General features: G+C 36.7%; 3 protein-coding genes and 1 long non-coding RNA gene across 10 annotated transcripts in view; 3 read left to right on the top strand and 1 right to left on the bottom strand.

Annotated features, from left to right (window-relative positions):
- Positions 1-18816: 18816 nt before the first annotated feature.
- LOC127987535 (CD276 antigen homolog) lies at positions 18817-50321 on the top strand. Of its 2 annotated transcripts, XM_052589902.1 has the most exons (5): positions 18817-18952; positions 21992-22032; positions 22125-22280; positions 49133-49315; positions 49346-50318. In XM_052589902.1, exons 1-5 carry the CDS (start codon positions 18942-18944, stop codon positions 49492-49494), a joined length of 540 nt encoding a protein of 179 aa, XP_052445862.1. In that variant the 5' UTR covers positions 18817-18941; the 3' UTR covers positions 49495-50318. The 2 variants fall into 2 exon arrangements, with proteins under 2 accessions (XP_052445862.1, XP_052445863.1); XM_052589903.1 differs by lacking the exon at positions 49133-49315 and having other exon boundaries at positions 22125-22463; positions 49346-50321.
- LOC127987527 (uncharacterized) lies at positions 23109-31096 on the bottom strand. 3 transcript variants are annotated; one of them, XM_052589887.1, is made up of 7 exons: positions 30669-31096; positions 30477-30549; positions 27057-27265; positions 25006-26000; positions 24774-24843; positions 23763-23937; positions 23109-23669 (listed from the first exon to the last, which is right to left on the bottom strand). In XM_052589887.1, the coding sequence occupies exons 3-7, from the start codon at positions 27259-27261 to the stop codon at positions 23516-23518; spliced, it is 1599 nt and encodes a 532-aa protein (XP_052445847.1). In that variant the 5' UTR covers positions 27262-27265; positions 30477-30549; positions 30669-31096; the 3' UTR covers positions 23109-23515. The 3 variants fall into 3 exon arrangements, with proteins under 3 accessions (XP_052445847.1, XP_052445848.1, XP_052445846.1); XM_052589888.1 differs by lacking the exon at positions 30669-31096 and having other exon boundaries at positions 30477-30609; XM_052589886.1 differs by lacking the exons at positions 30477-30549; positions 30669-31096 and having other exon boundaries at positions 27057-29935.
- On the top strand, positions 36988-49126 carry LOC127987537 (uncharacterized). Of its 4 annotated transcripts, none has more exons than XR_008161238.1 (3): positions 36988-37589; positions 48844-48884; positions 48977-49126. It is a non-coding gene; the product is annotated as an uncharacterized LOC127987537 (long non-coding RNA). The 4 variants fall into 4 exon arrangements; XR_008161236.1 differs by lacking the exon at positions 48844-48884 and adding an exon at positions 41544-41584 and having other exon boundaries at positions 36989-37589; XR_008161235.1 differs by lacking the exons at positions 48844-48884; positions 48977-49126 and adding exons at positions 41544-41584; positions 42412-42870 and having other exon boundaries at positions 37434-37589.
- Positions 50322-69688: 19367 nt separating the features above from the next.
- LOC127987533 (CD276 antigen homolog) overlaps positions 69689-72089 on the top strand; it is a 4522-nt gene continuing 2121 nt past the window's right edge. Inside the window, exon 1 of the mRNA XM_052589901.1 lies at positions 69689-69849. Within this exon, the coding sequence (XP_052445861.1) occupies positions 69839-69849 (11 nt within the window). The 5' untranslated portion in view covers positions 69689-69838. The remainder of the gene's footprint in view (positions 69850-72089) is intronic.

The raw sequence follows: 72089 nt of genomic DNA, 5'->3' as shown, positions 1-72089 counted from the left end.
GACTTTAGGTGCTTCATGAATGAATCTACTTTAACAGCGATTACTGAGTTGTAAAGTGCAAAGTTCTTTAACAAGACCAAAATGGTCATAAAAGAGCGATTTATAATTTTGTGGGTTTTGTCCAGCAACTACTGTAGTTGAGTGCAGCAGCATATCTCAACCATGAACATTTCTATAAACAAATTTTATCAATCTTATCTTATGTATTAGGCCTATATGTAAACAGAAGGAATATTAAAATAAACAAACTGCTTTAAGAATTAGTTCATCTATTGCTATTCTGAAACTTACCCTTGAAAGTGTTGCTAATATGTGTTCAAGCTGCTGAGCATTTATGCCATAGATGATATTTTCAGTTAATACAAAATGAGAATGTGTAATAGATGTCTAAGGGGCCTCTGCTGCCCTCAGGAGACTGGAAGTGGTAGTTCTCCACTTACAAGCCTATTGTTAAAATGAAACCCAAGCCATGATTTAGCAGAGAGACCTTTCTGGTCCCACCACTGGATGGCAGCATTTACATTTACTAATGATCTCTGTGTTTCACATGATTGGGTTTCAATGGCTGCTCGCTCCACTATCTCTCAAGGGCCAAAAACATCATATTTTCAATTTCTACTTAACTGTTTAATGTCAATGTAGTGGTCAATGTGCAATACTGTTAGTGGTCACAGATTATATGTGCAATATTATGAATATATTTTTATAATTTTACTGGTTTTATTCATTTCTTTACTTCTTTAACCAGGAAGGTCCCATCAAGATCAATATATCTTCTGCCAGGGAGTCCTGGTCGAGATAGGCAGCAAAGTAGACATTTACAAAAAGAAATACACATCACCACACAATGAACAAACATAAAACACTATTTTCTAAAAACAATACAAATCCTAGTCAGTTATTAAAACATGTATACAGTTCTATATAAACGGTCTATTTGTACAGTATATATGTACAGTATATAGTCTTATTTATTGAATGTGGTTATATGTTTACATACAGAAAAATCCAATGACAATAAAGGCGTTCAAATCAATTTCAGTTCAATTCAGTTTACTGAATTTAGACTATCCGATAGTTGAGCCCGGTCTCATGTAAATGCGTATAAATAGTATGCCAAATAAAAACAAAATCTTGTGGTATTGATACACAAAAATGTACTTTAGCGTGAATATGATACGCACATGTTTGGCGTGCATATAATACGCAGTTTTCACATGCATATGATATGAAATTTGTTGGCTTGCATATTGACACGCAGTTTCCCTTTTAAAGAACACCACACTGCACCCCCTAGGGGACACATTGGGGAATGCAGCCTGCATGACCGGTGTCTGCAGCACGTGTGAAACAATGCCAATCTATTTGTCCACCTAGCCCATGACATCATAGGTGGGATGCCCAGAAGTATAAAAAGGCACCTGCTGAATAAGTCATCCACTTATTTGTCTGAAGGAGACATAAACAGACAGGCTGAAGGCCCGAGTGATGAGTTACAAGTGTTTGCATCTAACGGTTCGAGTTCTGCTGCTGCCGAGGCACATCTGATGGACTTCTGAATCCCACTTAGTGAGTTTGGGCTGAGTACACTGCTCCCCCCTCTTCAGGGTTTTAAGTGAGCAGTCCCTGCTCAGAGTATAGCTGTCTGCAGGTGGTTCTGCTCCAGCTCAAGCATACTTTGATGTGGAGTATGTCGTTCTGAGGGCAGCTATGTTCTAGCCTGGCTTGAACACTTTTATACTTCCAGGCACCCTTCCAGTTCGTTGTTTCATACATGCTTCAGACACCATTCATGCAGGCTGCATTCACCAATGTGCCTCTTAGGGGGCGCAGTGTCTCATTCCTTCTCAGGGAACCGTGGTTACATTCAATTCAGTTCAAATCTATTTGTATAGCACTTTTTATGATGCAAATTGTTACAAAGCAACTTTACAGAAAATTAAGTTTCTACAATATTTAGTAGTAGCTTATCAGTGGTAACTGTCAGTGTATGTAGATATGGCAAAAATGTATGGAAAAATCAATTAAAGACCTAATCAACCAGACGATGAACACTATTAACAGCAATTATTATATGATGCAGTCACACTTGTAGCAATATTTGTTGTTTCAAGGTTGAAATCATCTGAGGTCCTCTGAGGGTCAGCATCATCTCTTCTCAGGTGTTCTGGATCCAGACTGGAGCTTGTGTAAATCCTAGTTACCACGGGATGTAAATCCCATGGTAAAACAACAAATAGAGACATCATTAGCATAGCTGCTGTTCCAAGAATAAGAATGCACATTTGATCAGATATAACTGCAGTCCAAAATTATGAGATGCATTATTCAGATCCTTGCCGAAAGAGAAGTGTTTTTAATCTAGATTTAAACAAAGAGAGTGTGTCTGAACCCCGAACATTATCAGGAAGGCCATTCCAGAGTTTGGGTTCCTATCCTAGGAAGTACCAAAAGTCCAGCGTTTTGTGACCTTAGGGTGCGTGATGGATTGTAACGTGGTAGAAGGCTAGTTAGGTACGCTGGAGCTAAACCATTTAGGGCCTTATAGGTAAGTAATGATAATTTGTAACTGATACAGAACTTAATAGGTAGGCAGTGCAGAGACTGTAAAATTGGGGTAATATGATCATATTTTCTTGGTAAGGACTCTAGATGCTGCATTTTGGACTACCTGTAGCTTGTTTATTGACGAAGCAGGACAACCACCTAGAAGTGCATTAAAATAGTCCAGTCTAGAGGTCATGAATGCATGAACTAGCTTTTCTGCATCAGAAACAGATAACATGTTTCGTAGCTTGGCAATGTTTCTAAGATGGAAGAATGCAGTTTTTGTAACATGGGAAACATGGTTTTCAAAACATTTTTATATATCCTTTTCTTTTTTTTCTTTTTTTTTATCCGGATTTAATAGGGAAAAAAAAATATTGTTCATCCAATCTTTTACATTTTTAACACACTCTGTTAGCTTAGATAATTTAGAAGTTTAATCTGGTCTCATTGAGATATATAGTTGAGTATTATCAGCAAAACAGTGGAAACTTACATGCATTACCCCAGACGTTATGTATGCCAAAGTTAATTTTTGTGTATCAATTCCACAAGTTTTTGTTTTTATTTGGCATATTATTTATACACACTTTTAATGGGATCGGGTTAGTTTGTGAGGGGTAAGTAACTGCAAATTATGAGAGAGAAAAAGAGAGCAATTCAAGGATAAAAAAAGTGTAAAAGAGCACATTTGGCCCATACCTGGAGCTTGCATAGTCTGCCCTTTATTATCAGAGATCATTTTCTCAGAGTAAATGTCACGAATGATGCCAAACTGATGCTTCCTGTGGAATCTGACCTATTAATATAAGATACTGTGAATTGGGCAATGAAAAGGCAATGAAGACGTATTTTAAATTTTTATGTACGCAATAACTTATTTTTGTTCATTTTTAACCAGAAATCTTCTCTCATAAATTAAATATTTAATAAAACATTTAATAAAGTTAAAAGGCCCTTCATTATTGAGGTTTTGGAACACTGCGTGTTAAAAAAAAAAAAAAAAAAAAAAAAAAAAAGTAAATTGACTTCCTCTTCTTCGTTTCTTTCTTGTCGCCTTCACACATGCAGTGTGGAGGGAACCAGATATTATATTGAAGTGATCCAGGCAACAACATGAAGATTAAACCGCTTCAGCTCTGTATGTTATGTTTTATGAATATTTTTGACATAGATTTACAAACTTTGGACACTCAAAACTTCTGTAATCATTTTTTTATTCTTCACACAGTGGTATTAATCTGTTGTCAGTATGCAGTGTCAGATCTATTAACTGATCTGGGATCAAATGTGATCATAAACTGTGATCTTGATGAAAATGAGGTTTATTGGATTTTACTGAAAACAGCAGATCCTCCAACAATCATTCTACGATCATTCTCAACACCAACAAAATCACCTTTTTACCATAATAAATCATTCAGAAAGAAATATTCAGTGCAGTTTAAACACGGTCTGGTTATTAATAATGTGACTGCAGATGAATTAGGAGTTTATTACTGTATGAACACAGAAACACCTCCAAAACTCAGCAAAAGCACCAGAATATACTTCAACGGTGAGTGACAGTCTGATATTCAGTGTGATTATTGACATTTGTTTTTTACTACAGTTTTATAAGAAAAAAATGTAAGCCCTCTCATTGTTTGCTTCACATAGAGATGAATCTATTATAAATATTTGATTTAGTTCTATAAAACTGTATCATTGTCATTGTGCTCCAGTAAAACACTGACAGTAACAGACTGTGCATGTTTTCTTTACAGAATCAGTTCAACCATCTGCGAGATACAATCAAACACAATGGCAAATTATTATCATCATATCTGGTCTGATGAATGGGTTTCTGATCATTGTGCTGATCGGTGAGTTATTTTTCTTAAATTAAGTAAGCAAATTAAATAAACACTTGTGGTGTCTGTGAAAATATCCATATGATGCTCTTCTGCAGCTAGGAGGTGAAGATGTTTTTCATAGTCTTTTGACTTTAGTTTAGCATGTTTGTGTCTCCATATATTTATTGTTACAGTTTAAAAATATTGAATCTGAATTGTCGGTTTCATTCTTAGTTTTCGCTGCTAAAAAAGCAGAATGGTTGAAAAAGTCTGTTGATAATGCTGATCTGCAGACAAAAGTTACATATCGGCTTCAGGATGCACAACTTTAAACAGTACAATAAGGTAAATATTTGAAACCATTTAAAATCTTAAAATTGTTACTAAAATGTATTACTATTATTTTTATATAATTATTTAAACTGAAGGTTTATAATTACAACAAACTAAAGCAAATTACTTTTAGGTTAAGTGCAGCTGAAATGCTAATTATTTTCCTCATTGCTCTTTCAGTGTGCCGAGGTGAAGAACTGGTCATCTGAATATTGAATATTTAAATTAAATGTAATATTTCCCCCATTACTGGTCAGTAAACAACAACAAAACAGTTTAGGAGTTTGTCATGCATTAAGCATCTCTGTCAGATTCATTGAAACTCCTTTATCAAGTCTGATGTAAAGTTTTTGATCCAGTTCATTCACATTTAGCCATTAAAATGTTTTTGCGTGTAACAATAAATCAACTGAAAACAAATCAAAGTCTGCCAGACCTCATACGGTGTTACATAGCAATTTAACAATGTACTTCTTACTTTGTTACTTTGTTAACTATTTCAGAAATGAAAACATATTTGTGTTTTATATAATTTTGCATTTAGCAAAAAAATGTATGTGTCTAGCCCTTTCACAAAAATCAATCAATCAATCAAAATTAATAAATAAAGAATAAAAAAAGTAATATTGTTTTCATTGCTTTTGGCCCATGTTGTCTTGTATTCTAATAAACAGACACCACAATTTTAGATAACAATTAAATGTTTCAGTTCTAGATCACAATTTCGATGTCAAAGCAAAAAAAAAAAAAAAAAAAAAAGCCCAGCCTAGCAAATATAAAGTTGAAATATTTAATATTATTGTTAAGACTAGTGAACAAAAGAGCAAATATACAAAGTACAAGCAATAGCAGAAATTGTAAATATATAAAACAAGGACACCGATTAAACTATTAAACTGTTTTTTTTTTTAGGTGTTTAGGTTCAGAAATTATTAATATTTTAATTTAGTTTGATATCTACATAAAATCATATAATATCAGATCTTTAATCATATTTGTATAATATTATATTAACTATGTTGATTGCTTTATAAAAATAACAGTTGTTCTAAAAAAAAGAAAAAAAAAAAGAAAAAAAAGAATTACAAATAAACTGTGCTAAACCAAAACCAGAAAAATGTTCCACTGGTTTGGTTGTCTGTCACCTTTGTCTAGAGTTGAGGTTTTGTAAAACCTTTACACATTTATGTTACTTAGTTCTCATAGCTCAGATGAAAACAGCAGCACTGCAGAATAAACTCTGTCTTGTGACATGATGCTTTTGTTTGTGTATCTAGATATGTTTAATATAAGGCCATTAGACAATAAATCAACTTCATACTTGATGCTGACATTTCTGTGAATATTCAACAGTTAATGGACTGTTTAAATAACTTTTACATGTCTTATATTTCTTTATAATTCTGGTAAAAAGAAATGTGGTATCAAGTTCTATTAAGCCTGTATTTATAATACATTATAAGGGTACTCTTAAGGCATTATAATTAATGCATAATGCATAATAAAAAAAAAATGCATCATAATTCTATACATATTTGTGGTTAGAAGTTTAAGAGTATGATTATTTATAATGAATACCATATTAAATCTTCTTCATTTACAGTATAATGGACTGTATCATATCTTGACATAGTTTAAGATCTGCACTGTATCTTTCTACAGCTTGTGAGTGGTTAGATGTTTGAGTGTTTCCCGTGGAGCTGATGTTAATTAATTCATGTGAGCTTAATACTCCAACTGAAAATAATGTAATGTTAATTAAATAATTTAAAAAATGTTACCACACATTAACATGGTTTTACTACTAGCTTCACCATGGTATTTGTAGTAAAACTGATTATGCTAATGGTTATCAATCCGAATGACTATAGCCTGCGCAATGCACGCATACAGAGCGTCTGATCTCTGAAACGCCCAGATGTATAAAACTGGTTTCTAAAATAGTTTAGAAAACTAGTACTGTCCTAATAGGGCATTATACTGCATTATAACTATGAGAATTATTATCCATTGTCAAAGTGGAAGCAACATGTTCATTGTGTTATAAATAATCATACTCTTAAAAGCTTTAACCACAACTTAGTAAATATTATAATATATTAAAACTGTTTTACATTTTATAAGATTTTCAAAGTGTGACAAGACCACAAACACTCTCAAGTGAAATATTATTTAACAGGCTATTAGCCCTAATACAATAACTACAATGCAAACCCAGAGCACTGATTTCCCCAAACTGTCTGCTCCTGAATCTTCTCTTTGGTTTTCTTTTGTCTCTTGATCCATTTCCTTTTTCTGCTGTTGACTCTACAACAAAAGAGTATAGAAAACTAAAATATTACTGCACTGTGATAATCACAACAGATCTTTCAGCTTTTTTATATACAGCAGAATTCAGACTGAAATATCAGTAGATAAAACCCATATTGTATTCAGATTTTATAAAGCTTTTAAAAATTTAAATCTTCATGCATCAATCAACCAGTTTTACAGACCGCTGATGATCAGCTCTACAGTCCTCTGTTGAGAATCAGATGGGTTTGTGATGAAACAGATGTATTTTCCTGCATCAGCGTGAGAGAGAGAAGTAAGTTTGATGGAGAAGTTTCCTCTCAGATTCTCATTCGGAAAAGTTTCAGCTCTGTTCTTGTACTGTGTCTCTTGTCCTACTACTGAATGTTTGCCCTTAATTATACTGTACATAATTTTGTCATTTTTGTCTCTCCAGTGGACATCAGTGTCTTGAAGTTTCAGATCATGTTGAGCTGAAGAACACGGCAGGACAACAGAACCACAGATGAAACCCTCTACTGTGACCTGCAGAGAGACTGAAATCACACAAGCATTAAGTCCAAACATGCAATCTGACATCTATAGGATACATGATTTCCACTGTAATTAGATTTTTGCTCACCTTTATGTATGTATGTCTGTGCAAAAACAAAGATGAACCAGCAACTGTGGAAACAAAGAGAAGTAGATCATGACACCAGTAATGCCAATGATATGGGTTTAATTGGGTTTAGATGTTGTAAGAAAAAATGATGAGGGCATTTAATATATCAGTGAAGAAGTGTATTGCCATGTATCACCAGTGGTGGACAGTAACGGAGTATCTTTACTTCATTACTGTACTTAAGTCCTTTTTTTCAAGTATCTGTACTTTACTGGAGTAGTTTTATTTTGAGTAACTTTTACTTTTACTTCACTACATTTCATAAAAAATATTGTTACTATCACGGTTCAATGGAGGACAGGAGGCAAATGCAAGTAATAATGTTTATTGTTGGAAGGTAATGATGAGTAGATGTTGGAGAGTGACGCAGGGCAGATTAATAGGAGAATGAAATACGGGCTTTATTTTAGACACATGAAAAGCGGGATGAATTCTTCTGTACACAGGAGGAAGTTTGAGGCGGACTGCCACCGGGCTAATGATCTTGGTGACAGTAAACGGGCCAATAAATTTGGGAGCCAATTTATTAGATAAGGAGTGGAGAGGAATATTCTTAGTAAAAAGCCACACCTTTTGACCCACGACGTATACAGGAGGCCTAGACCGGTGGCGCTCGGCTTTAGCCTTGGTGCACGCCCCCACTTGGAGTAAAGTCTTGCGGGCTCTAGTCCAAGTGCATTGACACCTCTGGACGAAGGTGTGGTATGGAGGGGACCGCAACTTCGGATTCTAGACTGGGAAAAATAGGTGGCTGCTAACCTACACTACACTCAAATGGAGATAGGCCCGTAGCTGATATTGGTAAGGTATTGTGGACGTACTCCACCATAGACAATTGTTGGCTCCAGGAGGAAGGATTCTTGGAAACCAAACATCGCAACGTCCTTTCCAAATCTTGGTTGGCTCTCTCGGTTTGACCATTGCTCTGGGGATGAAACCCTGAGGACAGACTTACTGTCGCTCCCAGTAATCTACAGAATTCTCGCCAAAATTTGGACTCAAATTGGGGTCCCCTGTCGGAAACCACATCTATCTGGAGGCCATGTAAACGAAAGACGTGGTCTCCTTGGTTGAGGGTAATTTGGGCAAGAGAATAAAGTGGGCAGCATTCGAGAACCGGTCCACCGTTCGAGAACCGGTCCACCACGGTCAAAACTACCGGGTTGCCCTGGGAGGGCAGGAGGGCGATAATAAAATCTACTGCGATGTGGGACCAGGGTCTCGAAGGGACCGGCAGCGGTTGAAGTAAGCCATCAGGGGGTCGACTGGAAGTCTTACCAGTGGCACAAACCGAGCAAGCCAAAACAAAACTGTGAATGTCGCTAGCCATAAGTGGCCACCAGAATCATGGCTTGACCAAAAATTTAGTATGGTTAACTCCTGGATGACAAGACACATTAGAACAATGCCCCCACTGGATAATGTTGGACCGTAATCCCTCTGGCACAAATAAACGGGTCGGTGGGCACCCGGGCGGAGGCGTTACCCCTTCTAAGGCTGTCTTGACCTTCGATTCGATCTCCCATGTGAGTGTGGAGACCACTAATGTCTCAGGAAAAATACGCTCGGGAGTGGACAGGCATTCGGAATGGTCAAAAATACGTGACAAGGAATCGGGTTTAATATTTTTGGAACCCGGGCGGTACAAGAGAGTAAAATCAAAACGTCCGATAAAAAGTGCCCACCGAGCCTGCCCGTAGTTCAGCCTTTTGGCAGTGCTAATATATTCTAAATTCTTGTGGTCAGTCCATACAATAAAAGGAACCACCGATCCCTCTAACCAGTGGCGCCATTCTTCCAATCCCATCTTGACTGCCAACAATTCTTGGTTACCGATATCATAATTTCGTTCTGCCGGGGATAAACGATAAGAAAAAAACATGCATGGGTGGACCTTGTCGTCTGAGGGAGAACTTTGAGGCATAAGTCGTATAAGTGTCAGGAATATGACTTTAGGTGCTTGATGAATCAGATAATTTGTCACAAACATCTACTTTATCTGCAATTAATGAGTTCCAAACTGCAAGGTTTTTAACAACATAAAAAGGGCCATTTATAATTTTGTGGCTAGTGTGTTTCTGTCCATCAACTACAGTGTTTTGCTCTTCTGACAAGAGTCTGCAGAGCTGCAGCATATCTCAACTCTGAACACATTTCTATATTCAAATCTCATCAGACTAATCCTGTGTGTATTGTATTTAAACAGAAGGAGTTATCAATGAAAGGAACTGTTGGAGGAACTAGTTCATCTAGTGCTATTCTGAAACCTACCATGGAAAAAGCAGTTTATATGTGTTCAAGCTTTGGAACTTTTACATTATAGATGATATTTTTGGTTAATAATAATTAAAAAGACCAAATATAATTTTCAGAACAGAATGTTTAAGGTTGCATGCAGCTCTTTCATATAGGCTCTAGGGGGAAGTGGGTGAAAAAGTATGTAAGTCAAAAAGATGTGTTGTCCACAGTCAAGCAGATACGACTTGGTCGTCTTTCATAAGAAATAATACAGATGTCATTATCTGATGTGTTTCATTTATTAGTATTGAGTGGTGATTAATAGGAAAACTCTCACCATCAGGATGTGAGAAGAGCCCAGTCTCATGCTTTCATGATAGTCAGGTGCTAAAAAGGCCATTTATTTAGAGTTCAAACATTGATTCTTTTTAATAACTCTATTCCAAATGTGCAAACCACATATATAACGTTTACAGGTCATATCTAATGTGACCTGCAGAGACACTGATATGAAACTAAAAGTCTAAACCAAAAAATGTATTTAATATTTATATAATTGTATATTCTGTTTTTGTGTTTTATGGACAAAGTCTGGTCAGACTGGTTTATAAATATTAAGATCCAGGTTTTTTCTTCTTTTTTTTTTTTTGCAGATGTGTATCACCTGATGCCATTGTTTGATGTTTTATATTTACTAGCAGAATAGTGTTGCTGTGGCACCCGGATGCCGGAGATATAAACACTGCCACAAGTCAAATGACCCCAGTCCCACTTCTTGACAGATATCTGCTTCAGAGATGCAATTGGGGCCCCGTTAATCATCAAGAGCCTCACTGGGTCCCCAAACAACCCCAGTGCATGTAAAGAACACATTACTATGTCTGAAGGTCATTCTGGTCATTTTTACAGCTTTATTCAGTTTGTTCCTCTTTTATTTAAGTGACAGTTACCATGTGTTGCAAGTAATATATTGACATTCAGCAGTTTTCAGCACACAAAGAAGAAGTAACAGTCTGGGTTGAGTGCATTGTCAGCAACAATTCTGAATGTGGATAATACTGACTAAAATTATTCAGACAAGGGATAAGGAATAGTTAAAGACACTGAATACAGGATCACATATTATTTTCATATAACCTAGAAGAGAATTTGCATTTGTTTTCACTGATCACATAAAATGTAAATTATGTTGTGTATGATGCACATGAGTTAAAGGTTAAAGATAATTATAGCATTACAGTGTTTAGTGTGTAATAATAGAGCTGAACTTACACAGATTTAGTCTTGTATTAAATGAACATTGTACAATAAAATTATAAGTACACTTACGTTGCTCTTTTTTATTACACATATAGATTGTACAGCTTCTGTGATGTGATATTTTAGACACTTATAGTAAAATCTTTTCTGTGTGCTTTTATCATGTTGTGAAACCTGAAAATGAAGACATTCCCTCTGATCTCTAACTTATGAAAACATAAGATCAAATAAGTAGTAATATATAAAAATGTATGAATAATAGATGAATAATTTAAATTCACACAGGTTTAAATCTTAGCAGGTCTTTTGAGTTTTATGTCACAACCACACAAAACAGTGGAAAATATCTTGCTTCTCTGTGCACCTTTATTCCAGGTTCTTTTGGATTTGCTTTGTTTGTTTGTTTCATTAAATAAAATAATGCAGACTTAAATAATCATCAAACTGAAGGAATATTTATGGCATTAAACACTTTACCAAGGCATTTCCATAACATTGCAGTCATAGCAGTGAACAATAAAGACGAAAGTAATTGTTAGTCATTTTTTTATTCAGTAAGTTTGTTTGGCTTCCATCATATTAAATTAATGTAAATATACAGTACTGTGCATGTGAGTATTCTCACAAAGTAAACTATTACAAAATCTGTTGAAAAAAATGGTAATCAGAAGTTCATTGTAAAAGATCTTATAGTCACATATTAAAAGATTTCTGAACCCTCACACATTCCTGCTGTCATTGTGTCTCAATACATTTTATCATCACGGTCAAGTATGTCCTGAGTGTAGATCTTCTGGTGACGTCCTCATTCTGACCTGAAAGGGATAAACAAGAGAGTCAAGCAAACAGCTTTTTTATACATTTTCCATTCAAATGTAATTAATATTGGTTTACTGGCATATGGGCATACATATTTGGTTTTGTGTGTTTGCTTTATGGTTATATTAATCAAATTTAACTCTTTGGCCCACATTTGTTTTTATTACTATGAAGAGCTCCAACCCTAATCAAACACACCTGAACAAGCTCATCAAGATCTATTACTGAGGCCTTTTCTCTTTGCGAGAAGAAAACCTTTTGCGTTTCATTACAGATGATAATCAGTATTGAGAATGGATGATAAATGAAGTTATATTAATCAATATATCATGTTATTTACAATAACTGATTAATTAGAGACAATGAGGTACCAATAATCCCACATATTTTAGGAGTTATTTCTGATATTTGTCTGAAATGTGTTTCCTTCTAGAGAAAGAATCCAGTTATGTGAAGGAAAATCAGTGCATTTGCACTTTTTGCACTTTTGCGAATAAACGGGTGGCAACAGTCCTGGCAGCGTTGAATAGTCGCTGAGAAGGTTGGACCGGCTCGTTCCACTAAGAAAAGTTATCAACAGGTCATTGATTTGGAATCATTAAGGCAGCCACCAGGGTCAGAGGTCTTGTGGCAAAAATGCAACCAAAATGAACAAAAATACCCGATAGATTCAAGACAAATTTGCACAATTAAACAAAGTTTTATGGCTTTCATGATTAAAATGAAATATGAAAATGATTGAAAAGTGTGAACTGAATGTAAGCAGAAATCAGAAAACTTGCTTTCACACACTTTTTTTTCTGCAGTGTTGAACCTAACACCCAATCAAACACATTTAAGTTTAATTTAGGAATGCATTTGCCAATCAGAGGCGCTTAGATAAGTCAGTTGCAAAAATGCGCCAATCAGATGCCCTTACATTAGTCAGCGCTGAAAATGGGGCAGTCAGATGTGCTTAGATTAGTCAGCACTGAAAATGGGCCAATCAGATGCGCTTAGATTAGTCAGACCTAAAAAGGAACCAATGAGATATGCTTAGAATAGTCAGAGCTAAAAACACCCAAATCAAATCAAAACAAGTGCCATTGCTGTTCGTGAACAGATGCCGATAAGTCCATTTTAACAAATCAGTGTGCTGTATTCAGGCCAATTGACAAGACTGCCAGTCACTTTGAAAAGATGTGCAAGCTGACAGGAGTTCTGTCAAAGTTGACTAAAAAAGGGATTGAGGATAGATAATTTCAATTTGATGAACCCATGATATCTTCTTCAGGGTGTAAAAGGAAAATAAAACGGAAACTTTTTTTAACGGAAACTTGTAGAAGCAGCAGGCTACAATGTTGTGGGAAAATCTGCTCTCTGTGTAACATCTTCACTGCCCAACTTAAAATACTACTGTAAAGCTTAGACAGTGCAGTAATTAATGCACATTTTGTGTCAGTATTTACCAGAAGTTGCTGCAAACATATTGAAAATGTGGTATATCCTGCTTAAACCCATTCAGACAGGTTGGAATTGAGAGTCAATTTCAATGGTTGGAATCGATCCCATCAAGGGGAATTGACTCTTCATTCAGAGAAATTGAATAATTGTTAAAAAAAATAAATAATAATAATTGATATTCATGATGTCAAAGTTACTTCATGAAGAAATTGTCTTTTTTTTCTTTTATAAAAGGAGCTATGGTACACACCACATTTAACAGAGTATATTTTTAAATTATATTTTGCCAAATAATAGGCATATTCAACAAAATAGACACAAGTAGAGCTGTAGTCAATTCCAGCTTTGTCGAGTCCAAGTCTAGTCCAAGTCCAGGACTAGTCGAGACCGAGTCAAGACCGAGTCCAAAGATGTTCGAGTCCAAGTCAAGTCCAAGTCCTAAAGTTTCAAGTCCAAGTCAAGACAGAGTCCAAATGAGAGAATAAAGGGTCCTCTTCAAGACCACATACTCAACTACTGATAATGTATGTGATGCGAGAGACAGCATATCTCCTATTCTAAGAAAATAATTTTACATTATTACTTGTAATGATCAAAAAGCATGTGCAAAGTAATAACTCTATAGGACAGGGGTCTCCAAAAACTACATCCTGGATGGCCAATGTCCTGAAGAGTTTAGCTCCAACTAGCCTTAACACACCTATCTGGAAGATTTTAGTAGTGTCTAGTAAGAGCTTGATTAGCTTGTTCAAGTGTGTATAATTAGGGTTCAAGCTAACAGGGACGTTACACAAGATCACGGGCTCTATGCATAGGCAGTTCTGAAGGGTCCCCCTTCAGAATAACAGACAAGGAATAATTCTGCCTGAATACTCGGCTGAAGCTGACACAGTCTGGTGTTTGCTAGATAACAGGTGAGCCAGGGGATCAGCGCCAGAAGTGAATGAATGTAAACTTTATGAGTGATAAGATCGCAAATCAAACACCGCATTGTTGTCGCCTCTCTGCACATCTCTCAGAAATCAGAGCGTTGCAAGAGTAATTATAACTATCATACACGTTATAGTATTAGTATATATTTAAAAGGCAATGATTTAAAGCTTAGGCTACGATATGATATGAATGAAGGGAATAAGCACGGCGCGCTCACCAATCAAACAGCAACGTTGCACGTCTCAGTCTCTCAAAAACCAAACCAGTTCTCTCTCGAGTAGATTTAATCATCAGCTATAGATACGGATACATTTTCTACTTGGTCTACGTGTTTGCATCTTTACCTTTTGTTGGTTTGCGCGGCACACACACATCTGTTTAGTGAAGTTCATTAACATTAAGACTCGCTTAAAGTGTTCTGCGTAATGAAAATGTGCGCATTGAATTGATTCAGTCGTGTTCATGATCACTAAACGTTTGTCATGACATCTCTCTGCTTGCAGATAGGAATGCAGATAGGAAAAATTTTGTGATTGCTACAGATACAAATACTGGCTGTTAGCCTACGTGAAATTTTAAATATGCAATGTCATAATTATAAAGTTTTTAAAATTTAATTGTTGCATAAGGCTATACATTAATGAGTGTTTATTGATAAAAAACGATTTTCTTTTTATTTACAATAGCATAAACCACAAGTAGTCGAGTAACTCATTTTTTATTAAAAAAATCGACTAGTAGAAATCAGTAGTCTTGCAACCCCTATACTGTACAACAATAATTAGTATTTCATTATTGTAAAGGGGACGTTTGAGGCTAGGTGTAGACGTAAATAAAACACAATCTAGCAGGTAGAAAATTAAATTAGAAACATCTAAACTTTTCAGGTCGCAGCAAGTTCACCGCTAGTCATTCACATCCTTTCCCGGAACAATACTGAAAGCTAGGATGGAGAAACAGATGAGAGCTGTACAAGGATAGCCATTTTTTAAATGAATCTATTAGCAGAGCTACTAACGGGATGTTTAGCATAGACAGTAAAAGAAATGGACAGCGACCCCATTGGAACTCAATTGAGACAAGTGAAGCCCGTTTTTAGCTATTTTTAGCACTTCCATTTCTGATGCACAGACTCAAACTAAGCTTGATGACGTCAGCAACCTGTCTCACAGATGTAAATCTTCTAAGTGGCTGTGCGTGCAAACTGCCATCGTTAATCTTGCAGAGACGGCGAGCTTGAGCGGGGAGTTCCTTGGCGTGAGTGAGCAGGAGTAAGTTTTCTGATTAATTATTTTGTATATTATTTTAAAATTTAACGCCAGTACGCCATATTAAGTTAATTGCCTGCGAGCTTCTCCTCCTGTCTGTACGGTAATGCGACAGAGAGTCGATTATGACGCAATCGTTAGCCTATTTTTACAAAAACTGTTTCTACGGGGCCATAATGTAACATAGAAGGTAATGGAGCCCTTTATACATTGTCATGTATTTTTAGAAATAAATAATGGACAAATGCAGTCTTTAAACGCCTCATATGAAAAGTTATTCGCTGTCAAAGTGACGCCAAAATGAATGGGAGGTCAATGGGATGCTAACACAAGTGAAGTTCTGCTACAAGATGGCGGCACCCAGCCGACTTCAACTTCCGGTCGACTTCCTTGCCGCCTGATGTGTAGTGCTAGAAATCAATTTATTCTTTGCTGAAACTTCTGCGTCTTCATGGAGAGTGGGTCATGGTTGCCCAGCAACAGCAGACGCCACTGAAGCCCAAGCGCAGATTACAGAGTGCTTTGGAAATAAGGAGAGCAGTGCGCCTAGCGTTTTACACACGTTTTCAGTTGCGACATCATGCAAATGTGGTTTTGTTTTGAAGGATATATATATATTTTTTTTTTTTTTTGCTGGACTCGGTCGAGACCAACTAGAAGACTTGGCGAGTCCAATGGCCAAGTCCGGATAAGTCCGAGTGCAAATGCAACAAGTCCGAGACAAGTCCGAGACGACAGAAAAATGTCTCGAGTCCGGATTTGAGTCCAAGACTGGACTCGAGTACTACAGCCCTAGACACAAGCTTAATACAAGTGAGCCCTGCATTTCACGCACCGAACCCGCTGGACCCCAGCTTATTTATGCCACTAGGACTGGGCTTCGGGGCAATTTTCATGTCAAAGCTCAGACGCAGGCCTGCATCTGGCCTGTTTTGGTCTTCTCCTTATTTCTATATTTTAGACATCCATAGATTATGGTGATGAAAAAATGTATCAGTAAATCATGTCTGTAAGACAAGCAGACTACTGAAATGCAGCAGCTACTGAAATGTATTATATTTTTCTTTTTTTAGAAATGAAGCTTCATATTATGAGACAGCTACTTTCTACGACAGCTATATCTTGTAGTCAGAAATTAGATTAGACAAAAATCATTGAAGAATTAAAAAAAAAAAAAAAAAGTGAGGAATCGATTCTAGGAATAGAATCCTATAGATTCCAGAACCAGGAATCAAAATTGGACTCAATTCCAGAACTTTGGAACTTGTGTGTTCGAAGTTAACGCAGCACTGCACAGATCGAGCATATTCTGACTTGAAGCAGTGTATGCTGGTTAGAAATGTTGTCCTACTTGAGATGGTGCCAATGCCATGTAACTGTCATGTGTGGCATCAAAGTACCGAGATAGCGATAGATGGTAGCCAACTAACTCAGCCGCTGCAGTTTCTCCAGAACAGCTGCAGGAGGGTTAAGGCCAGAAGGGATACATATGGCGCTACTGGACATGCGCACATCAATACAATATATTTTTTGTCACACTGTACAATAATCTTAATAAACTTTTTTTTTTTTATTATTGTAAGGGGTAGGTTTAGGGGTGGGGGTAGGTTTAGGGTTGAGTTAGGTGGTTGCCGTGATTTTGCCAAGTAAGACATGTTCCTGGATCAACATCTTCTGATGATCAACATTACTGTCCAAAAATATAGAATTAACCCAATCCCAATCCCTACCCCTAAACCTAACCTTATCCATCATTTATTCCTAAAATCAGTGGGAAATAATAGCTGATTAACAAGGGTGTAGAAGCACCTGACTCTGATTGTAAGCCTAAAATAGATATTTTCTGAAAAGTTATATCTCAGTTCTGATTGGTTGATTGGAAATGTTGTTCCAGGATCAACAAGGATATTGATCCAGGAACATATTGTACTTTGTGAAATCACGCTAGCCGAGCTAGGTGTAGACGTTAATAAAGCACAATCTAGGAAGAAAATTACATTTCATTGTTCGTTTCCGATCAGAGTTGTAAAAAGTGTTTCTGTTGCTCATGAAAACGTTTCAGAAACGCCTGTGTATTATATTGCACAATACTGCATTATATTCACTTCATCTGTGATAGAGCTGAAAGTGTCCAGCTTGACGGCTCCATTTCAACTACGTTCCCGACTGCAAGCGTCTAATCTCGTTAACCGCCATCTGTCGAATACACCTTTTGAAAGCTCCAAAGATCAAAGAATGTCGCAACTCTGGTTTCAAGCGTCTCTGCAAATGTTATTCCTTCTCCGATTTTGTCAGTTTAACAGCAGTGGGCAGAATAATAACTGATTAATCGCACCCCTCCAACGGTTTGCTGAAAGTGGGAGAAGGAGAGGAAGTGTGACAGAAAAACTGCCCCCTATTCAATAATAGGTGTTCGAATTGAAACATCGTTGCGAAGATAGATCAGTTTATGACATCAAAGTACCGCGACAGCGTTTCAAAAGAATAATGAGCCATCTACTCTCTAATCACCCTCGCCGTACTTTGACATCATACACCGATCGATCTGCGCAGAACTGCTTCAAGTCAACATGCCTATATTCTGTTTCAGTTGGAAATATGTCACAACACTGAAAAGGCGACTGCAACTCCCAGTTCACACTGTAAATGTTGTTAGAGATACAATCATACGCCCCGATTATGTTTACATGTTTGGCATAAAAAATAAAATAAAAACAAAAAACTTGTAAATAATTCACACAGACTTTTTATAGGTATATAATTCATGCATGTCTGGTCCAAGAAGCTCCCCATTTTCGTTTTTTTTTTTTATATATTTTAATATTTTATTTAATATTTTACTTTGCGTTACAATTTAGGCCTAATGATTTTTTTTTCTGATATTTCTAACAAGGAGCTCTAAAATACTTTTTATTTCAGTAGAAATCATGTCTGTTTTTAAAAGGGTGTATATGGGAGAATGGAGAAACACGCCATCGGGTGTAGTTCCATGATCCACCAGCAGTGACTAACCGGAAGTTACAAAAAGCGGCACGGGAAGTGACTGTAAATGTGCTCTTTACTTTTTTTTTGTAATTGTCTAGCCTTCTGTCTCTATTTTTTCCCCTATATTTGTGAAAAACGTATTCGACATTTTTTTTTTATTGATTAATATTTTTTATTGATTATATATGACATATATTTGCTTATCGCCGGAGTTTTTTTTTTTTTTTTTGCTCTATGACAACTTCCTCCCGGAAAGGGCAACGCGTTAGATACCTTCTGTTTTCGCAAATTATGTATAAGCTAAATTAATTATTTCGGGACAACATGATCATCGGGTATGTTCATAATTTCTACATGATACTCGGTTTTCACATAACGAGCCGTATCGTGCTTCCCACATATTTCGGATCTGCCGCGAAATGTGCAAAGTGAAAGTTTGCTCGCTCGTATTTGGCCTGGTTTATTTAAACTAGCATTAACAAACAACTTAGTAAACAAACAGACAAACCCCTCTCAAGGTCATTAATGCATTAATCGTGGTTTAATTAAATAGCCATTAGCGAGTTGCAGGTTATCACAAATATCTGTTGTAGCTATTCACATTGGCACATTGTATTGTCTTTGCGGCGTGATGCATGTGCTGTAATTCTTATTTCTTGATAGTAATTTGATTGACAGAGACGGAGACCATGCATTCAACATATTAAATATTTGACCAGTAGGGTAAGATGGGTGAAGATGCTCCCTTATGAACAAAATTTACAGCTAAGTCATATTCAGAGTTTAGCAATCTACAGAATAATTAGGCCTATGCAACATCCAGTATATTGTTAAGAGAAACAAATAGAAGCTTTTAATTCAGTTATACATTTTGACAATGAAGTTAATATTTATAACCTATTTAATGTACATTTTTATAAAAATCAGATGGAATTTAGCATATTAGAAGAATTTAAATTTCCACACACACACACACACACACACACATATATATATATATATATAATTTTATAATTTTATTTATTTATTTTTTACTTAGTCAAGGTTAATAAGAGAGCAATTATTTGAGGGATGTTTCAAGATTTAGTGAATTCTATGCAGGGCTACGTAATCAGACTCCATAACTCAAGTACTCATAATAAGTGTAAATTTTAAAAAAAAAAAATTAGACTACAGCAATTTTTTATAGATTACATGATTACATATTATTTGCACAATGGTAAGAAGTTGTATAGAATTAATTTATTCTAAAATTTCCTTTTTTAAACATTTATATTTTTTAATGGTTTTTTAATGTGGCGCTCAGAAGAAATCAGCAACAAGAAAAAAAAAAGTTTTTTTTCACTTCCTGTTTACTTTAAGTTAAGTTCACAATAGAGCGGTTCATAGAGTTTTATTTTGAACTTGGATGAAATAGCATTCTTATAAAGGTACAGCTTTGGGACATACTAAAACATGTAAAACATTCGATGACTAAATTCAGTGCACACCTTATTAATAAAGAAAACAGACATGCAGAATAGCCTAGAATATGAACATAACCTGCTCAATTGCACTTTAAGTGTATCCCTCATAGAAAGAAAACACTTTATTAATGGACTAAGACCGTGTTATAAAAAGACAGAATTCAGTATACACTTTATTAATAAATTATACATGAAAGCAGATAAGCCCAGAAGAACAAGTGTTTTCCTGCCATAAAGAAAACGCGGCTTAATGAAGGCTTAATGAAGGTTCATAACTGCATGCAATTCATCTGCGATTATGAAAGTGTTATTGCGTAGTTTTTCAGCGAACTACAGCTCTGTGTAGTAAGTGCAACTCCATTTGAAAGCAGGTGATGGGACATTTCCCACTAATCACAGATCCAGCTTTACTGACCAGACACACATGACAATCGCATGCGATTAATCGTGCAGCCCTAATGTACACTTAATATTGCCTTTTTTGTTAAACTGTTAGGCCTATATAAAATAAATGTCACATATGCAATATTTTGGATATTCAGGGAAAATTGCATTCTTGGTTCCAGAGTGAAATGAGAGCGTAACAGTGTTCACTTTATAACATTTCTAATAATCTTTTATATTATTGAATTTTCAAACTGAATTCAAAATCGAATAATGCCCTGCTGTAGCTTAAGTGACAGAGAATTTTGTGCCAGGGATTTGATCGCGCTAGCGCCTCATGCGCACATATTCATTGCAAGTGCTGCCTGTTTATTATTAACATAAATAATCATCAATACAGATATAATGTTACACAGTCAATTTAAATTAATCAGTATTATGTCTGTGCCGTATCGTGAGCCTCGACCTACTCCAGTGCGGCACATTTTTGTTCATTATGATTTTTCTTCCTGTTGATATTGGAATGTACAAAGCCCAGTTATTTTAATCAATAATGGTTTAGCTTCAAATACATTGCGAATATGGAAACATTTGGATATGGGATGAATAATAGCGGTAGGCTACGTGAGCCCATACTTTCAGTTTCGCATTACATTAGGTTTGGGAAGAAAATGTGTCTGTTCTTCTGGACTTACTTCCTTTTGTGTATAATTTTTAATAAACTGTATCCTGAATTTGGCATGTTTATGCTACTGTCTTAGTCCATTAATTAAGCGTTTTCTTTCTATGAGGGACAGTCTACGCTTAAAGTGCAATTTACTGGGTTATGTTCATATTCTGGGCTATTCTGCTTGTCTGTCTGATTTAATAATATGGTGTGTAATCTGTGTACTGAATTTAGTCATCCAGTGTGTAACAAACGTTCGGGAACCGGCGAACATTCAAATAAAACTTTAATAATAAAATATACCTAAAAGAAGTGTAGTGACATACGGCCAAGTATTTTGTGTTCTGCATTTAACCGAACCATAGTGCACACACACACACATTGTGAACACACACCCGGAGCACTGGGCATCATTTATGCTGCGGTGCCTGGGGAGCAGTTGGGAGTTCAGTGCCTTGCTCAAGGGCACCTCAGTCGTGATATTGCTGCCCCGAGACTCAAACCCACAACCCTAGTGTTAGGAGTCAAACTCTCTAACCACTAGGCCACAGCTTCGCCAAAAGAGTGTGTCAGCCCCTCCTCATGGACGACTGTCGCACACAAACAGAACCAAAACACAAAATAAAGTCCAAGCCTGGTCCCATCATACTTTTAGTTTGTGCAACTGGTAAACAAACTTTGCATACGTTGTTTTTGCGATTCTACTGACATCACAGCTATTTCTAGAACTTTTTTAACCAACATGATCACTGGTTATCAGTTCTGCGCATCTCAAACAAGCCTGATGCCAATATCAAGCTGTACTAGCTAAGACTAATAAAGCTAAAATAACTTTTTGTTTTGTTTTGTTTCTGCAGATTCTGTTTCATCATTGTGTTTGCGGTGCTGATAAACAAAGGTGAGCATCTGAACTAAGTTTAAAAAAGGTAAATTAATGCCACTTGTATGGATGTCAGATTGTGTTTACAGTTAAAGTATGTGTTTTTTCAGTCTCTCTGCAGCTCACAGTAGAGGTCACAGTAGAGGGTTTCATCGGTGGTTCTGTTCTCCTGCCGTGTTCTTCAACTCAACATGATCTTAAACTTCAAGACACTGATGTGTTTTGGAGAAACAAAGCTAGTCAGTCTATTTATGATTTAATTAAAGGTACAGAATCTTTAGAGTCACAGCACCCACGGTATAAGAATAGAGTGCAAACTTTCCCTGACGAGTATAAGAGAGGAAACTTCTCCATCAAACTCATCGATCTCACTCACGCTGATGAAGGAGAGTTCAACTGCCTCATCACACCCTCAAATGAACGGCGTACTGTACAACTGATCATCAAAGGTGGGTAAAAATAGTTCATTATGTTTGAAGTTTTAAATTAAAAACAGATTGAATTCCTGCCTGAATGCATTTCATTCATTTTTCAAAGTGCAGTAATGTGTGTGCCCCCCCACAGAATCAACAGATCAAGAAAACCATGGACCAGAAACACAAATATTACACTGGTGGAAGATATTACTGATCTGTGTTTTTACTCTATTACCTGTTTTCGGTTTGTCTTATTTCATATTTCAGCATAGAAAAAGAACTCAGGCTCCCACACTCTTAAAAATTGTCCCGTTAAAAAACAGTAAGTAACTGGCAGCACAGTTGCCAGCAAGTTACTGTTAAATTAACAGTGTCTTGCTGTTGTTGAAATTTACAGTTTGTTACTGTTTTTGGAAATACAGCATAAAACTGTTATTTTATACATTAACAATAAATTACTGTCAAAAGCATTAACAGTTAGTTGATGTTTTTTTTTTAACTGTAAACTACAAATATGTTATTATATTGAGAAATGGACTGCTAAGAAAAAAAGGTGGAATTATTTTTCTAGATATTTCTTTGATTTTAGGAATTAACCCTTTTAAGTCTTGCTATTAAACCATGTTTTAATAAAACATACAGATATAGCCTTTGAAACATAAAATTCAACACAAAGTGTAACTTCAGATTTGTTTTATTAAAACCTGAAAACTTGGGGAAAAAAAGCCACTTTAAATCACAAAATATTCTCAAAATTAGTGGCTGATGCAAGTGGAATGACTAAAACTTAAGCCTCAGAATAAACTTTCGTTTAACTGAATAAACAAAAAATGTACATAACATTTGAAAAAACTAAATGAGTGACTCAGCGAACTGCTGAGAGAATAAGAATTACTAAATTATTAGTGAATAAGAGTTACTGAATGAAGAAAGAATTCAATGATGAATGAAGTCAAAATGTAGGTATTCAAGAATGAACACCTGAAAAAATTGTGCGACTAAACACACTAAAAACATGTTTTTGTCATGTGTGAAGAGTATGTGTACGGTGTGTGTGTGGTATGTCACTGGATGAGTAAGTTAACTTATATGAAGTCCCACTCAAAGTCCATTAGTTTCTTAAGTAGACTGGCAGCCCGAGTGTTGACTGATTTTTTTCTGTGGCCGACCTTCCCTGTCCGCTTTGATAGGACTTGTCCACCCTTGGTGCCTTTTTCAGGATTTATTCCAATGAAGCGCCTCAAAAACAAATGCATACATTCAGAATTAGTGTGGGTAAAATTATTAGAAATTTAGAAATTAGAAATTATCATATGAATCTAAGCATCTAACCTCTGAATGAATTCCAACGTGGATGCAGCCTCAGCTTGGTACTCCACATTGAAATTGTAGAAAGTTGAAAACACAGCAGCAAGTCCAGACAGAAAACTTGGCTGGATGCCCTCACAGAGTATTTGCCCCTCAAAACTAATCATCCATTTATGAATGCAGCTTCCTGGTTTTTCACCTAAAACATTTAAAAGAAAAAGCAATGTCAGACAGTCATATAACACAAATTTTCTACTGCCAGATTGCAAACAAATGCAAGGGAAACTGAAATAATTGTACCTAGTCACAAAGCCCTGTTCTTTTAACATAACATAACATATGCATTTCAAAATGCTGATTGTGGACTGGTCTGGACAGACACTGAAGTCAACATGTGCATTATACTGTGTATTGTGAAATAGTTGCTGCATTTTTTATGATTTATTTAACTCATTATTTTTGCTCTATACAGTTGAAGGATTAAAAAAAAAAAATTAGTAATTAATCAGTCCCCCTCACTTTCAAAGAGTTTTAATTTTCAAAACACAAATGAAACTATTTTGAATATTCTTTCATCATTTCTGTTCATCCATTAAAAGTCCAGTCAAATCCAGCGTAAATGGAAACTCAAAACGTGCTAGCCTGACAGACCAGAACAAACCTCACATCAAGCAAGCATGTTTGAGCTTATTTGCTCTGTGTATGCTCAATGATGAATGTTTATACATGAATAAACTAATAAAATTCATAAATTAAAAAAAAACTTTATGAAACTTTTTAATCTTTCAATTGATTAACAAAAATGCTGAAAGAATTGTATAAATATATTCATTTGTTTTCCAAAGATGAATAAAAGTCTTAAGGGCTTGGAATGACATAGGTGTGGGTAAAAGATGGCAGAATATTTATTTTGTGTGACCTGTCCCTTTCAGTGTTGTACAGAAGCATTTACCATGTTTTTTGAAATACAGGAAAAACATCCTTAATTGCTTATGTAATAAAATAGACTATACATTCATATAGTTCTATACATACCAAAGAGTATCAGTCGAGGAGTTGAAGGTAGTTCAAGTGTCCTTTCTACATCAGCTGCAGTGGAAGATGCCTAAGAAACAGTAACAATGATGAGGACACAGAGACAAAATACACTAACAATAATCACTTGTATGCATTTTTTAATTTTTAAATTAGGAAAGAGCATGTCTATTTCAGTTGGTGGGACTATAATACCATGGTGGAAAATAAACAACAACAACAAAAATCTTACATTTGCAAAAAGTATCAGCCCTTCCTGAGTCTCAGAGAAGTGAGCCATGAGAAGTTGGATGATGCAGAAGGAAAGCTCGAGGTCTGGCCGCAGAGAAATGACAGTCCTGACATCTGCATTGGTGGGTTTGCTGCTGAAGAACTCCACAATGGCTCTTCCACACTCTTCCATGGCAAGCTCAAGTGCACGCATAACTTTGATATCAGTCAGAAGTTCAAAATGAGCATAAAGCCCTTTCTGAGTGAAAAGGTATGGCCACTGCTTTCTTATATCAGCGACGGTGGGTGATGGTAATATGTTTATTTGCTGCCGCTGGAGGCAAAAGGTTGTTTCCATAAGTTGCCTAACTTCTGCTTTTTCAACCCCATTTATTCCATCTCGACGGTATATCTCCTCCAGCCGCTGACGCTTCTGCTCTACACTTTCATCGGTCTCCTCTGGTGGGAGATCAGGCTGGAATCTGGTGCAGCCATATGTATCAGTAGGCCCTCTCTTTAGTCCATCACCAGATGAACGGTGTTGGCGAAAGCTGGTGGTGCGGTTCAGATTTTCAATTCGGTTTTTAATTTGAATTAACAGTGAGGTATAACCATTTCCTAGTACCTGACCATTGTCACAGAGATCAGCAAAACTTTGAGGATACTGGCGGATGATATTTCGGCATACTGTGACACATTGTCCACGTGTTGGGTTTAGCTCATATTTCCTCATCTCATCTGCCAAAACTCTGACCATTTGTCGCCGTGCTGCTGGTGAAGGTCTCTTGCCATCAGCCACTGCTGAACGAATGTCCATAGGCATTGCAGTCCACGGAATCTGAAATGTCTCTGGCCATGCCTTTTTGATTTGGGAGGATGGACCGCAGTCTTCTGAGCTGCTAGATTCTTGATTTGAGAGTCCACTTGATGCACTGGAGCAAGGAAGGACTGAAGGCGAGCTGACTGATGGTGTAGGGGAAGTAAGAATTTGTAGGTCCAAAGTGACCATCTCTGTCTCTAAAACAGGTAAAGCAGAGGCAACTAACATATGAGATTAACCAAGTTTTAAATTATAATAAAAAGAAGAAGAAGAAAAAAAAATTGATCGCCTCAAAGGCCTTTAAATAAATCAAGTGAATAAATCAAATTTTGCAGGTCACATGCTAAATTTAGAACAATGTACATTTACAACTATTTACAACTATCAGTATCCATTAGTACAAAGACAACTGGGAAATATGCAGGAAGTCCTGGAAATAATCAAATATACTTGAAAAACAAGTAAGAAATAGGTTTCCTGTACTTAGAAGCTTTAAATTAGAAGTTTACTTTCAGAACAAATATTTACAGATAATGTACTTACCCTGTTGTCATCGAAAATTTTCATGCCTTTCTTTAAGTTGTAAAGAAATTGTTTTTTTTTTTTTATGAAAAATATTTAAAGAATTATCTCCATATAGTGGACTTCAATGGTGCTCACGAGTTTGAATGTCCAAAATGCAGTTTCAATAGAGCTTCAAAGGGCTCTAAACGATTCCAGTGAAATGATCTGTCATTTTCTAAAATAAAATCTGCAAAGATGTAGAACTATTTTGCAGTGGTAGGAGAAAATGAGATGGGAGTTCTTCAACATACCCTAACTGTATTGACCGGGATTACACAAAACATGCATGCGCATGGCAGAGCTGGACAAGATGAGCATTTGAGGTTAAAAAGTATTTTTATTTTTTTTAAATTACCCATCGTTTTGCTAGATAAGACCCTTATTCCTTGGCTGGGATCGTTTAGAGCCCTTTGAAGCTGCACTGAAACTGCATTTTAGACGTTCAAATTTGCGAGCACCATTGAAGTCCACTATATGGAGATAATTCCTGAAATGTTTTACTCTAAAAACATAATTTCTTTGCAACTGAAGAAAGAAAGGCACGAAAATCTTGGAAGACAACGGAATAAGTACATTATCTTTAAATATTTTTTCTGAAAGTGAACTACTCCATGAAAAAAGGCCAGTCAGAGCTACTGCTTAAGAATTAACTCTATATTGCAAAACTGTAATATTTAAATCCTTATTACCTTTTTTAAATGCTTCCAGAAGCTTCCGTAATTGAATGGCCGGCAGTAGGTCAGTAATATCTTCTTGATTCACATATTTCAGGTCTTGTGTAGATTCCAGACCAGAGTTTAATAGCTTGTCTATCAATGCCTGTAGAGTGTCTTTGGAAATTGTTGGCAACGTTCTGAGGATGATACCTCTCAGATCTTCATTCACAATGCTCATTGCACTACAAAGAGGGAAAAGAATGGTGAAGAACAATAAGTGCCATGCCATGAATTGCATACTGAGGTAGAGGGTAATAATCCAGTAGGTCCTCCTGGTTCACACAGTAGTAACAGCCCTTGATTGGTGTGATGCAGTGAACACCTACATCATGTAGACACAAAGCCTTATACATTTCAGCGACGAAGTAGACTGCAGAGTTTTTATGATTGAGTATCATAATAATCTTACCAACTTCAAGCCCATCCTCATTGTTACTGATAACAACAAACATGTTTTTTTTTGTATTTGGTTCCTTTTACATTTACTTCATGACCAATCAAAGTATTTTCAGGGCCAAAATCATAATTTGCTACTGATTCCCTGATGCTATCACTGTAGTCACATGGAAAAAACTCAGTTGCCTTTTCTATTACAATTGATGGTGGGAAGAGATTGCCAGCACTAAGATATGCTTGTAAAAGCTGGTGTCTTTCTGCAAGGCTTGAGCACACATTTTTAAAGTTACGCAGCTTTCTTGTGCACTGTTTAAAATATGTGTGCTTGCTTTCGAACCTCATAGTCCACAAACGAATAAGTGGACCAAACTGAATGATGAGCTCTGGATAATGGCTCATGTAATGATGCTTAGGTTTAAGCCGATGATGGGGAAAGGCTTGTTTTCTGGAATGCAAATATTCTTCAATAAGGACCCTTAAATAGCCTGGTCAGCAGAAATTGCTGGTGCACAAATCAATGCCACAATTTCTCTTAGTTGTAACACCAGTTGCCATATCTCATTGTCAGCAGGAGATGTAATCTTCTCTCCAATCAACAGTGGTAACAGTCTTAGTAAGCACCAGTTCTGCATAGCATGGCCACTCAGTCTATCACTTCCTGGCCTCACCTCACAAGGTTTGTCATTTGCATCATTACCTAAATATCGGAACTGATCAATCATCCGATTTAATTCAGTGTAAGTGAACTGTTTGTCAACTGTGACAAGATGGTGGATACACAATGCAAGATCAGAGGCAACAACACCTTCAAACAAATCATGCCCAAGACACGGAGGCAACCCAGGTTGACATACATGAAACATAGAAAGGCTGTTGAATAAGGAGTCAAATTTAATACCTCCACTATGAACAGAATGCTCCTCAAGGTTCTGAACATGCTCTTGGTATGACTCTGGTGTCCGAGTGTTAGCTTTGGACAAAGGATCTGTGTGAAACACATCTTTGTCAATTTCACAATATCGACAGAAGTACCTACTGCCACTGAAATTTTCAAGAAAACCTCCGATGTTGTGTGAACCCAGGTTGTCTCCACAAACGGCTCGCAAGATCCCTTTGCATACTTGTCCATCAGGTAGCATTATGCCATTAGTCTCAAGGTCTTGAAGGTCTTTCATCAAGCATCCCATGACCAATTCCTGACCAAAATACTTGAAATCTTGTTCTCTACAAAGAAAAACCAGTTGCATCTGGTCAATACTTGACCGGTTGTGTGACAGTAGGTCTGCAAGTGTGAGATACATAGCTAGTATTTTGTGTTTTTTCTTTCCTGACCCCAGGGGATTAACAACTTCAAATGAATCTTGATAAAGTATCAAGCCTAAAGATGATCTTTCTGTCTGGGCCAAGTTTTGTGTGGTGTTTTCACCATCCCACACATCTTCAAAAATATCCTTCAACTGGATACGGCTGTGAACTTCTCTGTACTGCTTCCACACAGTCTCACAATGAAAAAGGGCTTCAATCGTGTGTTTTACAGGGACATACTGTAAAAAACACTCTTTGCCAGCTTCATTATGTCCTAGACAAATGGGCATAGGTTCAACATAATTAAAACTGTTCTTGAACACTGTTTTCCTGCGCTGGTCTGTTTTTAGTGTGTGGCTATTACATGCTCTTAAGAGATCATCTGCTTTCAGACTGTCCATGACATCATTAATGGAAGCCTCTGGAACCCCAAGTGCAACCAATTTCTCATTTAGTTTGAAAAGTAGATGTGACTGGTTGACATCATAAACTGACTGCATGTCTTCAATGATAGTCTGAACGACTGAAGATGGAAGCAATAACTTAGCCTGTAATTTCAGATAAAAGAGAGCAAGATTCTTCAAAAATAATGTCTCGTCAATATTTTCTGGACTAACCTCCAAATTCTCACTATTTCCAACTACACCAGTATGTTCTCCCGATGTCATATCACTGTCAATATCTTGAAAGCTTCCAGCTTCAGTCACAAGTGATGTGGCAACAATGGATTCATTTAGGTTTACCTCTGTTGAATTTTTATGTTTCCTTGATATGTGAGAGGTAAAGGTGGATATCACTGAAAATGATTGATCACACTGCTTAAAGGGGCATGTCAGTCTTCGTCCCTCTTTAATGTGAACTTTAAGATGGGAATAAAACTGAGTTAGTGTATCACATTTGACACTACACAAGTCAACATGGCATGCAAGGTCTACTGCTGGGTACAAATGTGATCTAGGCACCACCACACACTCATTGTGTTGTCTGTAAAGATGTGATTTTAAAGCTGCTAATTTAGCAAATTTCCTGTTACAGTCCTGCATGCAACAATGAAGAAACAAGTTAGGGGTATTGCTGTGAATCCTCATGTGCTTCACATAGACCACTGGAGTACTGCATTGCTGCCCACATAACTGACACTCAAACATGCTGACAAGTCAAAATGGACAGTCTTTAGGCACGAAAAAAACGTAACTCAAAAAATCTCAATAACAAAAGAAAATCTCCACAAAAATAAAACTGCCATTGTCCTAATGTACTGGGTAAAGTAACATTGCAATACAAACCAACAACGCAAAAAAAAAAAAAAACAAAAAAAAAAACATGAATTATTCTAACTGATTATTATATCGCGTAACTTATTCTATAACTTAGACAACTTAGATCGAAGCAATCCAAAATACAGCCAACATTACAGAAACAAAACGCCAACACTATTAAAGAAAAACTTCCCTCGGAATACAGTTATGTACAAATTAGAACAAGCTTACTCGAATTCGCAAGCACAACGTTATTGAAATCAACGTTTTGTCTATACACTTTTAGGCTTTATATGAAAAGATAGCAAGCTAATATTAGGAAACGAGGTGACGATAATTTCAGCGTGTTACAGATACATAAATATTACTTCGTTGCTATTGTGTTAAAGGCTTACTTTGCAGAAGAGTTTATATCATGTTTGATTAAACTCACCTTGTAATCGGGGAATATCTGAATCAATCCAGCTCCAATCTATGATGCCGTTGGCACGTTGACGGTTTTAGCACTGAAATGGACATATTAAACAGTTACAGCCTCAGCATCCACTATTATCACAGTTATTTGCACAGTTGCAATTGCAAACGTGTATTTTGTGTGAAAGGAGCAAGTCAAAGGTGCACTCACCGGTTAAATCACAATATAAAGACGGATGAAAATCCACATGTGTTTGCTGCAGCTTTCTGTTCCCAAAATACTGTTAAGTACTGTTTTCTTTCCTTCGTGCAATAAATACGGTAAAATAACGTTAAATTTTATCTACGTCATTTCACAGAACGTAAATAAACAAGTAAGCACTGCTTTTTAAGATAACAGGTTTATACTGTTAAAATTTTGACGTAAATTAACAGCAATTTTTAAGAGTGCATATAGAAAGAACAGTAGTGAACTTAAAGTTGCATTAGCCTCACTTTCTTATTTTCTAACTTTATCGCACCTTTAATGTTACTTTTAGTCAAATTTGTCCCGCTTTCATTGCTTCTTTCTGGTGCATAATACTGTTAAGGCCTCTTGCACCTAGCAGTGGATGTTTTCTGGCACCCATTGTAACTAATGTTCTCTGGCATCCATTGTAACTAATGTTCTCATTAGAAGTGTTAGTGGCATGTCTTGCAAAATCACATTTTATGTTGCGGTTTCAATGGAGCACATCTGATGCTGTGCTCCCCTTACAGTGTGAAACAAGAATTACACTGTTTTGTGCTGTGATATTCTTGTTGACACAAATCACTGTCCACTGCTTGTTCTTACTGTGTAACAATGAGATTGTGAAACACTCAAACTGGAACATGCTGTCAGTTGTTACGTTTTTTGCTTTAAAAATTTACCACAATTTTCCTTTCTTCATGTTTTGTTTGCCAGAATAAATGTATTTTGTATTCTTAAGCCTTTCTTGTTTGTTTATTTTATATAAATATGATATTAATTTTATTTAATTATTGAATTTTCAAACTGAATTCAAAATCGAATAATGCCCTGCTGTAGCTTAAGTGACGGAGTATATTGTCTCAGGGATTTGATCGCGCTAGCGCCTCATGCGCACATATTCATTGCAAGTGCTGCCTGTTTATTATTAACATAAATAATCACCAATACAGATATAATGTTACACAGTCAATTTAAATTAATCAGTATTATGTCTGTGCCGTATCGTGAGCCCCGACCTACTCCAGTGCAGCACATTTTTGTTCATTATGAAATTTTTTTCTGTTGATATTGGAACGTTAACAATAAGTTGGAAAGTTAACAATAAGTTGGAAAGTTAACAATATTAGAAAGTCCAGTTAACAATAACGGTTTAGCTTCAAATACATTGCGAATATGGAAACATTTGGATATGGGATGAATAATAGCGGTAGGCTACATGAGCCCATACTTTCAGTTTCGCATTACATTAGGTTTGGGAAGAAAATGCATCTGTTCTCCTGGGCTTACTTTCTTTCATGTGTAATTTTTGATAAACTGTATCCTGAATTTGGTATTTTTATGCTACTGTCTTAGTCCATTAATTAAGCATTTTCTTTCTATGAGGGACAGCCTACGCTTAAAGTGCAATTTACTGGGTTATGTTCATATTCTGGGCTATTCTGCTTGTCTGTCTGATTTAATAATATGGTGTGTAATCTGTGTACTGAATTTAGTCATCCAGTGTGTAACAAACGTTCTTAGTCTCGGGAAGGAGGCGGGAACCGGCGAACATTCAAACAAAAGTTTAATAATAAAATATACCTAAATGAAGTGTAGTGACATACAGCCAAGTATGCTGACCCATACTCAGAATTTGTGTTCTGCATTTAACCGAACCATAGTGCGCACACACACACACACACACACACAGTGAACACACACCTGGAGCACTGGGCATCATTTATGCTGCGGCGCTTGGGGAGCAATTGGGGGTTCGGTGCCTTACTCAAGGTCACCTCAGTCGTGATATTGCTGCCCCGAGACTCGAACCCACAACCCTAGTGTTAGGAGTCAAACTCTCTAACCACTAGGCCACAGCTTTGCCAAAAGAGTGCGTCAGCCCCTCCTCATGGACGACTGTCGCACACAAACAGAACCAAAACACAAAATAAAGTCCAAGCCTGGTCCTCTCTCGTCCCAACACTGCATCATTCCCTCCTTCAGTTCTCCTTCTGAAGCTCCTAAGCGAGACTCGATACCGGTGAATGGCGCAGGTGCTGCACCAGCCTCACTCCATTCCCAGGGCTCTCGTCACACAGTGTTTTACATTTAGCATTTTAGTATGTCCCAAAACCGTGCCTTAATAAGCATGCACTTATTATATTGTGAGGGAAAGCAAATATCTTTGCAAGAGAATGCAAAAGTTTTCCAAGATAATGCAAAAATTCCTCCCACCTCAAATTTTTTTACTCAGATTTTTTTCCACCACTATGACCCTTTAGGAGCTCCGTATAAACAGTTCCAAGTAAACTATACTTACAAGTTCCAAATTTAATTTCTACAAGCTTAAATTCAGTACTAACATAGAATTGACTTTATTTTTATTTTTAATTATTGCCTTAACTTAATTATTTAATGTAGTATTTACTTAACTACAAAATAATTTTTGTCAGTGTTCTTTAATATTCATTTTTGTAATGTTGTTATTGTTTGTCAATTCCTCATTGTTACTATGCACTTAAAATGCTTTGAGATGGATAGAAATGTTATTGCTGTGTGAATTTAGTCTTTTCAAAATTCATGTTTGCAATGTAGCTATTGTTTGATGTTTTTCATTGATACAGTCATATAGTCATATAGCGACTGATTACAATTCATAAATTATCTACCCAGCTCTGCTTCCCATCATACTTTTAGTTTGTGCAACTGCTAAATAAACTTTAAATACGTTGTTTTTGCGATTCTACTGACATCACAGCTAGTTAGAGAACATTTTTAACCAACATGATCACTGGTTATCAGTTCTGCGCCTCTCAAACAAGCCTGATGCCAATCTCAAGCTGTACTAGCTAAGATTAATAAAGCTAAAAGAACCTTTTTTGTTGTTTTTTTTTTCTGCAGATTCTGTTTCATCATTGTGTTTGCGGTGCTGATAAACAAAGGTGAGCATCTGAACTAAGTTTAAAAAAGGTAAATAAATGCCACTTGTATGGATGTCAGATTGTGTTTACAGATAAAGTATGAGTTTTTTCAGTGTCTCTGCAGGTGATTTTAAATTAAATTAAGTTGATGTAATTTAAAGGTAAAATAAATAATAATCATACAGAACTGAAATAAAAAAAAAACTTCAGTTTTGTCACAGGTACAGTACGCTCGCGCAACTTCAGTAAATGCAGGAAAGGGGCTCTTATTTTTGCGCCAGTACACCAACGGCTGTTCGCTTCCTGCTATGTGTGACTTAGATGTGTAGCTCTGCACTTCCAGGGCTGTACGGATGCCCGTGTCCAGCGCACAGATTTCGAAATACTTCCACACACAAATGACATGATAGCGAATGTTACCATAGGCGCGTTCTAATGTATGACATCAAAGTACCGTGAGAGCGATTCGAATGCATTGGATCCATGTGCTCTCTTATCGCGCTCACCGTACTTTGATGTCATACAGTGATCATTCTGTGCAGTGCTGCTTCAAGTTGAACGCACCTTGTAGTCAATGCCACGCATCCGTTAAAATCAGCCAAAAAAAGACCGCATCGGACAGAGGGGTGGACGCGGTCCTGTCCCAGGAGATAGAGGGTGTGAGCAGAACTCGTGAGCTGCTGCTTTTGGGGAAAAGCACTGCTTTGAAGCGTTATTTCTGTTTGTGCTGTAGTTGGGAGATGTGAATGTGCCCTTATGCACTTTTGTTTGTTTATTATTTTATTTGGAGGAAATAAACATAAGTCCCAGTCACGCCGATCCTTGTCTTCTCCTTTCAACCCATCCCTACTTGAACCTAACCACAATGATGTTTTCCATGATGGTGAAATTAGCATTGTTCTCCACACTCTTTCTAATAAGTGAGTTGAAGTGTTGTAACTGTATAGTGTTGGGTTTTTCTTGTGCATCAGCTAAAAGCATTTTTGTGTATTTGTTTTAGAGAATGTTCTGTCAATAAATGTAGAGGATTTACCATTTTGTGTTTTTGCTTTGATTGTTACTGGGTTATTAAGAGGTTATTATTATCATTATTATTTAATATACTAAACTTCAACTTTATTGCCAGAGATATATGACATTGAAGTATATTTTAGTTCACATGAATTGCTTATTCAGAAGTACATATTTACCATATTTCAAATCACATATAAAATATACTAAAGTCCCACTTAAGTGGTTAAAAAATATCACTCAAAAGTTAAACTAATTGCAATTAATGTAATTTTAAATTGTAATATATTTGAAATTAATTACAAATAATATGCATTTATGTGGTCAAAAACATTACATTTAATTCACACTTAGATTAAAGTGTATTTTAGTTCACATTAATTGCATGTCAATACATTAACAGTACACTTTAAGCATATTTTAAAGACACTAGAAGCAAAAAGGAACATATGATTGTTCATATAAAGATGTACTAAAAAGAGCCACTTAAGTCACACTTAAGTTGTTCAAAAAAAAATCACTCAAAAGTTCAACTTATTGCATTTAATATAAATTTAAAATGTGATACATTTGAAATTAATTACAAATACAATGTACTTAAGCGAAAAAACAAACAAACATATTTAATCTGCATTTATGTGTGTTCTTTTCAAGTATATTATTTCCGCAATAAGTACACTTTACAAAAGTATACTTAAGTGCACTTATTTAAAAAAATAAAAAAAGTTTTTTGACATGTCTTGTTCCATTCATGCAAAAAATGCATGTCCACTTCTGAGCTGTGAGCTATGACTAATTTATTGGACAATACAGACAAAACTACAATTTAAAATCAATCAGAGCTACTGAAATGTATCATATTTTTCTTTTCTTTTTTTTAAACAAAGCTTCATATTATGAGACAGCTACTTTCTACGATAGCTATATCTTGCAGTCAGAAATTAGATTTCTCTAAAAAAAAAAAAAAAAATGAATGAAGAATATGAAAAAAAAAAAAAACATTGAGGAATCGATTCTAGGAATAGAATCCTATAGATTCCAGAACCAGGAATCAAAATTGGACTCAATTCCAGAACTTTGGAACTTGTGTGTTCGAAGTTAACGCAGCACTGCACAGATCAAGCATATTCTGACTTGAAGCAGTGTATGCTGGTTAGAAATGTTGTCCTACTTGAGATGGTGCCAATGCCATGTAATTGTCATGTGTGGCATCAAAGTACCGAGATAGCGATTGGTAGCCAACTAACTCAGCCGCTGCAGTTTCTCCAGAACAGCTGCAGGAGGGTTAAGGCCAGAAGGGATACATATGGCGCTACTGGGCATGCGCACATCAATACAATATATTTTTTGTCACACTGTACAATAATCACTTTTTTTTTATTGTAAGGGGTAGGTTTAGGGTTGAGCTAGGTGGTTGCCGTGATTTTGCCAAGTAAGACATGTTCCTGGATCAACATCTTCTGATGATCAACATTACTGTCCAAAAATATAGAATTGACCCAATCCCAATCCCTACCCCTAAACCTAACCTTACCCATCATTTATTCCTAAAATCAGTGGGAAATAATAGCTGATTAACAAGGGTGTAGAAGCACCTGACTCTGATTGTAAGCCTAAAATAGATATTTTCTGAAAAGTTATATCTCAGTTCTGATTGGTTGATTGGAAATGTTGTTCCAGGATCAACAAGGATATTGATCCAGGAACATGTTGTACTTTGTGAAATCACGCTAGCCGAGCTAGGTGTAGACATTAATAAAGCACAATCTAAGTAAAAAATTAAATTTCATTGTTCGTTTCCGATCAGAGTTGTAAAAAGTGTTTCTGTTGCTCATGAAAACGTTTCAGAAACGTCTGTGTATTATATTGCACAATACTGCATTATATTCACTTCATCTGTGATAGAGCTGAAAGTGTCCGGCTTGACAGCTCCATTTCAACTACGTTCCCGACTGCAAGCGTCTAATCTCGTTGACCGCTATCTGTCGAATACATCTTTTGAAAGCTCCAAAGATCAAAGAATGTCGCAACTCTGGTTTTCAGCGGCTCTGCAAATGTCATTCCTTCTCCGATTATGTCAGTTTAACAGCAGTGGGCAGAATAATAACTGATTAATCGCACCCCTCCAACGGTTTGCTGAAAGTCGGAGAAGGAGAGGAAGTGTGATAGAAAAACTGCTCTCTATTCAATAATAGGTGTTCGAATTGAAACATCGTTGCGAAGATAGATCAGTTTATGACATCAAAGTACCGCGACAGCGTTTCGAAAGAATAATGAGTCATCTGCTCTCTAATCGCCCTCGCCGTACTTTGACATCATACACCGATCGATCTGCGCAGAACTGCTTCAAGTCAACATGCCTATACGTATTCTGTTTCAGTTGGAAATATGTCACAACACTGAAAAGGCGACTGCAACTCCCAGTTCACACTGTAAATGTTGTTAGAGATACAATCATACGCCCCGATTATGTTTACATGTTTGGCAATAAAAAATAAAATAAAAACAAAAAACTTTTTAAAACTTTTCAAATAAATAAATAAATAAATCACACATACTTTATATAGGCTAGGTATATAATTCATGCATGTCTCGTCTAAGTAGCTCACAATTTGCGTTTTTTTATGTTATGGTAATATTTTACTTTGCGTTACATTGTAATGAATTTTTTTTCTGATATTTCTTACAAGGAGCTCTAAAACACTTTATATTTCAGTAGAAATCATGTTTGTTTTTGAAAGGGTGTATATGGGAGAATGGAGAAACACGCCATCGGGTGTAGTTCCAATTATCCACCAGCAGGGACTTAACATTTACAGTCACTTCCCGAGCCTCTTTATTACCGGAAGTGACAAAGAGGCTGGGGAAGTGACTGTAAATGTGCTCTTACTTTTTTTTTCTCCCGGAAACGGCAAAGCGTTAGATACCTTCTGTTTTCGCAAATTATGTATTAGCTAAATGAATTATTTCGGGACAACATGATCATCGGGTATGTTCATAATTTCTACATGATATTCGGTTTTCACATAACGAGCCGTATCGTGCTTCCCACATATTTCGGATCTGCCGCGAAATGTGCAAAGTGAAAGTTTGCTCGCTCGTATTTGGCCTGGTTTATTTAAACTAGCATTAACAAACAACTTAGTAAACAAACAAACAAACTCCTCTCAAGGTCATTAATGCATTTATCGTGGTTTAATTAAATAGCCATTAGCGAGTTGCAGGTTATCACAGATATCTGTTGTAGCCATTCGCATTAGCACGTTATTTTGTCTTTGCGGCGTGATGCATGTGCTGTTATTCTTATTTTTTGATAGTAATTTGATTGACAGAGACGGAGACCATGCATTCAACATATTAAATATTTGACCAGTAGGGTAAGATGGGTGAAGATGCTCCCTTATGAACAAAATTTACAGCTAAGTCATATTCAGAGTTTGGCAATCTACAGAATAATTAGGCCTATGCAACATCCAGTATATTGTTAAGAGAAATAAATAGAAGCTTTTAATTCAGTTATACATTTTGACAATGAAGTTAATATTTATAACCTATTTAATGTACATTTTTATAAAAATCAGATGGAATTTAGCATATTAGAAGAATTTAAATTTCCACACACACACACACACACACACACACACATATATATATATATATATATATATATATATATATATATATATATATGTATATGTATATATATATATGTATATATATATGTATATATATGTATATATATATATATATATATATATATATATATATATAATTTTATTTATTTATTTATTTTTTACTTAGTCAAGGTTAATAAGAGAGCAATTATTTGAGGGATGTTTCAAGATTTAGTGAATTCTATGCAGGGCTACGTAATCAGACTCCATAACTCAAGTACTCATAATAAGTGTAAATTTAAAAAAAAAAAAACTCGTAATCAGACTACAGCTATTTTTTATAGATTACATGATTACATATTATTTGCACAATGGTAAGAAGTTGTATAGAATTGATTTATTCTAAAATTTCCTTTTTTAAACATTTATATTTTTTAATGGTTTTTTAATGTGGCGCTCAGAAGAAATCAGCAACAAGAAAAAAAAAAGTTTTTTTTCACTTCCTGTTTACTTTAAGTTAAGTTCACAATAGAGCGGTTCATAGAGTTTTATTTTGAACGTGGATAAAATAGCATTCTTATAAATGTACAGCTTTGGGACATAATAAAACCTGTAAAACATTCGATGACTAAATTCAGTGCACACCTTATTAATAAAGAAAACAGACATGCAGAATAGCCTAGAATATGAACATAACCTGCTCAATTGCACTTTAAGTGTATGCCTCATAGAAAGAAAACACTTTATTAATGGACTAAGACTGTGTTATAAAAAGACAGAATTCAGTATACACTTTATTAATAAATTATACATGAAAGCAGATAAGCCCAGAAGAACAAGTGTTTTCCTCCCATAAAGAAAACGTGGATTAATGAAGGTTCACAACTGCATGCAAGTCATCTGCGATTATGAAAGCGATATTGCGTAGTTTTTCAGTGAACTACAGCTCTGTGTAGTAAGTGCGACTCCATTTGAAAGCAGGTGATGGGACATTTCCCACTAATCACAGATCCAGCTTTACTGACGAGACACACATGACAATCGCATGCGATTAATCGTGCAGCCCTAATGTACACTTAATATTGCCTTTTTTGTTAAACTGTTAGGCCTATATAAAATAAATGTCACATATGCAATATTTTGGATATTCAGGGAAAATTGCATTCTTGGTTCCAGAGTGAAATGAGAGCGTAACAGTGTTTGCTTTATAACATTTCTAATAATCTTTTATATTATTGAATCTTCAAACTGAATTCAAAATCGAATAATGCCCTGCTGTAGCTTAAGTGACGGAGTATATTGTCTCAGGGATTTGATCGCGCTAGCGCCTCATGCGCACATATTCATTGCAAGTGCTGCCTGTTTATTATTAAAATAAATAAACACCAATACAGATATAATGTTACACAGTCAATTTAAATTAATCAGTATTATGTCTGTGCCGTATCGTGAGCCCCGACCTACTCCAGTGCAGCACATTTTTGTTCATTATGAAATTTTTTTCTGTTGATATTGGAACGTTAACAATAAGTTGGAAAGTTAACAATAAGTTGGAAAGTTAACAATATTAGAAAGTCCAGTTAACAATAACGGTTTAGCTTCAAATACATTGCGAATATGGAAACATTTGGATATGGGATGAATAATAGCGGTAGGCTACATGAGCCCATACTTTCAGTTTCGCATTACATTAGGTTTGGGAAGAAAATGCATCTGTTCTCCTGGGCTTACTTTCTTTCATGTGTAATTTTTGATAAACTGTATCCTGAATTTGGTATTTTTATGCTACTGTCTTAGTCCATTAATTAAGCATTTTCTTTCTATGAGGGACAGCCTACGCTTAAAGTGCAATTTACTGGGTTATGTTCATATTCTGGGCTATTCTGCTTGTCTGTCTGATTTAATAATATGGTGTGTAATCTGTGTACTGAATTTAGTCATCCAGTGTGTAACAAACGTTCTTAGTCTCGGGAAGGAGGCGGGAACCGGCGAACATTCAAACAAAAGTTTAATAATAAAATATACCTAAATGAAGTGTAGTGACATACAGCCAAGTATGCTGACCCATACTCAGAATTTGTGTTCTGCATTTAACCGAACCATAGTGCGCACACACACACACACACACACACAGTGAACACACACCTGGAGCACTGGGCATCATTTATGCTGTGGCGCTTGGGGAGCAATTGGGGGTTCGGTGCCTTACTCAAGGTCACCTCAGTCGTGATATTGCTGCCCCGAGACTCGAACCCACAACCCTAGTGTTAGGAGTCAAACTCTCTAACCACTAGGCCACAGCTTTGCCAAAAGAGTGCGTCAGCCCCTCCTCATGGACGACTGTCGCACACAAACAGAACCAAAACACAAAATAAAGTCCAAGCCTGGTCCTCTCTCGTCCCAACACTGCATCATTCCCTCCTTCAGTTCTCCTTCTGAAGCTCCTAAGCGAGACTCGATACCGGTGAATGGCGCAGGTGCTGCACCAGCCTCACTCCATTCCCAGGGCTCTCGTCACACAGTGTTTTACATTTAGCATTTTAGTATGTCCCAAAACCGTGCCTTAATAAGCATGCACTTATTATATTGTGAGGGAAAGCAAATATCTTTGCAAGAGAATGCAAAAGTTTTCCAAGATAATGCAAAAATTCCTCCCACCTCAAATTTTTTTACTCAGATTTTTTTCCACCACTATGACCCTTTAGGAGCTCCGTATAAACAGTTCCAAGTAAAATATACTTACAAGTTCCAAATTTAATTTCTACAAGCTTAAATTCAGTACTAACATAGAATTGACTTTATTTTTATTTTTAATTATTGCCTTAACTTAATTATTTAATGTAGTATTTACTTAACTACAAAATCATTTTTATCAGTGTTCTTTAATATTCATTTTTGTAATGTTGTTATTGTTTGTCAATTCCTCATTGTTACTATGCACTTAAAATGCTTTGAGATGGATAGAAATGTTATTGCTGTGTGAATTTAGTCTTTTCAAAATTCATGTTTGCAATGTAGCTATTGTTTGATGTTTTTCATTGATACAGTCATATAGTCATATAGCGACTGATTACAATTCATAAATTATCTACCCAGCTCTGCTTCCCATCATACTTTTAGTTTGTGCAACTGCTAAATAAACTTTAAATACGTTGTTTTTGCGATTCTACTGACATCACAGCTAGTTAGAGAACATTTTTAACCAACATGATCACTGGTTATCAGTTCTGCGCCTCTCAAACAAGCCTGATGCCAATCTCAAGCTGTACTAGCTAAGATTAATAAAGCTAAAATAACCTTTTTTGTTGTTTTTTTTTTTTTTTCTGCAGATTCTGTTTCATCATTGTGTTTGCGGTGCTGATAAACAAAGGTGAGCATCTGAACTAAGTTTAAAAAAGGTAAATAAATGCCACTTGTATGGATGTCAGATTGTGTTTACAGATAAAGTATGAGTTTTTTCAGTGTCTCTGCAGGTGATTTTAAATTAAATTAAGTTGATGTAATTTAAAGGTAAAATAAATAATAATCATACAGAACTGAAATAAAAAAAAAACTTTCAGTTTTGTCACAGGTACAGTACGCTCGCGCAACTTCAGTAAATGCAGGAAAGGGGCTCTTATTTTTGCGCCAGTACACCAACGGCTGTTCGCTTCCTGCTATCTGTGACTTAGATGTGTAGCTCTGCACTTCCAGGGCTGTACGGATGCCCGTGTCCAGCGCACAGATTTCGAAATACTTCCACACACAAATGACATGATAGCGAATGTTACCATAGGCGCGTTCTAATGTATGACATCAAAGTACCGTGAGAGCGATTCGAATGCATTGGATCCATGTGCTCTCTTATCGCGCTCACCGTACTTTGATGTCATACAGTGATCATTCTGTGCAGTGCTGCTTCAAGTTGAACGCACCTTGTAGTCAATGCCACGCATCCGTTAAAATCAGCCAAAAAAAGACCAAAAACCTTTTTTAAGCAAAAACCGGCCGGTTCCGATTTATGGCCGGTCAACCGGTGCACCCCTACCTAATTATTCGGACCTCGCAAGCCAGATGACTGATCTAACTAAAAAGGAAGTACCAGATACGGTCCAGTGGATGGAGAAGTGCCAGCAGGCTTTTACTCAGATTAAGGCTGTTCTGTGTGGTTGACCACTCTTGAATGCCCCTGACTTTTCCCTCCCTTTTATTCTACAGACAGACACATCGGACAGAGGGGTGGACGCGGTCCTGTCCCAGGAGATAGAGGGTGTGAGCAGAACTCGTGAGCTGCTGCTTTTGGGGAAAAGCACTGCTTTGAAGCGTTATTTCTGTTTGTGCTGTAGTTGGGAGATGTGAATGTGCCCTTGTGCACTTTTGTTTGTTTATTATTTTATTTGGAGGAAATAAACATAAGTCCCAGTCACGCCGATCCTTGTCTTCTCCTTTCAACCCATCCCTACTTGAACCTAACCACAATGATGTTTTCCATGATGGTGAAATTAGCATTGTTCTCCAGACTCTTTCTAAGAAGTGAGTTGAAGTGTTGTAACTGTATAGTGTTGGGTTTTTCTTGTGCATCAGCTAAAAGCATTTTTGTGTATTTGTTTTAGAGATTGTTCTGTCAATAAATGTAGAGGATTTACCATTTTGTGTTTTTGCTTTGATTGTTACTGGGTTATTAAGAGGTTATTATTATCATTATTATTTAATATACTAAACTTCAACTTTATTGCCAGAGATATATGACATTGAAGTATATTTTAGTTCACATTAATTGCTTATTCAGAAGTACATATTTACCATATTTCAAATCACATATAAAATATACTAAAGTCCCACTTAAGTGGTTAAAAAATATCACTCAAAAGTTAAACTAATTGCAATTAATGTAATTTTAAATTGTAATATATTTGAAATTAATTACAAATAATATGCATTTATGTGGTCAAAAACATTACATTTAATTCACACTTAGATTAAAGTGTATTTTAGTTCACATTAATTGCAAGTCAATACATTAACAGTACACTTTAAGCATATTTTAAAGACACTAGAAGCAAAAAGGAACATATGATTGTTCATATAAAGATGTACTAAAAAGAGCCACTTAAGTCACACTTAAGTTGTTCAAAAAAAAATCACTCAAAAGTTCAACTTATTGCATTTAATATAAATTTAAAATGTGATACATTTGAAATTAATTACAAATACAATGTACTTAAGCGAAAAAACAAACAAACATATTTAATCTGCATTTATGTGTGTTCTTTTCAAGTATATTATTTCCGCAATAAGTACACTTTATAAAAGTATACTTAAGTGCACTTATTTAAAAAAAAAAAAATGTCTTGTTCCATTCATGCAAAAAATGCATGTCCACTTCTGAGCTGTGAGCTATGACTAATTTATTGGACAATACAGACAAAACTACAATTTAAAATCAATCAGAGCTACTGAAATGTATCATATTTTTCTTTTCTTTTTTTAAACAAAGCTTCATATTATGAGACAGCTACTTTCTACGATAGCTATATCTTGCAGTCAGAAATTAGATTTCTCTAAAAAAAAAAAAAAAATGAATGAAGAATATGAAAAAAAAAAAAAAACAGTGAGGAATCGATTCTAGGAATAGAATCCTATAGATTCCAGAACCAGGAATCAAAATTGGACTCAATTCCAGAACTTTGGAACTTCTGTTCGAAGTTAACGCAGCACTGCACAGATCGAGCATATTCTGACTTGAAGCAGTGTATGCTGGTTAGAAATGTTGTCCTACTTGAGATGGTGCCAATGCCATGTAACTGTCATGTGTGGCATCAAAGTACCGAGATAGCGATTGGTAGCCAACTAACTCAGCCGCTGCAGTTTCTCCAGAACAGCTGCAGGAGGGTTAAGGCCAGAAGGGATACATATGGCGCTACTGGGCATGCGCACATCAATACAATATATTTTTTGTCACACTGTACAATAATCACTTTTTTTTATTGTAAGGGGTAGGTTTAGGGTTGAGTTAGGTGGTTGCCGTGATTTTGCCAAGTAAGACATGTTCCTGGATCAACATCTTCTGATGATCAACATTACTGTCCAAAAATATAGAATTGACCCAATCCCAATCCCTACCCCTACCCCTAAACCTAACCTTACCCATCATTTATTCCTAAAATCAGTGGGAAATAATAGCTGATTAACAAGGGTGTAGAAGCACCTGACTCTGATTGTAAGCCTAAAATAGATATTTTCTGAAAAGTTATATCTCAGTTCTGATTGGTTGATTGGAAATGTTGTTCCAGGATCAACAAGGATATTGATCCAGGAACATGTTGTACTTTGTGAAATCACGCTAGCCGAGCTAGGTGTAGACGTTAATAAAGCACAATCTAAGTAAAAAATTAAATTTCATTGTTCGTTTCCGATCAGAGTTGTAAAAAGTGTTTCTGTTGCTCATGAAAACGTTTCAGAAACGTCTGTGTATTATATTGCACAATACTGCATTATATTCACTTCATCTGTGATAGAGCTGAAAGTGTCCAGCTTGACGGCTCCATTTCAACTACGTCCCCGACTGCAAGCGTCTAATCTCGTTGACCGCTATCTGTCGAATACATCTTTTGAAAGCTCCAAAGATCAAAGAATGTCGCAACTCTGGTTTTCAGCGGCTCTGCAAATGTCATTCCTTCTCCGATTATGTCAGTTTAACAGCAGTGGGCAGAATAATAACTGATTAATCGCACCCCTCCAACGGTTTGCTGAAAGTGGGAGAAGGAGAGGAAGTGTGACAGAAAAACTGCCCCCTATTCAATAATAGGTGTTCGAATTGAAACATGCCTATATTCTGTTTCAGTTGGAAATATGTCACAACACTGAAAAGGCGACTGCAACTCCCAGTTCACACTGTAAATGTTGTTAGAGATACAATCATACGCCCCGATTATGTTTACATGTTTGGCAATAAAAAATAAAATAAAAACAAAAAACTTTTTAAAACTTTTCAAATAAATAAATAAATAAATCACACATACTTTATATAGGCTAGGTATATAATTCATGCATGTCTCGTCTAAGTAGCTCACAATTTGCGTTTTTTTATGTTATGGTAATATTTTACTTTGCGTTACATTGTAATGAATTTTTTTTCTGATATTTCTTACAAGGAGCTCTAAAACACTTTATATTTCAGTAGAAATCATGTTTGTTTTTGAAAGGGTGTATATGGGAGAATGGAGAAACACGCCATCGGGTGTAGTTCCAATTATCCACCAGCAGGGACTTAACATTTACAGTCACTTCCCGAGCCTCTTTATTACCGGAAGTGACAAAGAGGCTGGGGAAGTGACTGTAAATGTGCTCTTACTTTTTTTTTCTCCCGGAAACGGCAAAGCGTTAGATACCTTCTGTTTTCGCAAATTATGTATTAGCTAAATGAATTATTTCGGGACAACATGATCATCGGGTATGTTCATAATTTCTACATGATATTCGGTTTTCACATAACGAGCCGTATCGTGCTTCCCACATATTTCGGATCTGCCGCGAAATGTGCAAAGTGAAAGTTTGCTCGCTCGTATTTGGCCTGGTTTATTTAAACTAGCATTAACAAACAACTTAGTAAACAAACAAACAAACTCCTCTCAAGGTCATTAATGCATTAATCGTGGTTTAATTAAATAGCGATTAGCGAGTTGCAGGTTATCACAGATATCTGTTGTAGCCATTCGCATTAGCACGTTATTTTGTCTTTGCGGCGTGATGCATGTGCTGTTATTCTTATTTTTTGATAGTAATTTGATTGACAGAGACGGAGACCATGCATTCAACATATTAAATATTTGACCAGTAGGGTAAGATGGGTGAAGATGCTCCCTTATGAACAAAATTTACAGCTAAGTCATATTCAGAGTTTGGCAATCTACAGAATAATTAGGCTTATGCAACATCCAGTATATTGTTAAGAGAAATAAATAGAAGTTTTTAATTCAGTTATACATTTTGACAATGAAGTTAATATTTATAACCTATTTAATGTACATTTTTATAAAAATCAGATGGAATTTAGCATATTAGAATAATTTAAATTTCCACACACACACACACACACACACACACACACACACACACATATATATATATATATATATATATATATATATATGTTTATGTATATATATATATGTATATGTATGTATGTATATATATATATATATATATATATATATATATATATATATATATATATATATATATATATATATATATAATTTTATTTATTTATTTATTTTTTACTTAGTCAAGGTTAATAAGAGAGCAATTATTTGAGGGATGTTTCAAGATTTAGTGAATTCTATGCAGGGCTACGTAATCAGACTCCATAACTCAAGTACGCATAATAAGTGTAAATTAAAAAAAAAAAAAACTCGTAATCAGACTACAGCTATTTTTTATAGATTACATGATTACATATTATTTGCACAATGGTAAGAAGTTGTATAGAATTGATTTATTCTAAAATTTCCTTTTTTAAACATTTATATTTTTTAATGGTTTTTTAATGTGGCGCTCAGAAGAAATCAGCAACAAGAAAAAAAAAAGTTTTTTTTCACTTCCTGTTTACTTTAAGTTAAGTTCACAATAGAGCGGTTCATAGAGTTTTATTTTGAACTTGGATAAAATAGCATTCTTATAAAGGTACAGCTTTGGGACGTAATAAAACCTGTAAAACATTGGATGACTAAATTCAGTGCACACCTTATTAATAAAGAAAACAGACATGCAGAATAGCCTAGAATATGAACATAACCTGCTCAATTGCACTTTAAGTGTATCCCTCATAGAAAGAAAACACTTTATTAATGGACTAAGACTGTGTTATAAAAAGACAGAATTCAGTATACACTTTATTAATAAATTATACATGAAAGCAGATAAGCCCAGAAGAACAAGTGTTTTCCTCCCATAAAGAAAACGTGGATTAATGAAGGTTCACAACTGCATGCAAGTCATCTGCGATTATGAAAGCGATATTGCGTAGTTTTTCAGTGAACTACAGCTCTGTGTAGTAAGTGCGACTCCATTTGAAAGCAGGTGATGGGACATTTCCCACTAATCACAGATCCAGCTTTACTGACCAGACACACATGACAATCGCATGCGATTAATCGTGCAGCCCTAATGTACACTTAATATTGCCTTTTTTGTTAAACTGTTAGGCCTATATAAAATAAATGTCACATATGCAATATTTTGGATATTCAGGGAAAATTGCATTCTCGGTTCCAGAGTGAAATGAGAGCGTAACAGTGTTTGCTTTATAACATTTCTAATAATCTTTTATATTATTGAATTTTCAAACTGAATTCAAAATCGAATAATGCCCTGCTGTAGCTTAAGTGACGGAGTATTTTGTCTCAAGGATTTGATCGCGCTAGCGCCTCATGCGCACATATTCATTGCAAGTGCTGCCTGTTTATTATTAAAATAAATAAACACCAATACAGATATAATGTTACACAGTCAATTTAAATTAATCAGTATTATGTCTGTGCCGTATCGTGAGCCCCGACCTACTCCAGTGCGGCACATTTTTGTTCATTATGATTTTTCTTCCTGTTGATATTGGAATGTACAAAGCCCAGTTATTTTAATCAATAATGGTTTAGCTTCAAATACATTGCGAATATGAAAACATTTGGATATGTGATGAATAATAGCGGTAGGCTACGTGAGCCCATACTTTCAGTTCCGCATTACATTAGGTTTGGGAAGAAAATGCGTCTGTTCTTCTGGACTTACTTCCTTTCATGTGTAATTTTTTAATAAACTGTATCCTGAATTCGTCATTTTTATGCTACTGTCTTAGTCCATTAATTAAGCGTTTTCTTTCTATGAGGGACAGCCTACGCTTAAAGTGCAATTTACTGGGTTATGTTCATATTCTGGGCTATTCTGCTTGTCTGTCTGATTTAATAATATGGTGTGTAATCTGTGTACTGAATTTAGTAATTTAGTCCAGTGTGTAACAAACGTTCATAGTCTCGGGAAGGAGGCGGCGGGAACTGGCGAACATTCAAACAAAACTTTAATAATAAAATATACCTATAAAGAAGTGTAGTGACATACAGCCAAGTATGCTGACCCATACTCAGGATTTGTGTTCTGCATTTAACCGAACCATAGTGCACACACACACACCCTTAGCACTGGGCATCATTTATGCTGCGGTGCCTGGTGAACAGTTGGGGGTTCGGTGCCTTGCTCAAGGGCACCTCAGTCGTGATATTGCTGCCCCGAGACTCAAACCCACAACCCTAGTGTTAGGAGTCAAACTCTCTAACCACTAGGCCACAGCTTCACCAAAAGAGTGTGTCAGCCCCTCCTCATGGACGACTGTCGCACACAAACAGAACCAAAACACAAAATAAAGTCCAAGCCTGGTCCCATCATACTTTTAGTTTTTGCAACTGGTAAACAAACTTTGCATACGTTGTTTTTGCGATTCTACTGACATCACAGCTATTTCTAGAACTTTTTTAACCAACATGATCACTGGTTATCAGTTCTGCGCCTCTCAAACAAGCCTGATGCCAATATCAAGTTGTACTAGCTAAGACTAATAAAGCTAAAATAACTTTTTGTTTTGTTTTGTTTCTGCAGATTCTGTTTCATCATTGTGTTTGCGGTGCTGATAAACAAAGGTGAGCATATGAACTAAGTTTAAAAAAGGTAAATTAATGCCACTTGTATGGATGTCAGATTCTGTTTACAGTTAAAGTATGTGTTTTTTCAGTCTCTCTGCAGCTCACAGTAGAGGTCACAGTAGAGGGTTTCATCGGTGGTTCTGTTCTCCTGCCGTGTTCTTCAACTCAACATGATCTTAAACTTCAAGACACTGATGTGTTTTGGAGAAACAAAGCTAGTGAGTCTATTTGTGATTTAATTAAAGGTACAGAATCTTTAGAGTCACAGGACCCACGGTATAAGAATAGAGTGCAAACTTTCCCTGACGAGTATAAGAGAGGAAACTTCTCCATCAAACTAAGCGATCTCACTCACGCTGATGCAGGAGAGTTCAACTGCTTCATCACACCCTCAGATGAACGAGTGACTGTACAACTGATCATCAAAGGTGGTCCCACCCCACCCCCACCCCCCACAGAATCAACAGATCAAGAAAACCATGGACCAGAAACACAAATATTAGACTGGTGGAAGATATTACTGATCTGTGTTTTTACTCTATTACCTGTTTTCGGTTTGTCCTATTTCATATTTCAGCAGAGAAAAAGAACTCAGGCTCCCATATAGAAAGAACAGTAGTAAACTTAAAGTTGCATTAGCCTCACTTTCTCATTTTCTAACTTTATCGCACCTTTAATGTTACTTTTAGTCAAATTTGTCCCGCTTTCATTGTTTCTTTCTGGTGTATAATACTGCTAAGGCCTCTTGCACCTCATGTGTTAGCAGTGGATGTTCTCTGGCATCCATTGTAACTAATGTTCTCATCAGAAGTGTTACTGGCATGTCTTGCAAAATCACATTTTATGTTGCAGTTTCAGTGAAGCACATCTGATGCTGTGCTCCCCTTACAGTGTGAAAAAAGCATTACACTGTTTTGTGCTGTGATATTCTTTGTGTTGACATGTATAAATGGTATGCTCTCATTTGTATTTGTATTTTTGTTGTTGTTTTTTTTTTGGACAGGCAATCCAGTCACACTGTGAAATGTCATGTGACCTAATCAGTGACTGAATGAATGCACGTGTGTTTTTTTTTTTTTTTTCTGTTTTAATAAAAATGCACCAGTCAGAGCGACTGTGCGGTTGGTAAAGACGTATCTTCTCGTCTGTTATTTAGCGTACTCTGTCAACAGGTTATGGGCCCAGAGCAAGGTATACAATGTTTTGAGTGTTAAGACACTGGGTGAAAGTCGCGACGGATAAAGCGTGTACCCGAGTCTTTCAACATGAGAAGAAGAGAAAAAGAAACTGTGACAAGCCGATGGTCTCGTTTAATCTTTGATGGAGATGAGAAAAACTATGAGCTATGGGAGACAAAGTTTTTGGGACATCTTTATATGCAAGGACTGAAAGAGACTATTTTAAGTGAGTCTTTTGAGGAAGACGAGCAGAGGGGTTATCAGGATGTCATGTTTGGGGGGGCAACATAAACAACTGAAAAAATCGGTGGAAAATTAAGCTATACTACACACAATCTGTTTTAGTGCATATCTTTTTCTAAGCCAGGAACCCAGAGATAGGCACAGGGCCTCTTAGACTATAGGGCTGTCACATAAAAGTTAGTTAAACCCGGTCAACATTAATAATATGATGATGATATTATTATTATTATTCACAGATTCATATATAGAACAGATCACAGTGATTGCCTGATGATGAGTGACAGGTGTTTGCTTGTGAGAAGACTTGCTACATGAGTAGGCTTTTTTTAAATTAATCTGAAGTCACGTTTGTATAGACAAGAGGTAAATTAATATGTTTCTTCTAAGCTGTTCCAGATGTAGGTGCTACCATAAATTCGCCAGTTAGCCTCTTATAAGTTTCTTTGTGAATGCGGCCCCAGGAAAAAAAAAATGCATTTGCTCATTTGAACAGAATGAGAACAGTATTTGAATGGTATTCTCTGGTTGTAAGTGGCTTGGGATAAAAGTGTCTGCTAAATGAATAAATGTAAACATCTAGGCCTAGATAAAAGGGAACATATTAGGCTACAGGGGGTAAGGAGACTAAGAGAGTTGAAATAAAAGATATTTTTGTGAAACTATAAAAATTGAATTTATGATCTCATTAGCAGAGGCAACATAACTATTTTTAAATATGGTTTTAATTTAATTTTATTTGTTTATTTAATTGCATTAGTGGTGGTTGACATAGGCAAATGTTATTATTATTTTACAGGGGTGTGGAGTCTGTATGGGTTTGTTCTCCCTCAGGGGGTGTGATATAATAAAAATCTAATAAGTCTGTTTTTTTTTTTGTTTTTTGTTTTTTTAGAAATCATGATTTTATTCTGATTCTTTGTTATGTTTGTTTTTCTATTTTGCAAGCTGTTTGAGCATCACGGCCAAACTAATTTCCCTATTATAAAGCATTTTAAGGTAACAAAATATGAAAAAGTATGGGGGATATTTAGGCCAAAGTGCATGGGTGAAGATAAAAATCTTTGTCATTATTTTATCTTTGTTATTAAAAAATGAGAACAAAGATACACATTAAAAATACAGATATTATACAAATAAAGTGTTTTATTTTCAGGTACAAGAGATGTATTTAGCAGGAGCATTAAAAAAATTAATGAGCAAATATAAAAATAAAACACTATATACACTGATTCCTATTAAAGCAACTGTATTAATTTTTTTTTTTTTTTTTTTTTTTTTTCAGTCAAGAGTATTGAGTGATTTTTCTCTGTTGGTTTGGTGTTTTATTAACATTAAAGGAATAATTCACCCAAAAATTGTAATAGTGAAGAAAAAACCCCGAATGAGTTTCCTTCTTCTGCTAAACATAAGCATTATTTTGAAGAAAACCAAACAGTTGCTGGTTCACAGTGACTTCCAGAGTATGTTTTACTACTATCAAAGTCAATGTGAACCAGAAACCGTTTGGTTACACAGATTCTACAAAATATCTTCTTTTGTGTTCAGCACAAGAAAGAAGTTAATATAGGTTTTGGACAACATGTGAGTGTATAAACAATGACAGAAATTAAATTTTAGGGTGAACTATCCCTTTAATTCACATGGCAGCATGCAGCCTACCGTCCATTTAAGACCTGCATGCATACAGACATGCATCCTCTTTCAGTTGTTTAATTTCATTTTAGACATATCCAACTTAGTCTTTACATAAACCTTGTGTGTTTCAACAGTATTAGCACAGAACTTAGAAATCGGGCACAGTTTGAAGGGCTTTTTCGTTTTCGTGCCGCACTTTGATTGTGCGCAGAAGAACCGAACGTCAGAAAAGCACACGAATGAAACTTTTAAATAAGCAGTAAGGATTTAAAGCAGATGCAATAATAATAATAATTTTGTGAATAAGTGCCGTATCCTGTTTGACTAATCTACCGCTGAGTTAACACTTATGTTAATGTATTATAATAATTCCGTGGCGCCAGAACTGCAGCTGATAGAATGTGCGCTGCGGCACAATGCAACAATATTTCTTCAAAAGCAGATCGTGGAGACATTTTTATCGTCCACAAACAAAAATATGAATATACTACCCTCGGCAGAAATTGAGGACAGGGGGCAGACCGGACCGCGAGGGCACTTTATTGTTGGACCTCAAATAGTCGCAAGTCGCGGAATTCTCTGACTTTCAAAAAACCCTGTTTCAGTCAAAATCACGATGTTCCGCTCTCAATGCCCTTCGATCCCATACGCTGTTTTGGGGTGGCAACTGGAGTGGCAAAGCTCATTTGTGCCACTGTGGTATCCTGAATAATTGTCATAATTATAATTATTTTCAGTTTATTCTTGTGTATATTTCATGTGGCAATATCCATTTTCCTTGATTTGATTTATATTTTATTTATATAATTTCTATCATATTATAAATGCTGTGTTAATCAAAATACATGTTGCAACTATTTCGGGATTTTTCATAAGAGTTATCGTTCCGATTTAATATGCATATTATCAGCTGGAGATGGATGTGTGTGATTGGTTGAATGAAAAGGTGCGCGCCACTGCGTGCGGGAGTTCTCGCGATATGCTTCATTCATGATAAAGCATCGGTGAAGAAACATCGCTTGAACGCTCATTCATTTAATATCATCCTTTACAGGTATAAAATGTACACAAGACACACCATCACTGCTTTAATCGTTTTGTAAGAAAGGCTGTTCTCTATACTGTTTGTTTTTCGAGATGCATATGATTGATATGTTCATAATCTCGGTCTAATGTTAACCATCAAATCCGAGCACATGGTTAGCATAAATGTGCCGTGATTAGATCGCACGCTGGTTATTAGGACACGGATGTAAAATACATGTACTGTTATATGCATTTCATGTTATACTTTATTCATTATATATGTTGTTATTCCTTATTCCTTCTGTTATGAGTTTATTTCATGCTTTTTCACTGATATGTATGTATGACGCCCAGAGAAGACTATGTAGTCGAGTGGACCTATTTACATACCTGGCCTTGTGTCATAAATTGTGATTTGTGGTTACAGTAACAGCATCTAAGTCAATACTGTGTTGATACTATGCATTTGTGAATATACTGTTGAAAAGTGTGAGACTATGCACATGTGCAATTCACATCATTTGTATTGATTCATGATAAAGCATCGGTGAAGAAACATCGCTTGAACGCTCATTCATTTAATATCATCCTTTACAGGAGTATTACAATCTTGGAGGCACCGCTGGGATTGATGTTCGATGGAGTGACTCCCTGACCGGTAGAGCCCATTTAGCAACATCATCCCCTTTTTAGTGACCCAGATGAACTGCAGTGTGAGGCATTCAGGACGAGTGGTGAAAAGAAAAAAAGTCTATTGAGCAGTGCATGCGCTGGGGGTTCAGTTTGTGACCAGTGGCATCAAGGTCAAGTCAGTAAGGTAAACACTACTCTGAACAGCCTGTCTACACAGTAACAAAAATGGAGGAGCTTAAACATCTTCAGGATGAAATTGGGGAGAAATTATGCACACTATCACTTGAAAAGCTGGCAAAACTCAGTGTCTTCCTTCACCTGACACGAGAGGATGAGACAAATGTAACTCGTTTGTATCTGTTGCGACTCCTTAGTAACTATCTACTGAGAGCTGAGCTAGAAGAGCTAGAAGATGGCGGCATGGCTGAACTTTTAACAATTAATGATAAACTGAGCGAGCTAATGGGAATAACAATTAATGCTTCAGAACAGGCTACAGAGAGAGTGGAAAATAAACCTGGAGATGTTAACACATTCCAGAGGGCAATGCAAGGAAGTGGGGAAAGTGCAACTGAATTGTTTTCTGCAATGCACATTAGTCCTACAGCACCACAAAATGCAGTAAACAGACATACATATGAAGACCATGGCCAAGTTTATTCTCAACCCACATTTCAGAGACAAGTTACCTCAACATGGCAGAAAGATTTCAAGATTTCTGGTCTCATAGGAGATCTAGGGCAGAAAGACCGGCTCTCATTTTCTAGTCTGGCACGGCAGATAGAAGGTGGACTCAACAAGGGCTATGTAGAACAGGAAATAGTAGATTCTGTCATCAGAGCTATCACACCAGGGCTTCAGCTGCGGAGCTATCTAGAAGGAAAGGCAGGATTAACACTCCCAACACTGAGACGGATACTCCGTTCTCATTTTCAGGAAAAAAATGCTACTGAACTATATAAGCAGCTCACCACAGAAGCTCAGCGCTCTAGAGAAACGCCACAAAGCTTCCTAATAAGAGCTCTTGATCTGAGACAGAAAATTGTGTTTGCTTCTCAGGAGGATGACTCAGGGTTAAAATATGATCCTGCCCTAGTTCAGAATATGTTTTTGCACACAGTCTTGACTGGATTGCAAAACGACCGCATCCAAAGTGAACTTCAACCATACCTATCAGACCCCACCATTCCAGATGAAGTGTTGCTGGAGAAACTCAATGTGGCTTGTTCCAATGAGTCTGAAAGGCAAAGCAGACGAAAATATGAGAAAAATGTTACCGTTCATGCTGTGCAGCCAAACGAGCCTGCCCCTGAACAAAAATCTCAGTCCAAACAGTCTAAGTTTGATTTAATGTCACAACTGAAAAGCCTGAGTGATGATATCATGCAGATTAAAGAGACAATCCAACAGCCCTTAACTGTTCCTCAGCAGTGTTTTGCAGTCTACAACAAAGAACCAGCAGCAGCAGTGTCCTCACAGCATCAGATCTCATCTCAGGGTTCCCAACAGACATCAGGATGGACCCAAATTCAAGAGCATCAGACCTGGAAGCCAGATACGGCTATATATCAACGACAGGCAGGTCCATACATGTCTCCACACCAGTTCTCACAAAGCCCACAACAGGTGAGGGAACAGAAAATACCTCTTCCACCTGCAAACCCAGTTCAGTTGTCTGCTGCTTCACAAGAACATTCTCTCCAGCCTCATCAGCATTATTCAGTGCCAGAAACTCACCATGGGCAGCCGTTTGTTTATCCTTCTCCTCAGCAGCATCCCATGTCCTTCAATTATGCAACTCAGCCATCAAGTTTTGCAGCACCACAGCATTATTCCCAGCAGTATATGGTGCCACCACAACAGTACCCTCGTCAGTTCCGCCAGCCCCGTTCCTCACTAGCCAGACAATGTTTCCATTGCCAGCAGCGGAAAGCAGAAGAACCTTGCACCCATTGTTACCACTGTGGCAGCAGCGAACACTTCTCAGCTGGCTGTAGGAGTAAAGGTGCCAGGCCTCAGATAGGAGCTCCGTTAAACAAGAGCGGGTTGCCCCCGAGGGACAGGGTGTGACCCGAGCAGTAGGGAAGTCCCCAAAATACGAGAAATGTAGCATGGGCCATGAGAGACAGCTTGAGTTTCAGTCGCTTGATAATATTTTAGCTGCCCCTTGTCAAGTTAACCAGCATTCTGCCATCACGTCCTTAGTAGGTAAACAATGCCTTGTGACCTGTTATCTACAGAAGAAAAAGACAGAAGCATTATGGGACACAGGCTCTCAAGTATGCATTATAGATGAGCAGTGGAAAGCCAAATACGCACCTACAGTGACATTGAGAAACATTTCTGAGGCAACTGAAGCACCAGACAGTCTGCGGTTGGTGGCAGCCAATGGAACAAACATGCCATACAGCGGATGGGTGGAATTGAATTTCAAGCTGGCATCCCCTGTAACCGATGAGAAAGAGTTAAAAATTCCTGTGCTTGTCTTGAAGGACCATGAATTATCCCGACCCATCATTGGGTATAATGTGATAGAACAAATAATGAGACAGAATGAAACAAATGGATCTCATGATGTGACTAATGTGTGTTTGTACAAGACTGTTAGAAATGCTTTCCCCAGCATAAAGAAGAAAAGTGTACATACCCTCATCAGTTTGGTAACTACAGATGTTTCCAGCGAGTACATAGTAAGAACCATGAAAGAGCCTGTAAACATACTGAAGCACACCGTTATGCAGATTCAGTGTCTGGTAAAAGTGCCTTACGTGAAACAAGAAAGTGTACTGCTGTTTGAACCACCTGTTAACCCACTGTACCCTGATGGCCTTGAACTTTTTGATACCCTCCACATTCTGAAAAGGGGAGCCCGCCCAGTGATTACTGTCATTGTGCAGAATGGAACAGACCATGACATCATGCTCAGTGGTAAAACCGAGATAGGAACTTTGCAGCCAGTCAAGTCCGTCTTACCAATAGCAAGTCCACAGTCTGCAGCCACAACCTCTGTCACTCAGGTTCTACCGGAAACAATGGAAGGAGACGGTAACGGAGATTCATGGGACCCTCCAGTAGATTTGAGCCATTTAACTCTGCCTCAACAACAACAAGTGAAGCAGATGTTGCGGGAAGAATGTCATGCCTTCTCGCAGTCAGATGATGTTATTGGCTGTGTTCCAGGGTTGCAACTGAGTATTTCATTAAATGATAACACCCCTGTTGCCCGCACGTATACATCAGTCCCTAAACCATTATACCAGGAAATGAAGGACTACTTACACGACCTGATTGCTCAAGGATGGGTGGCTAAGTCTCATTCCCCTTATTCGTCCCCAATTGTCTGCGTCCGTAAAAAGGATGGCAGCCTCAGGCTGTGTATTGACTATAGGGACCTGAACAGCAAAACAATCCCTGATCGCCAGCCAATACCCAGGGTGCAGGATATCCTAGATGGCCTTGGGGGCAATGCGTGGTTCTCTCTGCTTGACCAGGGAAAGGCGTACCATCAAGGCTTCATATCCCCAGAGAGTAGGTACCTTACTGCATTCACAACACCGTGGGGTCTCTATGAATGGATCCGTATCCCTTTCGGCCTCATGAATGCACCTGCAGCATTCCAACGGTTTATGGAGGAAAGTCTGGAAGGTTTGAGAGACAAAATATGCATACCATATTTAGATGACATCCTGGTCTTTACTGAGACTTTTGACGGACAGGTGGAAGCAGTAAGGAGAGTGCTGCAAAGGCTGCAGTCCCATGGAGTGAAGTTAAAACCCAGAAAATGTGAGCTCTTTAAGAAGGAGGTGCGTTATCTGGGCAGAATTGTCTCAGCTGAAGGCAGTCGTATTGATCCAGCAGACACAGTTGCTGTAACGGCACTAAAGGAACGGAAACCAAGCACTGTGGGAGAGCTGCGCAAGATTCTGGGCCTGCTCAGCTACTATCGTCAATACATTAAAGACTTCTCCCGGATCGCCAGTCCCCTCTATGACCTGCTAAAATGTAAGGCTGATGGTAATGAGCTACAGAGAAAAGGAAGACACAAAGAAAAAAATAACAAACGGAATCATGTGGTGTCATCAAGTAAACCAATTGAGTGGACAGAACACCATCAAGAGATCCTTGAAAAGTTGATTAACTGCTTGATCGAGCCTCCAGTCTTAGGATTTCCAGACTACTCCCAGCCGTTCATCCTCCATACAGACGCATCCAATCAAGGGTTAGGTGCCGTTCTATACCAGAACCAGCATGGCAAGCTGAGAGTTATTGCCTATGGCTCCCGGACCTTGACAGCGGCAGAGAAAAATTATCATCTGCACAGTGGGAAGCTGGAGTTCTTAGCTCTAAAATGGGCTATCACTGAGAAATTCAGAGACTACCTGTATTATGCACCAACCTTTACAGTGTTTAGTGACAATAACCCATTGACCTATGTGCTGACCTCTGCAAAGTTGAATGCCACCGGGTGTAGATGGGTGTCGGAGCTCGCAGACTTCCACTTTACCATCCGCTACCGTCCAGGTAAAGAAAATATAGATGCGGACTCACTCTCCAGGATGCCAACGGATCTGGAAACGACAATGAGAGAATGCACGGAAGAGTTCTCCTCTGAATGTGTGGGAGTTGTGATTCAAGCGGTGGAGCTCCAGAATAATCCAGATGTCTCCCTTGCTGTAGCCTGTCAGAATGTATTAATCTGTGGGGAGGAAAATGAGGGACTCCTCAAACCCCTGTCAAAAGAAGAAATTAGACAAGCACAAAAGGATGACAAGGACATTAGAGGAATCATTGAACACTTGCAAACTGGATCTAGGCCTCCTCAGCAGTGGCGTTCGGTCAACTCGTCATCCAAAGTTCTTCTGAGAGAATGGGATAAGCTGAAGCTGGATGAACATGGCATTCTCTTCCGCCACACATCTCAAAGGACACAGCTGGTATTACCAACTCAATTCAGAAAAACTGTTCTAAGGGAAATGCATGATGAGATGGGTCATCAGGGCCTCGACCGCACCACAAGCCTCATTAGGGATCGGTTCTTCTGGCCCTACATGCAGAAAGACATTGAGAACTATGTCCTGAGAACCTGCTTCTGCATCAAACAAAAAAAACCATGCCGTGAGACAAGAGCACCCCTTAAAAGTATCAAAACAACCCACCCTTTTGAATTGGTGTCAATTGACTTTCTACATTTGGACAAATGCAAGGGGGGCTATGAGTATATCTTAGTAATTGTCGACCACTTCACCCGATTTGCTCAGGCTTATGCCACAACCTCAAAGTCAGCAAAAACAGTGGCTGAACGATTATTCAATGATTTTGCCCTCAAGTTTGGGTTTCCGTCCAGGATTCACCACGACCAAGGGGGAGAATTCGAAAATCAGCTACTCACCCAACTCAGGAAGTACAGTGGCGTCGCTGGCTCAAGGACCACCCCCTACCACCCACAGGGAAATGGGCAGGTGGAAAGATTTAACAGGACGTTACTGCAGATGCTGAAAACCCTGACTGAAAAACAAAAATTGAATTGGAAGGATGCGCTCAACAAATTAATCTTTGCCTATAACTGTACTAGATGTGATGTGACTGGCTTCTCACCATTCCATCTGCTGTTCGGTCGTACACCAAGGCTGCCCATCGATGCTCTTTTTGGTCTCAACTCAGACAACAACTTTCAAAGTTATAATGAGTACATGGAGCAATGGACGAAAGGGATGCAGGAAGCTTGTGAGATAGCAAGAGAACAGGCAAACAAGTATGCTGACAGAAACAAAAGAAATTACGATCGAAAAGTGAGGTGTACTGATCTGTTCCCAGGAAGCAGGGTCCTTGTGAAAAACTTGAGTCCAAGAGGTGGAACCGGGAAACTGAGGAATTACTGGGAAGATGAAGTTCACATTGTCACACGCCAGGTTGCGAGTGATGCACCAATTTACGAAGTAAAACCTGAACAGGGTAAGGGTAGATCAAGAGTTTTGCATCGCAATCTTCTTCTTCCATGTGACCATCTACCTCTTAAAATCACACCAACTCAAGGTGCCAAACCAAAGGAACCGAAGAGCAGCAGAACTCAGCCCCCCAAGGAAAGAGAAATTGAACCAGAGTGTGATAATGAAAGCGAAGAGGATGAGTACTTCTTCCTAGTGGAGCCTTATCAGATAAGACCACGAGAAAGCGGTGATTCCCCAGAAAAACTGGATAAGCTACCACCACAGCCAGTATCTTCTGAACCTCGATCTAGCTCTCCAGTATGGGAACCAAGGCCACAGTCACCCCAAGCCGAACTAGAGATAGGACTTCCAGAACCTGCATCTGCACCTGAAAAAAGACAAGAACTTGATGAAAACGAATCAACTGTTGACACAATGCAACGAGGCTTACCTGTTAATGAAACAACTGAAGTGCCTGTGTCCAAGGACAGGACCTCAGAGGAGGAAAATGGGTACCAGTTCACCAGGAGAAAGCGACAGCCACCAAAAAAGTTTACATATGACAATCTTGGGACCCCATCGTGCTACAATGTGCAGATAGTAGGCAATAACCACTACCCACACTTTGCATCTAGGGCAATGACAGCTGTGGCACCCTGGTTAGCAACACCACTTTGTTACCCCCAGCCCTCATACAGTATGTGCTATTAACTGAATTGCTACCACATGAACTTATCTCCCATAATAAGTTACTGTATGGACTGTGTTGAAGGTATGAAATGCCACTGTATAGCACATTAACCAGAGACTGTGTATTGCGCATAGTAAGAAACTATGGCAAAACAAAAACCATGGACTGTTATCAGATATTAAGAAAGTGGACTGTTGTGCAGTTTTGAAATTGTGGACACTTTGAGACTATCTTTTTGACAATTTTTGAATCTTTTTCCCTTTGCGAGGAACTTTTTGCCATTTTTGCTGGAGCAGATGAATGGACTGTTTTTTTTCTTTAAAGAGACTTGTTGGTAGTTAAAAAACAAAACAACAAAAAAAACAAATTTGCACTACCTTATGGGACTATTTACAAACATGTGCCTCTAGTCTATTGACTATTAAGAACTCTTGTCTTGAAAATGGGCAATATCACCATTGTAAATGTTTGCTTGTTAAAAACAAAAAGCTGTGAAAAAAATGCACAAGGAAATTGTTGATAACAGTAGGCTACTGTTATATCTGATATCAGAGATAACTGCTGGTTAAAGCTAAAAGTTTAAATACTGTGAATTGAGCATTACTGTGACTAATTAAGCAATTTGATGTCGGGACGACATCTTTTCTTTGAGGGGGAGAGTGTGGTATCCTGAATAATTGTCATAATTATAATTATTTTCAGTTTATTCTTGTGTATATTTCATGTGGCAATATCCATTTTCCTTGATTTGATTTATATTTTATTTATATAATTTCTATCATATTATAAATGCTGTGTTAATCAAAATACATGTTGCAACTATTTCGGGATTTTTCATAAGAGTTATCGTTCCGATTTAATATGCATATTATCAGCTGGAGATGGATGTGTGTGATTGGTTGAATGAAAAGGTGCGCGCCACTGCGTGCGGGAGTTCTCGCGATATGCTTCATTCATGATAAAGCATCGGTGAAGAAACATCGCTTGAACGCTCATTCATTTAATATCATCCTTTACAGGTATAAAATGTACACAAGACACACCATCACTGCTTTAATCGTTTTGTAAGAAAGGCTGTTCTCTATACTGTTTGTTTTTCGAGATGCATATGATTGATATGTTCATAATCTCGGTCTAATGTTAACCATCAAATCCGAGCACATGGTTAGCATAAATGTGCCGTGATTAGATCGCACGCTGGTTATTAGGACACGGATGTAAAATACATGTACTGTTATATGCATTTCATGTTATACTTTATTCATTATATATGTTGTTATTCCTTATTCCTTCTGTTATGAGTTTATTTCATGCTTTTTCACTGATATGTATGTATGACGCCCAGAGAAGACTATGTAGTCGAGTGGACCTATTTACATACCTGGCCTTGTGTCATAAATTGTGATTTGTGGTTACAGTAACAGCATCTAAGTCAATACTGTGTTGATACTATGCATTTGTGAATATACTGTTGAAAAGTGTGAGACTATGCACATGTGCAATTCACATCATTTGTATTGATTCATGATAAAGCATCGGTGAAGAAACATCGCTTGAACGCTCATTCATTTAATATCATCCTTTACAGGAGTATTACACCACCCTTGTGGACACGCCACTGCTCTAAGGCTCTGCCAGGTAAGTATTTCATTGGCGTTCTATTCTCACATGATGCACTTTTTCTGAGCCGGTAATCCTGAAGCGAGCGCGCACCGTCAAACAGCGTCAAACTGGATTTTTGTTGGGTCAGACTCATCTGCTACTGATGGAAAAATATGCACAAAACAATCAACTTTTAAATGTTTATTTATCATCAGAGAGATGATAAAGAGATGCCTCCCCCTAGACACGCCCCTGCTTATTTTTTGATAAATTGATAGTAATTTGATTGACAGAGACGGAGACCATGCATTCAACATATTAAATATTTGACCAGTAGGGTAAGATGGGTGAAGATGCTCCCTTATGAACAAAATTTACAGCTAAGTCATATTCAGAGTTTGGCAATCTACAGAATAATTAGGCCTATGCAACATCCAGTATATTGTTAAGAGAAATAAATAGAAGCTTTTAATTCAGTTATACATTTTGACAATGAAGTTAATATTTATAACCTATTTAATGTATAAAAATCAGATGGAATTTAGCATATTAGAAGAATTAAAATTTCCACATAATATATATATATATATATATATATATATATATATATATATATATATATATATATTTTTTTTTTTTTTTTTTTACTTAGTCAAGGTTAATAAGAGAGAAATTATTTGAGGGGTGTTTCAAGATATAGTGAATTCTAGGCAGGGCTACGTTATCAGACTCCATAACTCAAGTACGCATAATAAGTGTAAATTTTTAAAATACTCGTAATAAGACTACAGCTATTTTTTATAGATTTCATTATAACATATTATTTGCACAATGGTAAGAAGTTGTTTAGAATTAATTTATTCTAAAATTTCCTTTTTTAAACATTTTTAATAGTTTTAAATGGTTTTTTAATGTGGCGCTCTGAAGAAATCAGCAACAAGAAAAAAAAAAGTTTTTGTTTTTTTGCATTCTCTTGCAAAACTTTTGCATTCACTCGAGAAACTTTGCATTCCCTCTCAAAACTTTTTGAGTTCTCTTGCAAAATTATTTGCATTCCTTCACAAAACTTTAGCATTTCCTCGCAAATATATTTGCATTTCCTCGCAAAACCAGCTGAGTTCGGACATACACTTCCTGTTTACTTTAAGTTAAGTTCACAATAGAGCGGTTCATAGAGTTTTATTTTGAACGTGGAAAAAATAGCATTCTTATAAAGATACAGCTTTGGGACATAATAAAACATGTAAAACATTGGATGACTAAATTCAGTGCAGACCTTATTAATAAAGAAAACAGACATGCAGAATAGCCTAGAATATGAACATAACCTGCTCAATTGCACTTTAAGTGTATCCCTCATAGAAAGAAAACACTTTATTAATGGACTAAGACCGTGTTATAAAAAGACAGAATTCAGTATACACTTTATTAATAAATTATACATAAAAGCAGATAAGCCCAGAAGAACAAGTGTTTTCCTCCCATAAAGAAAACGTGGATTAATGAAGGTTCGCAACTGCATGCAATTCATCTGCGATTATGAAAGCGATATTGCGTAGTTTTTCAGTGAACTACAGCTCTGTGTAGTAAGTGCGACTCCATTTGAAAGCAGGTGATGGGACATTTCCCACTAATCACAGATCCAGCTTTACTGACCAGACACACATGACAATCGCATGCGATTAATCGTGCAGCCCTAATGTACACTTAATATTGCCTTTTTTGTTAAACTGTTAGGCCTATATAAAATAAATGTCACATATGCAATATTTTGGATATTCAGGGAAAATTGCATTCTTGGTTCCAGAGTGAAATGAGAGCGTAACAGTGTTTGCTTTATAACATTTCTAATAATCTTTTATATTATTGAATTTTCAAACTGAATTCAAAATCGAATAATGCCCTGCTGTAGCTTAAGTGACGGAGTATTTTGTCTCAGGGATTTGATCGCGCTAGCGCCTCATGCGCACATATTCATTGCAAGTGCTGCCTGTTTATTATTAAAATAAATAAACACCAATACAGATATAATGTTACACACTCAATTTAAATTAATCAGTATTATGTCTGTGCCGTATCGTGAGCCTCGACCTACTCCAGTGCGGCACATTTTTGTTCATTATGATTTTTCTTCCTGTTGATATTGGAAGGTTAACAATAAGTTGGAAAGTTAACAATATTGGAAAGTCCAGTTAACAATAACGGTTTAGCTTCAAATACATTGCGAATATGGAAACATTTGGATATGTGATGAATAATAGCGGTAGGCTACGTGAGCCCATACTTTCAGTTTCGCATTACATTAGGTTTGGGAAGAAAATGCGTCTGTTCTTCTGGACTTACTTTCTTTCATGTGTAATTTTTAATAAACTGTATCCTGAATTCGTCATTTTTATGCTACTGTCTTAGTCCATTAATTAAGCATTTTCTTTCTATGAGGGACAGCCTACGCTTAAAGTGCAATTTACTGGGTTATGTTCATATTCTGGGCTATTCTGCTTGTCTGTCTGATTTAATAATATGGTGTGTAATCTGTGTACTGAATTTAGTAATTTAGTCCAGTGTGTAACAAACGTTCGGGAACCAGCGAACATTCAAATAAAACTTTAATCATAAAATATACCTAAAAGAAGTGTAGTGACATACAGCCAAGTATGCTGACCCATACTCAGAATTTGTGTTCTGCATTTAACCGAACCATAGTGCACACACACACACACACACACACACACACACACACACACACACACACAGTGAACATACACCCGGAGCAGTGGGCATCATTTATGCTGCGGCACCCGGGGAGCAATTGGGGGTTCGGTGCCTTGTTCAAGGGCACCTCAGTCGTGATATTGCTGCCCCGAGACTCGAACCCACTACCCTAGTGTTAGGAGTCAAACTCTCTAACCACTAGGCCACAGCTTCGCCAAAAGTGTGTGTCAGCCCCTCCTCATGGACGACTGTCGCACACAAACAGAACCAAAACACAAAATAAAGTCCAAGCCTGGTCCTCTCTCGTCCCAACACTGCATCATTCCCTCCTTCAGTTCTCCTTCTGAAGCTCCTAAGCGAGACTCGATACCGGTGAATGGCGCAGGTGCTGCACCAGCCTCACTCCATTCCCAGGGCTCTCGTCACACAGTGTTTTACATTTAGCATTTTAGTATGTCCCAAAACCGTGCCTTAATAAGCATGCACTTATTATATTGTGAGGGAAAGCAAATATCTTTGCAAGAGAATGCAAAAGTTTTCCAAGATAATGCAAAAATTCCTCCCACCTCAAATTTTTTTACTCAGATTTTTTTCCACCACTATGACCCTTTAGGAGCTCCGTATAAACAGTTCCAAGTAAACTATACTTACAAGTTCCAAATTTAATTTCTACAAGCTTAAATTCAGTACTAACATAGAATTGACTTTATTTTTATTTTTAATTATTGCCTTAACTTAATTATTTAATGTAGTATTTACTTAACTACAAAATAATTTTTGTCAGTGTTCTTTAATATTCATTTTTGTAATGTTGTTATTGTTTGTCAATTCCTCATTGTTACTATGCACTTAAAATGCTTTGAGATGGATAGAAATGTTATTGCTGTGTGAATTTAGTCTTTTCAAAATTCATGTTTGCAATGTAGCTATTGTTTGATGTTTTTCATTGATACAGTCATATAGTCATATAGCGACTGATTACAATTCATAAATTATCTACCCAGCTCTGCTTCCCATCATACTTTTAGTTTGTGCAACTGCTAAATAAACTTTAAATACGTTGTTTTTGCGATTCTACTGACATCACAGCTAGTTAGAGAACATTTTTAACCAACATGATCACTGGTTATCAGTTCTGCGCCTCTCAAACAAGCCTGATGCCAATCTCAAGCTGTACTAGCTAAGATTAATAAAGCTAAAAGAACCTTTTTTGTTGTTTTTTTTTCCTGCAGATTCTGTTTCATCATTGTGTTTGCGGTGCTGATAAACAAAGGTGAGCATCTGAACTAAGTTTAAAAAAGGTAAATAAATGCCACTTGTATGGATGTCAGATTGTGTTTACAGTTAAAGTATGTGTTTTTTCAGTGTCTCTGCAGGTGATTTTAAATTAAATTAAGTCGATGTAATTTAAAGGTAAAATAAATAATAATCATACAGAACTGAAATAAAAAAAAAACTTTCAGTTTTGTCACAGGTACAGTACGCTCGCGCAACTTCAGTAAATGCAGGAAAGGGGCTCTTATTTTTGCGCCAGTACACCAACGGCTGTTCGCTTCCTGCTATCTGTGACTTAGATGTGTAGCTCTGCACTTCCAGGGCTGTACGGATGCCCGTGTCCAGCGCACAGATTTCGAAATACTTCCACACACAAATGACATGATAGCGAATGTTACCATAGGCGCGTTCTAATGTATGACATCAAAGTACCGTGAGAGCGATTCGAATGCATTGGATCCATGTGCTCTCTTATCGCGCTCACGGTACTTTGATGTCATACAGTGATCATTCTGTGCAGTGCTGCTTCAAGTTGAACGCACCTTGTAGTCAATGCCACGCATCCGTTAAAATCAGCCAAAAAAAGACCAAAAACCTTTTTTAAGCAAAAACCGGCCGGTTCCGATTTATGGCCGGTCAACCGGTGCACCCCTACCTAATTATTCGGACCTCGCAAGCCAGATGACTGATCTAACTAAAAAGGAAGTACCAGATACGGTCCAGTGGATGGAGAAGTGCCAGCAGGCTTTTACTCAGATTAAGGCTGTTCTGTGTGGTTGACCACTCTTGAATGCCCCTGACTTTTCCCTCCCTTTTATTCTACAGACAGACACATCGGACAGAGGGGTGGACGCGGTCCTGTCCCAGGAGATAGAGGGTGTGAGCAGAACTCGTGAGCTGCTGCTTTTGGGGAAAAGCACTGCTTTGAAGCGTTATTTCTGTTTGTGCTGTAGTTGGGAGATGTGAATGTGCCCTTGTGCACTTTTGTTTGTTTATTATTTTATTTGGAGGAAATAAACATAAGTCCCAGTCACGCCGATCCTTGTCTTCTCCTTTCAACCCATCCCTACTTGAACCTAACCACAATGATGTTTTCCATGATGGTGAAATTAGCATTGTTCTCCAGACTCTTTCTAAGAAGTGAGTTGAAGTGTTGTAACTGTATAGTGTTGGGTTTTTCTTGTGCATCAGCTAAAAGCATTTTTGTGTATTTGTTTTAGAGAATGTTCTGTCAATAAATGTAGAGGATTTACCATTTTGTGTTTTTGCTTTGATTGTTACTGGGTTATTAAGAGGTTATTATTATCATTATTATTTAATATACTAAACTTCAACTTTATTGCCACAGATATATGACATTGAAGTATATTTTAGTTCACATTAATTGCTTATTCAGAAGTACATATTTACCATATTTCAAATCACATATAAAATATACTAAAGTCCCACTTAAGTGGTTAAAAAATATCACTCAAAAGTTAAACTAATTGCAATTAATGTCATTTTAAATTGTAATATATTTGAAACTAATTACAAATAATATGCATTTATGTGGTCAAAAACATTACATTTAATTCACACTTAGATTAAAGTGTATTTTAGTTCACATTAATTGCATGTCAATACATTAACAGTACACTTTAAGCATATTTTAAAGACACTAGAAGCAATAAGGAACATATGATTGTTCATATAAAGATGTACTAAAAAGAGCCACTTAAGTCACACTTAAGTTGTTAAAAAAAAAATCACTCAAAAGTTCAACTTATTGCATTTAATATAAATTTAAAATGTGATACATTTGAAATGAATTACAAATACAATGTACTTAAGCGAAAAAAACAAACAAACATATTTAATCTGCATTTATGTGTGTTCTTTTCAAGTATATTATTTCCGCAATAAGTACACTTTATAAAAGTATACTTAAGTGCACTTATTTAAAAAAAAAAAAAATGTCTTGTTCCATTCATGCAAAAAATGCATGTCCACTTCTGAGCTGTGAGCTATGACTAATTTATTGGACAATACAGACAAAACTACAATTTAAAATCAATCAGAGCTACTGAAATGTATCATATTTTTCTTTTCTTTTTTTAAACAAAGCTTCATATTATGAGACAGCTACTTTCTACGATAGCTATATCTTGCAGTCAGAAATTAGATTTCTCTAAAAAAAAAAAAATGAATGAAGAATACGAAAAAAAAAACAAAAAAAAAACATTGAGGAATCGATTCTAGGAATAGAATCCTATTGATTCCAGAACCAGGAATCAAAATTGGACAATTCCAGAACTTTGGAACTTCTGCTCGAAGTTAACGCAGCACTGCACAGAACGAGCATATTCTGACTTGAAGCAGTGTATGCTGGTTAGAAATGTTGTCCTACTTGAGATGGTGCCAATGCCATGTAACTGTCATGTGTGGCATCAAAGTACCGAGATAGCGATTGGTAGCCAACTAACTCAGCCGCTGCAGTTTCTCCAGAACAGCTGCAGGAGGGTTAAGGCCAGAAGGGATACATATGGCGCTACTGGGCATGTGCACATCAATACAATCATTTTTTGTCACACTGTACAATAATCACTTTTTTTTTTATTGTAAGGGGTAGGTTTAGGGTTGAGCTAGGTGGTTGCCGTGATTTTGCCAAGTAAGACATGTTCCTGGATCAACATCTTCTGATGATCAACATTACTGTCCAAAAATATAGAATTGACCCAATCCCAATCCCAATCCCTACCCCTAAACCTAACCTTACCCATCATTTATTCCTAAAATCAGTGGGAAATAATAGCTGATTAACAAGGCTGTAGAAGCACCTGACTCTGATTGTAAGCCTAAAATAGATATTTTCTGAAAAGTTATATCTCAGTTCTGATTGGTTGATTGGAAATGTTGTTCCAGGATCAACAAGGATATTGATCCAGGAACATATTGTACTTTGTGAAATCATGCTAGCTGAGCTAGGTGTAGACGTTAATAAAGCACAATCTAAGTAAAAAATTACATTTCATTGTTCGTTTCCGATCAGAGTTGTAAAAAGTGTTTCTGTTGCTCATGAAAACGTTTCAGAAACGTCTGTGTATTATATTGCACAATACTGCATTATATTCACTTCATCTGTGATAGAGCTGAAAGTGTCCAGCTTGACGGCTCCATTTCAACTACGTCCCCGACTGCAAGCGTCTAATCTCGTTGACCGCTATCTGTCGAATACATCTTTTGACCAAAGATCAAAGAATGTCACAACTCTGGTTTTCAGCGACTCTGCAAATGTCATTCCTTCTCCGATTATGTCAGTTTAACAGCAGTGGGCAGAATAATAACTGATTAATCGCACCCCTCCAACGGTTTGCTGAAAGTGGGAGAAGGAGAGGAAGTGTGACAGAAAAACTGCCCCCTATTCAATAATAGGTGTTCGAATTGAAACATGCCTATATTCTGTTTCAGTTGGAAATATGTCACAACACTGAAAAGGCGACTGCAACTCCCAGTTCAAACTGTAAATGTTGTTAGAGATACAATCATACGCCCCGATTATGTTTACTTGTTTGGCAATAAAAAATAAAATAAAAACTTTTCAAAAAAATAAATAAATAAATCACACATACTTTATATAGGCTAGGTATATAATTCATGCATGTCTCGTCTAAGTAGCTCACAATTTGCGGTTTTTTATGTTATGGTAATATTTTACTTTGCGTTACATTGTAATGAATTTTTTTCTGATATTTCTTACAAGGAGCTCTAAAACACTTTATATTTCAGTAGAAATCATGTTTGTTTTTGAAAGGGTGTATATGGGAGAATGGAGAAACACGCCATCGGGTGTAGTTCCAATTATCCACCAGCAGGGACTTAACATTTACAGTCACTTCCCGAGCCTCTTTATTACCGGAAGTGACAAAGAGGCTGGGGAAGTGACTGTAAATGTGCTCTTACTTTTTTTTCTCCCGGAAACGGCAAAGCGTTAGATACCTTCTGTTTTCGCAAATTATGTATAAGCTAAATTAATTATTTCGGGACAACATGATCATCGGGTATGTTCATAATTTCTACATGATACTCGGTTTTCACATAACGAGCCGTATCGTGCTTCCCACATATTTCGGATCTGCCGCGAAATGTGCAAAGTGAAAGTTTGCTCGCTCGTATTTGGCCTGGTTTATTTAAACTAGCATTAACAAACAACTTAGTAAACAAACAAACAAACTCCTCTCAAGGTCATTAATGCATTTATCGTGGTTTAATTAAATAGCCATTAGCGAGTTGCAGGTTATCACAGATATCTGTTGTAGCTATTCGCATTAGCACGTTATTTTGTCTTTGCGGCGTGATGCATGTGCTGTTATTCTTATTTTTTGATAGTAATTTGATTGACAGAGACGGAGACCATGCATTCAACATATTAAATATTTGACCAGTAGGGTAAGATGGGTGAAGATGCTCCCTTATGAACAAAATTTACAGCTAAGTCATATTCAGAGTTTGGCAATCTACAGAATAATTAGGCCTATGCAACATCCAGTATATTGTTAAGAGAAATAAATAGAAGCTTTTAATTCAGTTATACATTTTGACGATGAAGTTAATATTTATAACCTATTTAATGTACATTTTTATAAAAATCAGATGGAATTTAGCATATTAGAAGAATTTAAATTTCCACACACACACACACACACGCACACACACACACATATTATATATATATATATATATATATATATATATATATATATATATATATATATATGTGTGTGTGTGTGTGTATATATATATATATATATATATATATATATATATATATATATATATATATATATATATATATAATTTTATTTATTTTTTACTTAGTCAAGGTTAATAAGAGAGCAATTATTTGAGGGATGTTTCAAGATTTAGTGAATTCTATGCAGGGCTACGTAATCAGACTCCATAACTCAAGTACTCATAATAAAAAAAAAAAACTCGTAATCAGACTACAGCAATTTTTTTATAGATTACATGATAACATATTATTTGCACAATGGTAAGAAGTTGTATAGAATTGATTTATTCTAAAATTTCCTTTTTTAAACATTTTTATTTTTTAATGGTTTTTTAATGTGGCGCTCAGATTTTTTCAAATTTTTTTTTCTTGTTTGCTGATTTCTTCTGTTTACTTTGTTAAGTTCACAATAGAGCGCTTCATAGAGTTTTATTTTGAACTTGGATAAAATAGCATTCTTATAAAGGTACAGCTTTGGGACATACTAAAACATGTAAAACATTCGATGACTAAATTCAGTGCACACCTTATTAATAAAGAAAACAGACATGCAGAATAGCCTAGAATATGAACATAACCTGCTCAATTGCACTTTAAGTGTATCCCTCATAGAAAGAAAACACTTTATTAATGGACTAAGACTGTGTTATAAAAAGACAGAATTCAGTATACACTTTATTAATAAATTATACATGAAAGCAGATAAGCCCAGAAGAACAAGTGTTTTCCTCCCATAAAGAAAACGCGGCTTAATGAAGGTTCATAACTGCATGCAATTCATCTGCGATTATGAAAGCGATATTGCGTAGTTTTTCAGTGAACTACAGCTCTGTGTAGTAAGTGCGACTCCATTTGAAAGCAGGTGATGGGACATTTCCCACTAATCACAGATCCAGCTTTACTGACCAGACACACATGACAATCGCATGCGATTAATCGTGCAGCCCTAATGTACACTTAATATTGCCTTTTTTGTTAAACTGTTAGGCCTATATAAAATAAATGTCACATATGCAATATTTTGGATATTCAGGGAAAATTGCATTCTCGGTTCCAGAGTGAAATGAGAGCGTAACAGTGTTTGCTTTATAACATTTCTAATAATCTTTTATATTATTGAATCTTCAAACTGAATTCAAAATCGAATAATGCCCTGCTGTAGCTTAAGTGACGGAGTATTTTGTCTCAAGGATTTGATCGCGCTAGCGCCTCATGCGCACATATTCATTGCAAGTGCTGCCTGTTTATTATTAAAATAAATAAACACCAATACAGATATAATGTTACACAGTCAATTTAAATTAATCAGTATTATGTCTGTGCCGTATCGTGAGCCCCGACCTACTCCAGTGCGGCACATTTTTGTTCATTATGAATTTTTTTTTCTGTTGATATTGGAATGTACAAAGCCCAGTTATTTTAATCAATAATGGTTTAGCTTCAAATACATTGCGAATATGGAAACATTTGGATATGTGATGAATAATAGCGGTAGGCTACATGAGCCCA

The sequence above is a fragment of the Carassius gibelio genome, chromosome B22 (assembly GCF_023724105.1).
Source record: "Carassius gibelio isolate Cgi1373 ecotype wild population from Czech Republic chromosome B22, carGib1.2-hapl.c, whole genome shotgun sequence".
NCBI classification, from domain to species: domain Eukaryota; kingdom Metazoa; phylum Chordata; class Actinopteri; order Cypriniformes; family Cyprinidae; genus Carassius; species Carassius gibelio.
This window is presented reverse-complemented; position numbering and strand designations above follow the sequence as displayed.

What these genes read in the sequence shown, in the direction of transcription:
- LOC127987535 (XM_052589903.1), top strand. An exon ending in TGCGGTGCTGATAAACAAAG is followed by an intron (nt 22,033 to 22,124) that starts GTGAGCATCTGA and finishes GTGTTTTTTCAG; the next exon opens with TCTCTCTGCAGCTCACAGTA. An exon ending in TGTACAACTGATCATCAAAG is followed by an intron (nt 22,464 to 49,345) that starts GTGGGTAAAAAT and finishes CACCCCCCACAG; the next exon opens with AATCAACAGATCAAGAAAAC.
- LOC127987527 (XM_052589886.1), bottom strand. Translation starts at nt 27,321, where the DNA reads ATGCAATTCATGGCATGGCACTTATTGTTCTTCACCATTCTTTTCCCT. An exon ending in TCCTCGACTGATACTCTTTG is followed by an intron (nt 23,938 to 24,773) that starts GTATGTATAGAA and finishes TAAATGTTTTAG; the next exon opens with GTGAAAAACCAGGAAGCTGC. An exon ending in ACGTTGGAATTCATTCAGAG is followed by an intron (nt 23,670 to 23,762) that starts GTTAGATGCTTA and finishes TTTGTTTTTGAG; the next exon opens with GCGCTTCATTGGAATAAATC.